Source organism: Gymnogyps californianus, chromosome Z, assembly GCF_018139145.2.
Source record: "Gymnogyps californianus isolate 813 chromosome Z, ASM1813914v2, whole genome shotgun sequence".
NCBI classification, from domain to species: Eukaryota; Metazoa; Chordata; class Aves; order Accipitriformes; family Cathartidae; genus Gymnogyps; species Gymnogyps californianus.
In genome coordinates, this window is record NC_059500.1 from 10,472,827 (window position 1) to 10,544,168 (window position 71,342).

A 71,342-nucleotide genomic window follows, 5' to 3' on the forward strand; every position below is an offset into this window, starting at 1 on the left:
AACCAGGTATGTCCTTCAAGCCTTCCTACTGACTTGCCAACCCATTCCCAAAACCCTGACAATGACATCTGTGGGGGCCAGGGCAAAACTGCGTTGGAGCAAAGACTCCAGCTCCCTCCTCCACAGAGGAGTCTCAAGAGCCACATGCAGATGCTCCTCCATCTCCTCACTGAGAGGCACAATGGAGTCCCTCCTGATTAATGACCTGGGTAGGAAAGGGAATATGCACTGGTCATCCCAATTTCTTCTGAAGAGCTACAGTCTGCCAGAAAAACAAGAGAGGAAAAAAAAAAGACCGGCAACTCTCTTGGAACATGTCAATGAAGATCACTGCCCAGTGGCCATTAGTAGTGGAAAAAGGGCATTTGATGAAAAGGATGGATAGAACATAATATTACAAATTTACCCCAGCTATGCCAGTGGGAACAAGAAAATCTGTCTTCTAACACGGCACAGTGTAGGCAAGTAGTGAAATTCACCTGGTGGAGGCAGCCAAGGAAAGACACTGAACTGCTGAGTCTAGATGTGTTCACTCAGACTTTCCGCTTTTTAATTGTGCTAGGACAGTGGTAGTGCATCAATACTAATGAAGTAAAACACAGAGCAATTTGCTCTGCTCTTACCTTGTTAAAAAGCGTATTTCTCATGCCCAGTGTGACTCTCACAGCCATGGGCAGGGCACTGACATCAGGGTACGGCCACGAGGGGAACCGCTACAATGAGGGAAATCATTGCCTTCCACTGAAGGAGCAAGAGCGACTTCTCCTCCAGAAGAAAAATAAATCATTGAGCCCAAAGGGCAAGCCCTGAGGTTTTAAAATACACACACACACGCTGGATTCATACCTCTTTGTTTCATAAAACCTGCTGAAGTGGTTCCAGGTTTTTACTTCCCCCATCTTAATCTTCACAGTATTATCCCATGTAAATACTTCTGCACCAGTTAAATGGTCTGTAAACTAAGCTAATCAAACACAGCTGAACAGTTTAATCAGTATCTAGGAGGTCAGCAGAGGTGAAGACAGTTTTAGAGATGCCTGACCGGAAAGAGGTCACTCAGCTTTACAGAGTTAACTATCCAACAGGAAAGTAGTGAATGTTAACGCACACACGCAAAAAATTAAATTGCAATGGTTAATAGTGCATATCTTTGCTATATGGCTCTGAGCCGCTATTTCTCCTTGACTCCTGGATAGACCAAAGCAAATTTTACCATCTTTATGAGACCGTTCAAATGCATACAGCAAACACAGTGCATTAAAGCAGATACAGCATATTGAAGAGAGCTCAATTAAAGTGTGGAATGTTTCTTGCAAATAAAGGGCCGGGTGAATAACCACCCTCCATATAAATTCCCTGATGTTTTATTTCAGTAATGCTCCACTGTCTTGCGGAGCTGTTCCAAAACAAGACTTATTTGCAATGCTTGGTATAACGTATTCTCTTGCAGTCCAAAAGAAATTTTAAATCCAAATTTACAAATTTTTAGGTTTTTTTCTCTGCCAGATGGCCTGGTTTTTTTCATACAGGTGAATGCATTACTAAGAAGGGCTGCTGTACATTTCCATACTGAAATCAGTCGCATTGTTTCGGAATAGATTATCTAACCAGACAAAAAAGCTAGCTGAAAGAAAAACATATTCACAGACAATTTGGGAAAAAATACAGGGAAAAAAATGCATGGAACTTAATTACCTACTAAAATTTGCAAGCATTAATTGACTAGTGCTTCTGTTTCTGGGAGGATCACTCACCTGTGTTTTGCTGGATTGCACCATAACGTCTAATACGTTATAGGACAGAGCCCTTAGAGTATTTATGGTAAGCAAGGAACCGTGACCAGCATAAGACAAGGGAAAAAAAAATCTTCTACTTACTGTGGATTTATATATATTGTGTATATAATTTTCTGGCTTTCTTCACTCACCCCCACAATAACTATCTTCTCTCCCTCAAATCAAGACAGATTTGTAAAATCTAAATATCTGACCCAGCTCTCCCCAGCGAAAAAATCTTCATCAGTCACGAGTATTTCAATCAAATCACACTGCCTGTTCAGCAAACACTCAGCACTGTGCCTGATTTTTAGGCTGATGCCAGGCACCAGGTCAGACAAAGTGTGTGGAGTCCTATGTTGCTTGTTTAATTCATAATATTCACTTCAGCAAAAAAAAGCCACTTATGGGGTTCCTAGCTATACTCTGCTATGAAGCGAAGCTGTGTGCAGAAAACAGGATTTAACTGAAAGAGGTTTTGGACACAAGTTATTTGCATGAGGTGTTTTTGCATGTCTTGACCTGGGAGCACAAGTTTTAAACTTGTGAGGATAATCTACATTGAAATGGAACTTGAAATCTAGAAGATTTGGAAATTATCAGCCTGCTGATGGATATTTAATGTTCATTCATTTGTTATAAAGACAGCACTTCTTTTCAACTGGTTTAGTTCCACAACAGTTATCTGTGTTTTTGGAAATCAGAGATGGAAATGTTAAACCTGAATGGTTTAAAATTAAGTCATCAACACTCATCAAGTCTGCTAAAATTGCTAGGATTTACACATCTGGCACGGACTATGCCAAGCACTTTACAGAACAGTTTCAATTGTAGTTTACTGGTTGCACAATAAATGTTTGCCTCTTGGGTCTAAAAAATTTAACACTGAGTCTGTGAGTAAGAGCTCAGTTTTTAAAAAGACACCCTTGATTTTATAGTTACAGATAAGAAGGTTAAAATATGCTTTAACTACAAAAGAAAAAAAAAAAAAAAAAAAAAAGCAGCCAGACATGATTTTTCCCCCTAACAGAGCTTAAAAAAGACAGTATGAAATCTAAATTTCAGATATATAAATCAGATATATAAATACTCACTTTCCCAGTTAAACACACACAAAAAGACTCTATAAAAAGCTTTTAGTGACAATAAAATCTGAGCAGATATTTAACCTCACAGTGTAAAGTGGCATGACCTGGTATGACCATGGACTGCTGTAGGGGGACAATCCGCATGACGGAGAACAGAAAGCGTTCCACTGAATGAATACATCGACATCTTCCGTGCAAAACTGGCTCAACAGCAAGGATCAAAATCTCACAGATTGAAAAAAAGTGTCAGCCTCTACATTTTGAGAATAGTTCATTAATTTTGTTCCATCCTGCAATATTTGCAAATTCTAAGCTATGACATTTGGAGTGTTACCAGCTAAAATATGCTGGCTCCTTCTGGTGTGTTGCAGTGGATTTTGCAAACTATCACAGGGCGACGAGGGTTTTCTCTACAGCTTCAGGAGAACACTTAGCAGAGAACATAAATACATCCTCTCCCCTCTGTACTTAGACTGTATAGACACCAGAAGTATAGAAATTACAGTCTGCAGCTTCAGGTTTAAGGAGAGGAGACAAACAGAAAAGTTAAGAAAACACTGCAACACCAAGCACACACCAAAAGCTCACCTTTCCCTAATTTCAGCTGTCATTCTGGAAACTCGCTGTGCACAACCGCATGGAAGCACCTGACTGTAGCCCAGCTAAGGTGTAAATACCATACTAGCGTGCTGTTCAAAAAAGGGAGGAGGTTTCTCACTGTTCCAGCACTTTCCTGCACCAGGACTTCTTCTAGGGAGATACCAGTATCGTGACAAGGACAAAACTGAAGATATGCCAATTGAAAAGTGTTTTCATTTCGCCGTGACATTTTCCTCTTCATGCCATCTACATTACGAGATTGGGCTTTACAGTCACTTAAAACTTCAGATAGGTGCCCTTTCTCCCCACCCCGCCCTCTATCTCCTATTAAAAAAAAAGGAGTTTCTGGTTGTCTTTCTTCAGCCCTGTTGGGAAACGTCCATTATACTCTTGTTCTAGAGAAAAACTTCCTACAGACAAGGGGTTTAATCATGAAAGAAAAATCATTAAAAATTAGGGCTCCTCCTAAGCAGACTCACAGTTCCTCTCTCACAGCCTCTCATTTAACCTTGGTGTGAGGACTTCCCATGGCAGCATCCTCAAAGGTTATCCCAGAGCTTTGCAAGCCTTTTTCTTAGAGAGCACATTTTGATGCCTAGCCCTGACCTTCCCTCGTACTGAAAATTACTGTTTCCTGTCACATCCACCTCGGCCATGGAGCAAAGTTACTGCCTTCCCCTTTGCGGAACAGGAGGTTTTTTGCTAAGAAAAATTTTGGCCAAAAAATTGCTACCCATCTTGTAATTTCAGCATTTCCCTAATCCTACCACAGAGCAGAACCCTGCGTTTTACACCTCACAGCCTGTCGTCTCCAGGCCAGATCTCCAACCTGTTGAGATAATTTTGAAATCTGACTCTCCGCTCCGTCTTTGTGGCTCCTGCCGGCCTCGTGCTCCGCGCAGGTGCAATGCGGAGGGAGGTGCGTTATTCCTTCCACTGCATCATTCGGGAAAGCACTGGATAGGTCTAGGAGCAGGACAGATCCCAGGAGAACCACAGCTCCCTCACCCTGTAAGTCAGGCACCTTCTCTGTGAGACCTATCTTTTCTCTCTCATCTGACTACAGAATAGAATATTATTAATAATAATGTATAAGAATAATAATACATATATACCATGCTAATATAACAGATTACATTATAATATATTAAATAGTATAGAATACATAATAATATAATATCAAAATTAATTCTATTATTTATATGTAGTACAAATATTGTATATGTATATATGACATATATATTTATAAATAAGCATAATTTTATATGTGTATATTATTCATATTTATATATGATACAACTTTACATATTTATAAAATATAACAGCAGTTATTTTGGGTCACTACTGGGCAAAGTGTTAAGTGATTCCCCAAAACAGCTTGTAAACCACAGCCCTTGACCATGTGGAAATTTACACCTGCAAAATAAATGGCTGGTTTCAGCAGAGGCATACTAGAAACTCTGCTCTTTTGTTGGAGGTGTGTGTGCAGGGGCAAGGGACGGCATTTGACACTGGCAGCCGACACAGCAGAACCCAACAGCAGCTTTTAACAACCGCAGCTCCCTTGTTTGCAGGCCAGCACACCTCCACAGAGGGGAAAACACTGCTTTAAAATGCTGCTACCTCTAGAAGTGAGGAAGACGATCAGCGATTAGGAGCCTAAATATGGCGTGGTGTCTGGCTGTTAGCCATTTCACAGCTTTCCACCAGAGCTTTCCCTTTAAGACGGATTTCTAACCCGCCACTTGTTCCAGTTTTATTCTGTCTGTCACACCAATCAGCAATCTTTAAGGCAGGATGGGTTAATACCCAGTTAAGTACCACAGGTCACTTAGAGGCTGCTTCTGGCAGGGCAAATAAAGAATTTCAATATAAACTACTAGGCTATCAGTGGTTTTTCTTTTCTCCAGCCTTAACCCATAACAGGATAGCCACTGAAATTTGAAATTACTAAACTGAGTCACTGCCAGCTTTACACATATTTTGAATAAAACTGCTATAGAGGATAATTATATCATGGATACCTTTCTTGTCTATTTCTTTCATTAAGATGCAGCTGTTCACAGGTGAAGGGACTAAACAATAAAGCTTTCAAACTATAGCGTTGGTGATTCAAGAAAAGAAAACTACTTCTCATCTAGTCCAGCTGCCAAAGCTAAGCAACATGTGTGTTTGGATGCTTGCCCACTGCTATATGTTTATGTTCCTGTTTTTAAAAAACATTTTGGAGGGTTTTTTTGCCTGATTGTGCACACTGACGAAAGACACTCACTTCACTGAAGATGACAAGAGGAAAATAATAGGGCAGACCATACAAAAAAGGGGGAGAAAATTAATGAAATAAGCAAAGCTGGAGAGAAAAAGGGAGAGGCATCTCTTCCCTCCCCTTATCTCTTCCAGTTATCTTAAGTACTATTTATAAACCATATATGTAAAGTATTTCAGGTACAGTGACTGTTTTTAGAAAATAATTACTTTGAACTCTTGCAGTGCAAATAACTTGCAGAACGTCACAGTGCTCACTCTGTGAATACCATGACTCTAATCCTGTGATTTCGCACTTACAGGAAAACTTTTGTTCCTGTAACTTTTCATGGGACTAAAACCCTAAGATGCCTGGGTCCAACAGGACTCGTGATGTGTCTGAGGTAACATCAGTCAAGTGAACAAAAGTTTGCAGATCCTGCCTGTTGCTAAACAATAAATAAGAAAAGGGAATGAAGCAATATGAAGGAACTCTCCAGCAATACAAGGACTGTGATAAAAAACTGGCAGACCAGAAAATATGGAAAACATCTGTAATTGAGAATAGCCCCCCAGATGATGCAAAATAACTTCCTTCTTTGCGCACGTATCAGTCAGCCACAGAAGAGGTACACAAAGCTCAAACTAAACCCAAGATCTGGGATGGGTCCTTCTCACCATACCCTTCTCAGAAAAAAACACAGTACTGAAAGTTATCTGCTTATATCCCATCTGTGTATGTATGACTGAGGCTAAATTACAATACATTCTCACCGTGCTGAAGGCACCTATTCTTTTATTTCAGTTTCCATTTTGACTGCTTGAGTTCAGACAGTCAAATGAACAAGACCTTTTATTTACTTCAGGACCCAGGATTACCAAACCAGAAAAACACAGACAATCAGCGGCCAGCCAAGGGTCTCATTAGGGAATCTGTGCGATGTACTCGTTACCACGGAAACGAGAGAGGGCTGGCACGCTGTAATTTCTGTCTTGCAAGAGAATTCACCAGCCCTGCCAGTAAATAAAGTTCCTAAATCAACAAATCAGAGCCAAGGTCAAGTAACTGAAGATGAAGCAGTTGTGCTTCACGGGTCTTCTACATTATTAATAGTACTAAGGTATAAGCCTTGCAAGTTCCTTTGAGCTATTATGCAGATCCATCACAGAAACATTTGACTCAAACTAACATTCCTTTTTGAGTATTTTTCACAGAAAAGGAACCAGAAAAGCCAATAAAAATTTGCACTACTTTAAGTCACTAACCTTCATCTCACCCCATTTTACTTTGCAGAAAGGTGTGCAGCAATAACCTTTGAAAGCAGAGCCTTATGTTCAGCTAGTTACACTTGAATTACCAGATGCATAACAATCCTCGAGAGGACTCACTGCCATATACGTTTGTGTGAAGTGCCTTACAAACAGTAGTTAATTTTCACATCACCTCTGTGAGCTGTGCATGGATGGGTTATCACTCCCAGAGTGCAGATGTGGAAAAACAGTGGCACCGTGGAAACGCGTGTCAAGGCTGGGATTAGAGGTCTGCCCACGCTTAAGACCTTCAGACCTCTTCTGTCTGCATTTTATAACTAACAGGGAAGGGAGGCAGAGAGGTGTAAGGTCAGGAGACTGAAAATACTGAAAGATGGCACTGCTGAAACTCCGAGAGTCTCTGTTGAGCCGGAGTGCGTGGACACACAACAGCCCAGTCAAACTGGCACCAAGGCAAGGTTCGGTGGCCACTTAACGAAGGTGCACCTGGTGACTGCCAGGTGTGACCTGCCAACGAAGCAAACTGCTACCGCTTTGGGAACTCGCGACTATAAACCCGTTATCATTGCATGAATGAAACACACTTATACTGTGCTTTTGAAACTTTCAATAAATTAAACTATAGGAAACTTCCTGGTGTAGTACAGAGACTACCAGTGCACAGATGCATCAGTACAGGAGCAACATCAATATATATTTGCTTAAAAACCAAAACAAAACACCAGCTTGGTAACAATGGCTAGAGAAGTACTTGAGCTGTTACAGTTTCTCCACAAGTTTGAGGTTACCTTCTGGAAACCTAGCTATTTTAGTGGAATACAAAGAAGATGTGCCTTACGCTCTTGAGATGAGTTACTGGCAACACCAGAAAGAGTAACTCCACTGCGTATCTCTCTGACAACAAGCTTTACACTGCATGCAAGACTATCTATTATCCCCTGAACACTTTCTGTTAATACCTAGTTCACACAGTATCTTTTTGCCAATTCTTATCTCTTTACTACACATTTGGGTGCAAGGTTTTTAAACTGTCAGGTTGGTTTGTCAGTTTACCTATAAAGGACTTCAAAGAGCTGATAAACTTGAGCACAAAGTTGAAAAATAGCTTTTTGCTGAAAGCCACAGGCAGAGGGGGAAGAGAGGCTGTGGGTATCACTTAGCCAGGTCGTGTGCCAGGATCAGCACAGGACAGCAGGTGAGTGCATGAACCGTGTGACTTCCGACTTTGACTTTTGCGTGGCTTTAGAAGTGGGCAGAAATAGGTTTAGCCAAGCCTGAAATGACGTTTGAAAAATCAGCCTGAGACAACTGGCAGATCTGACCCCCAAGGCGATTTTACTCGGCTCCTGGTAATGCCAGTCAGTTGGAAGCAGTCTGAACCGATGCACATGTGCTGTGGGGCAGGCTTGCAGCCCCAGTGTGGTGCTGACTGGGGTTATTAGGTTAATTGCAGTACCACATGAGTACAGCTCTGTCTGTCTGAACTCTGAATTATACGGAGGGGAACAGAAGCAGATGTGGGGGGAAACAGGAACTGGTCACTCCTGACCTGAAAAGACCTTTTGGGGTTACTCTGTTTAAAGAAGAAAAGAAGTTAAGAAAAACAAGCCTAGTCCCTGATCTGAAAAGCTGTCATCCAAAACATAGCAAAGGGATGTAATCACTTGATTTACGCAAATTCTCACTGCTGCTAACAAGCACACTAAGGGCTTGGTCCCATTTCTCTTGAAATCAACGGAAAAAGGAAAACCCCTACTGTCCCCGGCAGTTCACAGTCGAGCTTTAGCATCTACCATAGTTTTAGCATTGCAGCCCTACTTGCAGCGGTTGTATTTCTGAGGAGGATAGTGGCAGAATGGCAGAGAAGGCAGGCAAAAGCAAACTTCATGGATTACCAAGTCAAATGTTGAAAGCCAGGCATGTACGAGGACTTCATTTTTACCCGGTGTATTGTTTTGTTTCTATGACAGATCTTCATTCACTCGAATGGAAACAGCCTTACTCTACATCTAGCATTACTGAATAACCAGCTGTGTTCAGGGGATATTTATAACCATTAACACTGTAGATGGAAGGTGAGTTTTAACATATGTGTCATAGTTATTCCTTTGGCTGGAAAGTGGTTCTGTTTCTGACAGCCGGAATTAAATTGCGGAAGGCTCAATATATCTCTCCACCGTTTTCACTCTTTTCCTTTGCACTTAACCATCTTTTCCAAGCTTGTTTCACAGTTTTCTGGCTTCCCTTATCACTCCTGCCTCGTCTCGGTAACAAGCCAAGTTTGCAAGGGGCTGCCTTTCCCAGCGCACACCCCCAACTGCCTGCTCGGGCTGGGGGCGAGAGGGACCCCCCGGAGCTCCCCTGCCCTCCTGCGGGAGGTGCCGGGGGGGGCGGCGGGGTGGAGCTGAACCCCCCGGGGAGGCCCAAACCACACCGCCAGGCACTGCCCCTCGGCCCCCCGCTGGGTGCAGCTGCCAGACCTCAGGGTCCCCAAACCGCAGCCCCCCCCGGCTGCCCCCCTCCCACCTCTATTTCAGCCCGGGGCGCGGGGGGGAGCAGGAAGGGTCGCTTTTGTTTTTGCAAGAGGATGCAACGGGGGGGGTGTCACCCCGCTCCCTATGTTGTGCCAAACCCCGGCTCCCCTAGGCACTCCTTCCCCCCCCACCTCCCCCTGCACTGGCACCTCCCGTGCAGCACGGGGGGGGGGGGGGGGGGCACACCTACCCCTGCCACTGCACATTGCCCCGCGGAAAGGCGGGGGGGGGGGGGGGGATGCGGGGGGGTTGTGCTCTGTATCTGCCCGGGGAAGCTTCCCGGAGAGCCCTCCGCTGCGCACAAAGAGAGATACGGGGAATATCGCCCGCCCCCACGGCGGGCAGCGCTGGATGCACACACACGCGCACACACACGCACGCACACGCATGCACACACACGGCGCAGCCGGGCGGGTCACGTACCTGCAGGTGCCTGTCCGTGGGAGCGTGGGGCGGGGAGGCTGTGCAATATCGCCTGTATTGCATGGGGGGATTACTGTGATATTGCTCGGGGCTGGGGGGGGGGGGGGGGGGGGCTGCTCTGGTCCCTCCGCCCTCTTCCTCCTCCTCCGCCTCCTCTCCTCCCCCGCCTCCTCCTCCTCCGTCCCCCCCCCCGTGCGTGTGGGTGCGTGTGTATGCGCTGCCCTGCGCGGTGGTACTCCGCGCCGTAGGAGGCAGAGGCGGCCTCCGGCTCCTGTCAGCTACCGGAAACCGGCGCCCGGTCACACACACCGCAGGAAGTGTGCAATGGCACACCCGCGCACGCCGCCCCGCACACCGGCACCCCCCCGCCACCGGGCCCGGGCAGAGCTCCCCCGCACCCGGCCCGCAGCCCGCGGCGAGGAGCGCGGCTGAGGTGCCGCTGCGGAAAGAGGAGTACGGCGAAAGGCCGGCCGGAGGAGACACCAGCGCCTGCTTGGCTGGCACACGGCAGCGAAGAGCCCTGGGGTGATGGTGGTCGCCGCGCACCTCTGCGTGACAGCGGGCAAATAGCGTTGCTTCATCCGCGTCTGCCGTGGGTAGGAGCGTTTGCCTCGAAAAAACAAGGAGAGAAGCGGGCGCGCACGGAACCAGGGTTGTCTCACTAGTGCTGAGGGACGCATTCTCAACTGACATAAAATAATGTAATTCTAATCATTCTGATGAAGATCTGTTCACGTACGCCACCCGAGTTACTCAAAGTAGCTGTGTCCAAACGACTGCTACTCAGTTGTTTTGTGCAGTTATAGAGACGCAATTTACTGTTACTTCACTTTTTTGCATGAGATCATAGGTGCAGCACCACGTGTTTATTAATTTTATGTGGGGTATATACATATGCACGCATACATGTGCACTCCTCCTACGTCTGTATATAGGGCAATAAAAATTGCAATTTGTCTGTTGCAAAAACTGCAACGTTCTTGATTTGTCTGCAACTACAGATCTCAACAGCAACATTACTCATATTAGGAATTTTTTTTTTTGCAATTAGTCATGGGAGGGCTCCCCATGTGCTTGCAGCGTTTTCTCTGGGTGTTGGCTCTCCCACAATAAGCAAGGCGCATGCCAAAGCAAACTCTGCTCATCTCCTCAGTTGGGCTTTTTCCCCTGCCTTGTTGCATGTCTCCAGAAGGAGACAGGCCTGGCTGCTGCTGGGAGAATATCAGCCTTCCAAGCCGGCTGCTTCATGCCCCAGAGGTTTCCTTTCCTCGTCTTCCTTATGCCAACATTTGCAAAACTTGAATGGGCTAACACATGCTACTAGCTACGATGGCAACAATGCTTACGCAAGAGTATAATGGAGGCAATCTGGAAGTGTATTCGTGCCAAAAGTAATGCTCTTTCCGGGTTTGCCTGTGATGCAGCAGGGGAATTTGGTAGCAGCATTAACCTCGCCTGGGGAAGATTGCCATCCCTTCTGCTCTTGTTATTTTCAGTAAGATGTCATTGTCATGTCGCTGCAACTCAGCAGAGGTCTTTAATACTTTAAAATTAAGCGTTGAGTGTTAGACTCCTGAAGATGGAAAACCCTAAATGGAAGACGTAATTATGCCAGGGAGTAAAGGGGGAGTCTGCCTCCATCTATAATGATCAAACACGACACCCTGCTCCCATATCTCACTTTTAGTTCAGGGACGTGGAGTCAAAGCACTGGCAACATTGAGGACGAGACTACCACCTTCCTGGACGCTGCCGTGTCCACAGCCTCCTGCCAGGGGCTGGGATGGGCTGCTCTTGAGGCATATGTCCCCACAGCACCCCTCGGGCCACCAAACACACCTCCTGGGCAGAGGTTGCATGGGTCGTACAGTTCAAACCAGTGCTCTGTTTGCCTCCGAAGTGGGACTGCTGAGCTCTCTTTTCAAGATCAAATAGTTACATTTTCACAAATGATGTCAATAAGGAATTTCTGAAGAGGAGAACTTCCTTCTAAACAAATACTCTGCGTCTCTGGGGGCCTTAAGACCAGGTACATCATGTGCAGTCAGGCAACATAAGGGGCTTGCTCTTCACTGATGGTCTTCCATCTTGTTGCTCGTGTCCTTTCTGCAGTGGAGCAGCTGACGCTGCTGGCTATAACTTCTATGTAGACTGCTGAATTGCACATGAACTTGCTTTTTGCAGTCGACTTTGCAGAGCCCTTCGAAGCAGTCCGCAAGCCACAGTTTGAAAGCCATTACCTGTCTTACTTATATGGCTTCTTCATTCTCATTTGTGTTCCCTCCTTCCTTTCTCCCAACTCCTTTGCATTTTTTTTTCGCTTTTCTCTTTTTCTCTCGTGCTTTTCTGTAGCACCAGGACAAAGTAGCCTCCAAACCTGCCCTCCTCACACCTTCTCCCCCTGTTTCTTTCTACTCCTTCTTTTCTTCCTTGTTAGGAGCAGCGCCAGGTCAATGCTGTGTCTGCACTCATTAATTAAAAAGAGGGTTTGAAAATGCTTCTCAAACCTCTGACGTGGTTGCTTGGCTATTGTGCCCTATTATCATCACAGCGTTGTACACAGGGCTGTAATTGCATCAGAGGTTTCTGGTTCGTATCATATGCACTGCCGAAGAGCTTGGCTAGCCTAGTAATGTCACCAGCACTTCAGCAAAGAATTACAATTTTAGATTAACTCATTTTAGCTCACTGCCTGTATTAGTAACTGCACTGGAAGGGCAGTGAGCAGCGTGTGCTGATGTTCCTGCGAAAGCAAGGTTTTCTCCAGGAAGGAGAGCTGCTGGTGTTGACTCAGCAGGACTGTGCTGGCCGCTGCGGGGTGGGCGCACTGACAGACCGCCCTGCCTCTGCACAGCCAAGGGACTGCCACGGCGAGGTGGTGTTATTGCTGGTCATTTCTCCTCCTGTTCCTCACTTGGCATAAAACACATCGAGACAGAGCTCTGACTGTTGGCATGGACACCTGCCGGAGGTGCTAAGCACCTCTTCATAGATGGTCTGCATGCTCAGATGAGACGGCAGGGTCCTGTCATTAATGCAGTGGGCTGAGGAAGAAGCTATATCACATCCTCAACCCAGACCTAACATACACTTTCTTCTGTGACCTTGGGCAACTCACTAACCTCTGTTTACCCATCTGTGCTATGACCATTTATCAGCCCTATGAGGCTGTGTGACAAGGAGGAATTTGCTCATTCCAAGCCCCAGTGCCATGAAAACTACTGCTCATGGTGCACAGCGGGAGCTCATGCTCTCCCCTCCTGAACCACTGGGCAGCCTGCCAGATTACCTGCCATACCATTAACACCAATGCCACCAGTAGGCCCAAAACAGTGGGCAGAGGCAAAAGCATCCCAGATCCCACAAGAACTGAGTCTTCCGCAGGGAAAGACTGGCTGGGCCAGTAGGCTGTGAAATAGGACGTACAAGTTGCCAAACAGGAGGGAAACGAATTGCTGCCCTCCTGTTTGGAAACACCTGCCTGTCTGCTTGAAGAGGGGTCCAACAGTCACGGCGAGTTACAGCTACATCAGAGCACAGGTGCCACCACCTCACAGAAAACACGCGGACACCCAGTGACCGCATGGCTGCATTACAAACCCGCTCAGCTTCCCCAGCATCCCTCCAGCACCGCGTCGTTCAAGCAGTAACAGAGCAGAGCTTGGCTTTTCCCAGGGACGTCCTCTGTGAGAAGAGACGGGTACTGACTCGTGTCAGTGGCACGGGCAAGGGCCTGTTCCCCACTTGTGCAGGACTGGCAGGTGAGCTGGGATTCATGCTGAGGTTTGTTTCTGCTGCCCAGCTCTGCCCTGCATTTGACCCAGGCAGCAAGAAAGCAATGAATGAGTCACGTCCCTACAGTTTGTGCCCCGGCCGTGCTTGCTCGCTCCTGCCCAGTTGAGCAGGGTATGCCAGCACGCACATACGCTCTCCCTCAGCCCCCACCAGCAGTCGTGAGCCTGATCCTGTGCCAGAAGCTTCGCCAGCTGAAACACAAAGGTGAAACAGCACCCCTGGGAAATCCCCCAGCTCTCCCAGCAGGAGGGAAGCTGCTCTGGGAGGTGCTGAACAGGCTGGGAGGGAGACAGAGGCAATCAGAAAATACTTCTGGTTTTAGCAGAAGGGTGGCCATGTGCTAAGGTCGTACCACAAGAGCAGCTGGGATGAGAGTGAAAGACGAGAAAGGCCAAGAATGATGCTTTTGACCACAGGTAGGTTTTAATCAGGACTGCTGCATCACAGGAAGAGGGGCAGGATCAGGCCACTGCCACACCAGGGTTTTGCATCACTTCACCACAGGTTCCCATTGGCATGTCTCCTCTGAGGCCTGCTGATCACGGCTAGCACCAGCCAAATGCAGATCACAAACCACTGTCTCATCACAGTCGGAATACTTTGCTGTGTTTTTCAAAGGTAAGTTCCCCAGAGGAACGTGTGCCCAACCAAACTAGCTCCTGCAGTGCAAGAAGTTAAGCTAGAACCACTTTTGAGTCAGGAAAAATTCCTTGCACAGCCAGTAGCTTGCTGAAAAAGGCAGCCCCTTGAGACAGCAGTGTGAGTTAAAAGAAACATCTTCCTTTTTAGACTTCATTTGCTGTGACCCAAGCAAGATTTGGCTCCATCAGTCAGCTGGAGCATGGAGAGAGTGGTATCTGGGAGGTCCCAGAAGAGCCGCAATGCCTGGCAGAACCTTGTGGTGTCCCACACTGCCTCCTCTGTACCACTGTGAGGGGAGCCTGTTTCAGGCAGCCTTCCAGCATGCAGACAGCTGGATCTTCACTGAGACTGCCTCCAGCTAAGTCAAAGATACCAGCCCAGAAAATCCAGGGAGCCAGCTTTCCACCCCGAACATCCATGTGTCAGTCTGGACCATTCCTGCAGTCCCATCTCAGGAGACTAAACACAAGGTAGACTCACTTAGCCTTTGCTCACACGCTTCTCTGGATGAAAGGGCTCGGTGAGAGACAGTCACCTGCAAGTCAGTATTAATGGCTTGGGCAAGGAGTGGGTTCCCTGGTGGGACGTCAACACTCTGGACGGGCAGAGCGAGAGGTGTGTCTGCAGGGGCAGGTACAGCTTCCCGACGCCCAGCCATGAGGACTGGAAGTCAAGGACAGCAAGGTGGGTGGCAGTTTCCTTCCTAACCGCAGGAAGACAAGTGGTATGACTTGCGGACAACTGGTGTGACAAGTGGAGGTGGGGTATTACAACACTCTCCTGCAATGCTGGCAGTTAGTGAACAAGGAGGCAGAGTCCTTCCCTCATGGCCTGTGCAGAGGGCTTTGTATCCCTGCATTTTCAGTAATAGTGTAGCAGAGCTACACTGGCGTAGGCAGGACCAGGGCTGAGAGCACCTCTGTGGACACGAGCTGTCTGGCACTGTCAGGGAGTAAAGCGTGGGGCTGGACAGGGATGCTGCTATTGGAAAGTTCCTTGAAAAATTGCTAATAAAGAGAACAGAATATAGCAGTGAATAAGATGTTTGTCTGTTGGGGGTTCTTTAGGTTTCCTATAGAAAATGTTGGAAATTTAATGTTTGAAAGGTCAATTCATTTACCAAGGCATGGCAAAGCAGCATCACAACATGATCCATTTGCTTAAGAGTGATCCTTAAAAAGGAAGAGCAACCAGGCATCTTCTCCCTCACCCCCCCCCCCCCCCCTTTCTCTTTATGTAAGGAAAGTTTTTAAAAGCAGAGTCTCTGAAGCATCATATCTATATTCCTGGAACATCTGTAACTAAATACACACAATATTTCAAAGCAAAGCACTGCCAGTTAATTTACCCTTCACTTACCTGCCAGTCCAAAAATTACTTGTGCAGGCACTGCATGTTGCTGTAAGATTTCTGTCACTTCTGGAGATGATTTCAGAACAAATTCATCTTTGGTAGACCGTGGTCCTTCTGCTCTGCCAGTCCTTCACCACACCACCTGGTTGCACCCTGCTTGACAGTACTTCAGCACTTGTAATGCTGCTTTTAACACTGACCCTACATCCCTGCTCCACAGGTCAGAAACCAGGCCACAGAGAGCTAAAGGGCTCCACAAGAGAGGAAGGCATGCTGCCTTGTCAGTCAATAACAGGACACAAGCCCACAAGGAGCCTGATTTGAACAGGGAAGCTTGAGGAGAGTGGTCTTCTGCTCCAGCTGCCTGCAGTAGATTGCTATGGTTAGGTGTTGCAAACACTGCTCTGCCTGACCGGGGCAGGGCAGACTTATGCAAGTGCTCAAGCAGACGTCTTTCTGGTCCTGGAGGAAACACCAGGCTGAATTAAAAGGGGTGATCAGGCAAGGAGTGTCCTGAGCTTGTTTTCTAAGTAGAAGGCAGCGTGGGACAATATCTGAGGAGCAGGGATTCAGCCATCACAATGCACTGCAAAGGTTTTGTTTTTTTCCAGTAATCACTGAGTAACAGAAGACTCCTGCCCTTCCCAGACTCCGTTTGGAGATTCACAACCCAGCCTATGGCACACATGTGGGCACTTGCATTTTCCTTTGGACGTCCTGAAGGAACATGGGGGAATAAGTACCAGCACTAAAGACCACCCAACTCACAGTGACTGGGTTTGTTAGCATTGCAGTTAGGCATCAACATCAGGAAAAAAAAAAAGCAAAATTCCTAGCTTCAAGTCAAGAGTTAAGATCAAAGTGAATAAGAGCGTGTATTGATGAAATGCAAAACAGATAACAGCTTACAAAAGCCTACAGAGAGACGGTAGTGCCCAGGAAAAACACCTAGCCTTTGGGTCAGCTCTAAATTTTCTTCTTGCCCCATCTGGGGCAGCTAACAACCTGACAGAGCTACCTGTTAGTTTTCTCCTGGCCGAGACCTCAGACCGACGTGTTCAGCAGCCGCGTTTCATTCATGTGTGCATGATGCTGTAGGAAACACTGCAGACAAATCCTGTCATCGCGGGCGTCACAAGGCTACTTCGCGTTCACACCCGAGCATATCAGAGCAGAACTAACTTCCTGCTGGTCCTTCATTTGTTAGATTTCTTACTAAACTGCAACTAACAATTAGTAGTAACACAGAAAAAGGTACCTGAAGATCAGCCACCAAGGTGCTTTTGAAAATCCTATGCTACTTCACCAGAGGCTTGAAATACCCTTGAGAATCCAGTCTGTGCATTTTCAGAGTTGTCACCACACGATTCTGCTTTGTATGAAGTTCCTGTGGATTTTAATTTAGTTTACTTTCCAGGCTCCTCTTGTCTGATATAGTTTCAGAAAGTCCAAGAACTCTCATTGTCAGTGCTCATTACACTTTTACTACACAAATGAAGCAGTTTCAGTTGCTTTTTCTGGTGGAAGAACAAATGAAGTTGCCAGTGCTCTCTGTGTGTAAATCGGACAGAATGTGAACTGCTGCAATACAGAAGAGCTTCTGATTTCTTCAATGTTTGCTTGGAAAACAGAGCTCTTTCAAAAATGTTTTAAAAATGTAAAGAATGAGCTGCTTTCAGTATTGAAAATTACTTCTGCTTTAGGTGAATAACATAAACGTCTTACAGGCAAAAAAAGACTAACCTGGAAAATAAAAAACAGAGTCAGAGAAAGCCTTGATGAACTGCATGCATTGTACAGCTTCCCCAGAGCAGCTGTTTCCAAGAAAAGGTTGAGACAGAAAAGGATGGGACTGGAGTTCTCCGTTTCCTCTTTAACTTGATAGCAGCACCCCATTTGTTTTGGGAAGACCCATAATGATAGTAGAGACACCTGGGGTTTTGGTGGAACAGGACGTATCTGTCGTAACAGCAAGCGAGTGTCAGCTGTTGCACGACAGAAATACACAGGTAAAGCAGAGCAATTTAAACAAAAGCCTGAATAATGAGTATGGTAAAAATGTATAATAACAGCTCAACAAGAAACCCACTTGAAAGAAAGCAGGGGACTTGGCAGTATAAGTATATGCTAATTATAGGATGGAGATTTGGCTGACATTAGTAAGAACGTACAGTGTGTAATTTCTGTATATAGGATAAAGACAATGGGCTGTTTCTGTGTCTAAGAAACCATGACACTTCGATCTCCAGCCTGTGGCCTCAAGTATTCCCTAATGTGCTTTACAACACAGAGAGTGGTTTTAAAATGTAACTGGGTCACCCCCTTGCATTGCTAGCTGTGAGTTCCTGGGTTCAGAAAAGGGGTAGCTTTCTACAAGCGACGTATGAAGGCTGTAGCAGACCCACAGCGCGTCCATTTCTGTTCCCATCCTAACGCTGGTCTGTGAGGGCAGACCTGCTTTTTTACAGGATGCCTTACAGAGCTCACAGTGCAACCACAAAAAGGTGGAGGGTGGGGAAGAGCTTTGCAATGACAGAGCTGGACTGGTGCGGGGGCTGATTTTTGGTTCTGCCACAGAAATCCTGGGGCCATTTCCAGCCTTTGGTGCTGTTGCCTGCCTGTAACAGGCTGACAACAGGGTCTTGTACGTCATGTCTTTGGGGGCTCTCCTTTTCTTCAAAGAAAAGAAAATAACAGCAGCCAAGGTGGTCAACACGAAGGTGGGGCATTATCTACTTAGGATATGTTTAACTGTCACCATCACAGTACCATTTATTCCTCTGGCAAAGAACATAACCAAGTGAGCCAGCTAGGTTTGTTTCCTCCCAGCTTTGGGTGAGGCAACCACATTATTCTTTTATTCCTTCCATTTTTGGCCTGGTCAGCTTAGAAGTTTGAGAGACCTAAGTTTCACTGAATAGATGTGACCTTGGGCTCTCTGCTTTTACAGTAAAGTCTGGATCACAAAATTCCCCTCTATCACGTTTAATTGTTTAGCAGAAATAGTAAGCTCTTAGCTTATAAAGAAATAGCTGACAACATCCTTCTGGACAAAATATTTTTTATGGAGTATGAATTATATTTCTAGGAATAAAATCCAGAACTCTGTATACTGGCTTTATGCTATTTATGCTCCCAATACCATATCTTGCACATACTCACACACCATTAGGACAAAGATTACAACTGAAGATAATGATACGGTCGTTATCCCCCACTCTGCTAAAACTTTAACCATTGATGAAAAGGTATGTTTTGAGAGTTGATGCTTATGCCATGTGGTTTCTATCAATAGGAGAAAGTAAGAATTGGGAAACAAGCTTAAAATTACAGTTCACACTTAAGAAAATTAACAGAACCCACTTTTTCTTTCTTGCATAGAGACTGAGCTTAACCATAGAGCTTGAGCTTAATTATGCCATGCAGAAACAGTGTGCGCGCTTTCCTGCCTTCTTGGTTGTGAAGTTCTAATGTGCAAGCCTCCAAGTCCAATCTTGTGATCACAATTTAATTGTATAAACCCTCTTTTAGCACTGAACAGCAAATGCCAGACACGTCAACTGCTGCACATACACGAGCACAAGTGCCTTCACCTTTGCAATGCCAAGGGCCTTCTGTGCGCACTTCTGTGGCCAGCCTTTCCCTTGCAGCGCTGCAGCCTTCCACCTGAGCTGCTGTGTCAGTCTTTTTCCCTTCTCCTTCCTATGCTGTTGCCTTTGTGCTGTTATTCTCATGGCCTTCCACCTGCAAATCTCAGTATTATAATAGGTTCTCATGGAAAACAATTGCTAACAGTCTGAGAGTCCCCCCTTTCTACATTAGGGGAAAAACAAGACTTAGCAAATAGAAAAATATAGATAATAGTTATGTAAATATCCCATAAGCATTACCAGCCATAAACATCCACAAAGCAGAGTGACTGGCATGTACCACCTGCGACTGATTAAATGTGATCCTGTCAGCATTGACAGCATCATATACAGGAACAAGCAAGAAGGAGCTTGGCTGGGTCCTAATGCCAAGCACAGAGTTAACTAACAGAGGAAAAAGCCTGACAAGAAGAGTTATAGTTATCTTCCTCATCCTCACCGCTTGCTAACACTGGAAAGGATGCTCTTCTGGGGGCCCCATTGCTTCGCTTCTTGGCTGGCCACTGGGCAGTTTCCCCCTTCCTTCTCTTTCCATTCTTTTTCCCCTATGGTAACTTCAAGTTGATGTGTGGACCCCACTGATAAAACTCTGTGCAGGTAAACCTGTCTCAAGAGGCACGATGATACTGTCCCCATGCAGGTGGCAAGGTCCCCTCCTCTTCCTTCAGCATCAGCCCCGGTGGGAATGGTGGGAAGCAGAGCTACAGAGGAACAGCTACACCCCAGTAAAAAATACTGACTCTGTGTATTACTGCTTGAGTTAGTTATATTTAGTTAGTTATTGCTTAACTTTGCTATATAAAGCAACATCTTATTCAAGGATAGAATGCTACACAGAACTAAGATTAAGCAACACTCCATTATAAGGACTGAGATTCAGTGGTTTTAATTTTTGTCAAAGTTTTAAGCATTCAGGCTAATGTTCTTCCAAACCAAGTCTCTCCCTGACAACAAAGCGTTATGCTCTCACTGATTATTTTGGTGGTACACTAAGTATGACAAGTCCTGGTGCTCTGTCACCGAGAAGTACACCCTGACTCCTGCTCTGGAGCGGGGACTTTGTACAAGAGGCGAGGGAAGGGAGGCGCAGATACAGATTTTCCTGTTGCCGCAAACCTGCTTATCCCATCCTTTCCCACCTCTGAACCCTACTAAGAGTAGAAAAAGGTGTTGATGCACGTTAGCAAGTCCTGCCCTTTAGCAAGCCTGCTGCAAGCCTGGCAGCACAACAGCGTTTTGCAGTGGCCGGGGGCTCCGTGGTGTAGCTGTCCCCGGGTTTCTGCAGGGGCACCGCCAGACCAGCGGCACTCTGGTGTGCTGACTGCTCCCTCTGCTGGCACCGGGCAGCGGGATCGTTCCCAGCTCGATTCAAAATGGGGAAAAACACACAAGCGGAGGAGCTGAAACTGTACTGAAGAGGTGGGAGAGAAGACATCGAAACAGAGCCCTTGGGCACATGAGGCATGAGCTTACATTTCCTTCGCAGCATGATGAGCCATCAGTCCTGTTCATTATCACCAGCAGCATGCGGATAGTGTCTGTGTTTTACACAGGTCTCAGAGCTGTTTTCTTCATTTATCAATTGGAGCTGTCACCCACAGAACCTGTAGCTTTCTCTCCAGTTACTTGCAGTAGCAGAACAGTCACAGTTTGTTTAGTCATTTCATTTTTATGGGCCTCAAAAGCTGTGAACTGAGCAGCAGATTAAAAAGCAACACATTTCTGCCCTCATGTAAAAATCCTCTGCAGAATGCAAATACCTGCAGCAATTCCTCCATTGCAGCACCTGTTGCAGGTCTCGTCCTAACAGTGCACAGCAGACCGACATGTTTTTCAGCCACGTCTGTTTACAGCAGAAACTCCAGGAATGGCATAATATGAACGTTTGTAATGCAAGGATCAAATATTCCTAATACTCAGCATCACCAGGTCCCACAGTACCCATCCCGTGGTACAGCCACTGCCCCACTGATCCTAAGGACTCTGAGGGGAGGGCAGTGGGATACCTACTCACATGCTCATGATGCTTCCTGCAGGATGCACACTCATCCTGGGTCAAGTACCATAGTGTAAACACATTTAATGGAAAAACAGAGGTCCAAGTTTTCTGTTTTCCTTTTTCTTGCTAATGAATTGTTTGTCCTGTTGGGTGTGAATCCATAACCGCTTACACCAATCAAAGTGTGGGATGTGGTAGTTCCTGCCCTTCTCTCCCTGGCATGAGCAATTATTCATACAACCGCATCAGTGGTCAGGCGCAGCCCTGATCTGGCTGCCAGCAGCAACCAGTATCCCCCAGGGCAGCATGGTGAGCTCTCGCTCTTCCATCATGCAAACAACACTACTGATGTACTAGAGAGAGAAGAAACACAGTGGCCAGTTGGAGACAGGTTGCGCTGCTCTGGATCCACCTCCAACAAAAGCACTTTTCTTCTAAAGATGACACCTTTCTCTAGGATTACACAGGCATCACAGTCCATCACCAACTGACATTCACGACTACCAACCATTTTGTGCAAGAGCCGTATTACTGACTACACAAGAAACACACACACCATTAACTATAGACACAGGGAAGGAAGCAAATAAGTACATTCTGCTTTCCGGTGCCAGGACATAGTTAATACTGAGTTGGATGCTGCACACCTTTCCCCTCCACCCCTGCAATCCTGAAAAACAAAATGCTTTGGCAGCGTAGTTGCACAGAAGGGAAAACTGCAAAGGCAGGGGGTTGATGATGAAATAGGTATGAAATCAAACAACCTTGCTCCACATACCCAAGTTCTTTGATCTGCTTCAGTTCTTGTAGTGTTACAGGACAGTGGCTGGAAATGTACTTTGAATATGTATGTTCACTTGAAAAACATTTTCTAGTACCTGTAGGTTTCAAAAGATGTTTCTTATTTTAAGGTGGCTCCCTAAAGAAAGTTTATGTGACCATATTTTGCACACAAGCACATGCATTGTGTTTTCCAATAGCTTGGGATCATCAGCCTTTTTAATAACATCTGATAGACATGGTCAGTTCCTACAAGGTTTGTGAAACCAGTACAGGAGAGAAAAATGCTGTTTATCTCCCAGTCAGAGGAAAAGTTAATGCTGAGTTCAACTCTGACAGTACACTGGAAACATGTTGTGCATCCCCTAATCCTGGGATCAGAACTCGCATCTCATGAGATATCAGGTAATTAAAAGACAAGATAACATTATAAGAAATAAAGTTCTATTAGATCTACATCTCGCAGTAACAGAGGGCAGTTTACAATCAGAGGAAAAAGTGAAAATGAAAAAATTATCCTTGAAACACAAGAATTTTGGGACATCATTTTTCTTTTAATCATTATAGCAAGTTATTGAGAAAAATGTGTTTGTTGTTGGGCATTACAATCAGACTGAGTTGTGTCTTCTCTAACAATTACAAATTTTATTGATACTAGTCCCGCATAAAAGAAAAATGAGGACTGGTATTTTAAAACAGCATTGCAGTTATATATGAAAGGCCACTGTTCTGCTAGTAAAGGATTTCCCCTCACAGTTTAGAATTAAGCTGTGTCAGCATCTTCTCGAGCTTTATTGCTAGCGCCATGTTACCTTTAATCCTTAATTTTCCTGACATGAAGGCCAGGGTTGGCTTTAGTTTACCTAAAAAGAAGACACAGAACCATCAGAAAACAAAAAGGAACTGGAGACAGCCTGCGCACAGGAAAATGTCATGCCACTAGAGCGAGACCTAGCAGCTATACTGCTACCAATTTCTGCTGTAGAAGCAGTGCACGTTTAAGAAACACAGATGAGAGATGTGCAGAACAGAAGTCCAACAGATTGACCGGATTCTTTCTAAAGCTACACTCGCTGCTAAACTTTCAGTACTGGGTTCATAAAAGCAGTACAAGCTTTTGTGCTCTTCCGTTCACAGAACAGAAGAGTTCAGAAAAATCCGAGGCGTTCTGCACTTTCACTTGAGCCACAAAAAGCTGAAAGCTCCTCCAGCGCAGGATCACAAAGCGAGGAGGCCGTCTATTCGCCCATCAACAGAAGGTTTTCTAGGCACCGGTACCTGCGTCCACCCTGGCAAATGCCTTCGTCACTCACCTGTGAACATCTTCACAAAGTCGGCACTCGACATGCTCATAACCACATCAGCCGTCACAGGAGGCTTCCCGAAACCAGCGCTCCACCCTCGGTTTTCAGGTCAATGTACCAAGTGCCTCCTTCGTCACCTGAACAGACAGTGAAAAGAGGTGACAAGGCAGCAGAGAGTGCTGTGCCCTCCCTATTCCTCCCTGTCGCACGGCCGCAGCCGTGTCCGTTCGGAGCAGTTACATGATACGACATACGCTGGCGGTGCTCTGCAAGAAGTCAACCGCTTGCCCCACGTTCCGCGTGCAGGCAAAGCCAGCCTCTGGCAGACGCCCCGCAGCACCACGTATGGGGCACACGGGCAGAAGAGCCCGAAGGCAGCACTTTGCTGGCAGAGCTGGTGGCAGCTGGCGCTTTTAACCCCACCCTGCGAGCACCCCCGTCTGTCGTCGTGCTAACCCTGTGCCGTGCCGTCTGTCGTCGTGCTAACCCTGTGCCGTGGGGCCGGCACGGTGACAAAGCCTGCCCGCACATGCCAGCAGTGGCAGCGGCTTCCTGCGCGTGCTGAAGTTGGTCCTGAGAAGGAGCATCACGCAGAACAGAACAAAAGGTGGTCTGCTTCCGATCAGCTTGAAAAGGTGAGTGTTTCTGTTTGGAAACACCGGGCGCTCCTTTTGCTACCAGCGTGAGCACGTGAAGGTTTTACAAGTGATGGTCTTACCAGATAATTCAAACTGAAAGACACCCTGAGTAGTTCTCACATACTCTTCGCTCATTGACCCCTGAATAATTCTGAATGTTTCTGCAACGGGACTCAGTGGCTTGGCTGGAGCCGAGTCTGTGTTGACCTTAGCTCCATCTGGTCCTTCATGCTGGGATCCGCTTAATTTCTTCTCCTCTTTGAAAGCCTGGGAAGCACCTACAAGGAAGAGATGAGTTTTCTCTTTCAAACGCAAAACACTTTAAAACTGCACGTAGAAACACGCCTGGAGAACTCCCTTTGAAAAGGTTTAAGCTTCACAGTAGGCAAAATGAGTATTTCCCCATTTCAGCATTAATACTGATAAAGGGTGGTTTTTGCACCTGGGAATCTAAACAGGTGTAGAGCACTAAAGGTAATTCAGCAATCTGTTTCACTTCCTAATAGGTCAAAGGGAAAGTGAAAATAAAACCACAGCAGAATTCTAGTTCTGACTGTTCACAGTTCATTACCAAGGCTTACGCAGCACATTGTTTTCTAATGCAACGTACACGCTCCTGACAGCACTCACAAAAAACAAATCAGTGTCTTTAGTAAACAACACCTTTCCCTCAAAACACTTCTGTCTTGCCTACCTTGCTAAGCACGTGGATATCTTCATTGCTTCTTCTGCAAAGGCTTCTAAGCTGTAAATCAATTCACTGCTTTAATCAGCATTTTACTGTACTGCAGCGAACGTGTACATTTAACAATCAAGGACAGAATTTGCAATTTACAAGGCTGACCAAGTTGAACAGCCCCGAAAAAATGTTGTAGAGAGTCTCTTGGGTGTCTTCAGTATCAAAAAACAGTTCGGACTATTCTGTGAGTCCCTGCCACATAACCGGCATTTTGAGGCCCAGGGAAGTAACACCATCCGTCCCTGCAGAACAGTCCTAGCGCGATTGCTCCAATGGTATTGTCATGGGAAAGGGGCTCTGTTCAAACTTGGCCTCCTCTGCCCTCCTCTTATCCCGATTTTGGCACTCCTCTGAAACCTGTGCAGCATTCTCAGTTGCCCTCCTACTCGACGATGCTTGTCTAAAACAAGATTTCTCCATTTCATCTAAGAGATATTTAAATTGTGTAAACTGTGCAAGTTTCATCTAAGAAGCAATGTAGGCTCTATGTCATGTTCTTTGGTATAAATTTAGCAAGGCAAACGAGACACTCCTGCAAAATGTGCTGTTTGCCATTTAATTTCTTTTTCCAGCAATATTTACCTGAGACCTTCATACTACCACAATTCAGATGGTTAAAAAAGGATTCTTCAAAATAAGGTGCTGATTTTATACCATGAAAGTCATTTCCCTAGCTTTAAATACAGAGTCACTTTCATAAATCGTACCCTCCAAATGAGAAAAGGAGTTTTGCCAAATAAATTGAGTGGAGTCCAAGCTCTTGGGAGAAAAAAAAAACCCAACTTGAAATAGCATTCATTATTGTCAGAAGTGATCAACTTGTACACACAGTGCTTTCCCTACCGTATCTTTCTTGTTTCATGGCTGTCATGTCAGTTTCAAGATCCAAGAAGAAGTCAGGCATCAGGGGGTGACCTAAAAGGCAGGAAAAATGTAATAGTAAGTCCAGGTAAAGTTGGACAGCATGAACAGCAATCCATTTTGGATGAAACTACAGCCAAATTTGTAAGTAAATAAACTACAATTTGAAGGAAAGACATAGCATGAAATAACGTTTAGAGTTTGGTTCATTTAAAATCTGACCTAGAAGCCTCTTAAAGTTGCAGTGAAAAACATCTGAAGTAAGGGGGAGCGGGGAGGGGGAAATCTATCTCACTAGCTGGTTAATAGTAATATATACATCTACAGTGCAGATACATTTTCTTTTCATTTAATTATTTTTTTAATTTAATAGGCACTTGATGATTAGAATCTCAGTGGACTCGTATGTGCTTTCCAGGAAAGCATGTTCCAAAAGCTGAGGTAAAGCAACTTTTTACAGACTAATTTAAGAGCCCCTAGAAACAAAACTATATTAATATTCTGCATATGGCTTTCCCTCCTTCCAGAACTTACTTCTCATCTTAAAGATCTGTTTTACCTGGTGCAATTGCATAGACATCAAAATCCTTAACTCCTTCTTCTCTCAGCAGAACTTCATCAATAATGAAGTTTCCAGTGAAACTTTTTGGTTTCGTTAAAATGCAATACGCAGCATCTGCAAGGATGTCCGTTTTCCTGCACTGTTTTTCTATTCCAGATCCTCCCAGCATATCCATAGCAGCTGTATGTATGGCTATAAAGTTTGGAGGGTAAGAAAAGAAAGCTTTAACACCGATGACACGAAATTCCCATTTCTCTGGCAAGTACACAAACTTTGTTTTCCTTTCACGCAAAAGGAAATTGTAGGAAGACAAAGCTATGAACTACTACCAACCAACAAATAATTCTCTACAAGCACCAGTAAAAAAAGAAAACTATTAAAGGAACCAAAAAGTGGAATAATGGGCAAGACTTTTTATGACATTCACATCCCTCTATCCCTTTATCAGCGCTCCCCATGGATTTCCTCCAGGTTATTCAGGACATGAAAAACTAACAGGACAACTATTTTTCTCAAAGTGAATGATATATCAGTCATTAAGAGGTATTTCCTGTAGTGATTATCACATTGAAATTCTTGGTGCTTATTTTTAGCCTTGTAATAACTCCCATGAGATACCAAAGTGTCTCTCCTAAGTTAATGAGAAACCAAATAGCAAAAACTCAAGTAACTTGTTCAGTATTCCACAGAAAGGCTGTGTTAGACCCAAGAATAAAATCCAGATCTCCTAAGCTTCTGGTTGTTTTATTAACCAATTCTACTAACTTCTGCACCATTCCGTTAGTCTTCTTTATGCTTCCCCCAAAGGAGCTACTAACACTGGGGCATGTTCCAATCTAAGTCTGTAATTTGCTCTTCCAAGCGGAGGTATCCATTTCATTTTTCTTTCATCCTGTTCCACAGAGAGGCTGTTTGGTTGTAGCTTTTGGCATTTGCTGTGTTACTGTTTTCCCCTCATACAGTTCTGCTTCATGACATTTTCCCATCTGCTGTTTAAGACTCAACGCTCTGCCCTCAAGTTTTGAGACAGATTCGCAAATCCTCTCCTACACCTGGGGCTGGCAGATCCTGGAGGTGGAAGGATAAACCTGATTTTAAATCACTTTTGTCCTCTTTTCAGTGTTTCCATTCCACACAAAGTAACGGCAGCTTTGATGCAGAAATGATTCCAACATCCCTTAAAAAGCAAAGAATAAGTACTGTGCAGGACACATCTATCTGAGCTGGATCATCCACATTCCAAAGTAGGAACTGGGAGAAAGGACTGCAGTCTTCAATGCTGGCCAGGGAGAACCTGTCAAAGTGTTTTCTAGAAAATTGCAGGAGTGGGTAGATGGCCTCATTGACTCCCTTATTTTACTATTCTGTGGTAAGGATTGGCCCCTAGGTTTCATTTACCTTTGACTAATCTCAGCTTCTTTTTTTCAAATCAACTGAACTGCTATAAATACGTACCTAAATAAAAAGGTGGTGAATAAATAGAGATGCTGTTGTCATTTGTAAACTGAATCTTCCTGCACTTCCAAGCCTCATGTTCTGTAGGTTCCTGAGGGGAACAGATATTAGCTGCACTCTATAACAGGTGCCAGCTTCTGCAGTGTTATCCTCTTACTTATTTTAGCAGGTACAAATATCTTACCAAGAACACAGTGGCACTCTAATGCACGAGAGAAAGATACTACTTTCTTTGCTTTGGGTTTCTGCCCCAATAAGAATGTCACATTCTGTAGAAGTTTAATTAATACCATCACAGACATCCTTTAATACCAGACCGTATCTGGGACACTGGTACTATTACTGACACTTGGAGTGCTACAGCATATGCAAACACTGGAAAGAAATAATGTATTCAACTATGCAACGTAAGACTTAATGTAAGTTAGACATCCCTCTGCAGAATTTCTCATCATGAGCAGGTGGACAAATTCTCCTAGGTTCTGTTTTCTCTTGCCATGAAAAACAGGAGGCTGAATTATTCAGATGGGTGGGGGAAAACACCTACATTGCAAAATAAACACCTAGTATAACCAGCTGGTCTCTGCAGGAAGAATTCTTCAGCTTTCAACAGTATGTTGGGATACATAAAACCACCAACTCATTTCCACAATAGCAGTGGATGTTTTCTCCAGTGTATCCAGAATCATAGAGAGAAGATGCTGAAGAACCAGAAAGCTGTGGAGGGTGCACATAACGTGCCTATGCAGTGTGTAAATATGTGCATTTACAAGACACAGGTAATCTTGTAACACCTTTTGCGTGAGAAAATAAGTCAAATTAGTAACGTTGTCTGCAGCTTGATACCACATCTCTCTGTCTGAATGAGATACTCTGGATTAATTCCTTCACTGTCCCTAACTCTCCTATACAATTTACATTCAAAAAGTCAATCCCTTACCAAAATATTTCTATGGATAAAACTCACAGTGTGAGCAGAATTATGAAGCATCCATTTACTGGGAGAATTTAGGATGCAAGCATCCAGACCAATGAAGAAGGACCAGGTCTGTCAGACATACTAACCCAAGTGTTCAACTGAGTATCACCTAGAGTATTTAAGCAAAGAAACTCAGCTGATTTTGTCTGAAGTAATTAAGTTTTGGTCATATTCCCCACTTTAGAAGAAGCAAATGAGAGAGTTCTAGTTCACACTAGAAGTTAAAAGGGGCGTGCAACTCCTAACAGGAAAACGTTGAAAATTGTCTGGGTACAAACACTTCTTACGCTGCAGCACTAGCCCCAGAAGAGGATCTTGCTTCTTATTTTTATTTCGTCTTCCTTCTTCCCTCCCTCCACTAGTTAAGGGAATAAACGCTGCTGTTGTAATGCTTCATAACACAATGACTGGGCTCGCACCATTAAAGGGCAGGATTACCCTCTGTCTTTACTGATTTTAACATAAGTATCATATCTGCACATAGATGTGTTTGGGGTATTTGGCCAACAGCTGACCAGACCTCGAACAGCAGCCCTGATCCTCACTGACCCACAGACAACAAACTGAAGTTAATACGATGTGGGAGCATCAAGTTGTTTTTCTTCCAGAGAGCTTTTTAATTTCCTGTGACTTGCAAGCAGATGGTTCTGTGAACAACCATTTGCTGGCCCACTGCACCAAAACTTCTAGGAACAGGGGGTTTTTTAATTATTTCTGCATTTACAGAGGTATATATCTTGTCAGTTCCATCTACGCTCTGGCAATTTAGCTAGCAAGGAATTCTAAATAGTACTACATACACAGATGTTTAATACCTACTAATGAAAGCATGCTAATACTTTTGTGATTCTGTCCAAACCAAAACTTTGGGTGCATGAGAAAGAGCACAGACAAGCCAAATACTACACAGCTGCTTCAGCCAACTGAAAGGGTTGAATGGCTTGCAAACTAGCTGAAGATGAGTGTGGATCAAAGTGGCAATGGTCTAGTGAGAAGCAGGAATGAAAACCAGCACCCATGCAGGATGAACAAAGAATATGGAAAAGAACTGCTCGGTCTTCTGAGTCAATTCCAGAAGAAGTTTTAAAAATATTCGAAGTCAAATAAAACAAGTTGTAGAAGACAAAATACAGGAAGTCATTATTTTAGTACCATTAAAAAAAATTTTAAAAATCACCTGTTTTAGGCCATAAAGCATTGACAGCAACTTCTCCTCTAAATTCTTCTGCCATTCCCAAGACACACATGGACATCCCATATTTAGAAATGGTATAAGCTAAGACAAGAAGTATAAAAAAAGATAAAAATTTACACTCTTATCAACAGAACTTTAATTACAAAGGAAAGAGAAAACAAATAATTTGTTCATAAGGAAAACTAAGATTTTGGGGACAAAACAGTATCCTCCTAGAGTCAAAATCTCTCCCTTCTCCCCACCACCCCCAGCAGATACAAACTGTAGTCTGCCATCTTTTCACTACAAATAAAATGAGAGCTACACATGTTTTGATAAAAACAATGACTGAAGCCTAGCTATATGGTGGTTTTGTTGTGCTTTTTATACACAGCATACTGACAAGAGTGCTCAATTTTTTCAAGAGGCCTAAGGCATAGTAGCTAACGATCAAACTAGTATTCTACAAAAAACAAAAAAAAAGGAGGGGGGGAAGGAAATTCTAAATCCTTTTCATCTATCTATTTTGAGAAGGGAAACTTTTGGGGGGTGTCCTGGTTTCATCTGGGATAGAGTTAATTTTCTTTTTAGTAGCTGGTACAGTGCTGGGTTTTTGGATTTAGTGTGAGAATACCATTGATGACACACTGATTTTTTAGTTGTTGCTAAGTAGCGCTTATCTTAAGCCAAGGCCTTTTCAGTTTCCCATGCTCTGCCAGCAAGCAGGTGTGCAAGAAGCTGGGAGGGAGCACAGCCGGGGCAGCTGACCCCAACTAGCCAAAGGGGTATTCCATACCATGGAACGTCATGCCCAGTATATAAACAGGGGGGAGTTGGCCGGGAGGGGCGGATCATTGCTCTGGCATCGGTCAGTGGGTGGTGAGCAATTGCATTGTGCATCACTTGTCTTTTCTTGGGTGTTACTTCTTTTTTTGTTGTTATATTCCTTTTCATTACAATTATTATTATTATATTATTATTAGTTAGTCGTGTATTTTATTTTACTTCAGTTATTAAACTGCTCTTATCTCAACCCATGAGTTTTACTTTTTTCTTCCTCCTCCCCACTCCACTGGGAGGGGGAAGCTGCTGCATGGTGCTTAGTTGCTGGCTGGGGTTAAACCACGACAGGGGGAAAGAACTGGGACTTGCTGGAGGAGTTTAACACGACAAGTGTCCAAAATTGAAAGGCTGGGGTTTTTTTTACAGTTTTAAAATGAGCAACGTTAACCTCAAGACAAAATGGGGTCCCTTTCCCACCTCAAAATTAATTTCCATTTTAAAAGACAACACTGAGCTTTATCTCTACTAAATCAAATGTGAAGCTGAATCAGTAAGAAAATAGACTTTGGGTTTCAATCTCTATTTGGAATAGAAAATATTTTGTGAAGAATTCCCATGAAAAAGCACACACTCTTATCCTGAAAACATTCTTGATAACATAAAGGATGTATTAGGCCGTGAAACCTCCACTACGTTTTCCCACAAAACAATTTATTTTAGGTTAGTACAAAACACTCTGGGAAACCTTTAGTGTCAGTCTGTATATAGCGCTAAAGATACAAGATCTGGCATTCTGGGCTGGCACTCCTGCCCATTTCACCAGGTATTTATGTGGTTCTCAATAACAACAAAAGGCTCCAAATGCTACTCACCACAATGATTTTTGAACCACATGGGATTCAGATTCATAGGTGGGCTGAGGTTCAGGATGTGAGGGTTCCTACTCTTCCGTAAGTGGGGAAGGCATGTTTTAGACCTGAAAGACAGATCCAGACAAATCAGTCACCTCTTATTTTATGGAACACCTATAATTACAGTAAAAACCATACTAGTAGACCAGTATTTTCACTTTCATGGAAGTCCAACACTAAGCTGAGACCCTGCCCTTGTATCAATTATTTAACTGATATAAAGAACAACAAAAAAAATCTGTCCTAGCTCACTTATCTCAGGCCTAGTATTCATTCCTGCTAACTGGACCACATTCTCCAAACAGTGGAGCAGCATCTACTAAAGCTGATATTCCAGATGCTCAGAAGCCATAATCTCCTTGTAGTAGTTCTGGTAGGGGCAACAAAAACACTATGATGCAACAAGCGAAATTAACAGTGCAGAGCATCATTTAGTCATAAATATATTCTCTTCTGATCCCATACCCATTTCTTCTTTAAAACCATGTTAAAGAAATAATACTGTATAGCGAAAGGCTACTGCAAATATTCCGAGCAAAACTGAAAACCTCTGCTGACTGGAAGAGTCACTATTTCATTCAACTTAGAATTTGCACGTATCTGTAAATCGTAACTTCTACTTTACAGAAACCGTCATTTGACTTCACTTCTAGCACTAGGGTACCTGTTTGCATTTGATCTCTGCTGGAGAATTTTTAATCAAGGTTCACAGGGAGAACAGCACCGCAATGGACTACACTACTGACCTACTATTCACACATTTCAACAGGACCCACGCATACTGTCAGCCCCAGAAGGAACATCTTCAACTGCAAAATCATTAAAGTAGTAACGTATATCATTTACCACCTGCTGAAATGTCCTGGGGTCTCAACTCTTTTCAGTGGCAGTGTGCAAAGTTCACTAACAGATGTCTCAATTTCTTAATGCACAGGAACGAAGAATATATCAACAGGTATACTCTGTAAGATGGGACATCCTCCCTACCTCCTCCACACAGACAAAAAATCCACACCATTTTTGTTTTTAGCTATTGTAACTTGCTGAACGTTAAATTGAAAACAGATCTCTACAAATTACGAACAGAAGGAACACAGAAAGCAATTGGAAGAAAAGGCTGAAATGCTTGACTAGGTCTTCCCAATTGACAGTTATAAAAGCAATGACAAAGACCATTTGTAACTTCCCTTGAGAGGCATTAATCTTTCATATACTCTTCCATTCGCAGGAACACAGAACCTGCTTTTTAATCTTTTTAAGGCAGAGCAGCACCCAAAGGAAAGATGATTTTAAGAATTCTCCATTAATTTGGAATAGCTAGATGTACCATCAAGAAAGTGACTGTCACTGTTGGGTGGTGAGGGGGAAACGGAGCTTGCCACTGGCAATACAGTGGAACCCATTCAGAGGTTTAGCAAGCGATATCCACAGAGCGTTTTCTGGAATGCCAAGCTCCAAAAACAATTTTCCTTTCGGAGCGCAGAACCGCTTACTCTTACAGTCTTTCAGAGTAGACATCACAGGGTGGAAGCACAGAAATACCACTCTGCAAGCAGAGTCTGTCTTTCTTCCACCCTCCTCCTTTCTCCATGCTATCTACATGCTGTGCACGTGCCTCTCTAATTCAGAAAGCTGCTATTCATGTGTGTTTTTACACTGTTCTAATGCCAAATCCCTTCACTGATTCTTAGCAAGAGAACATTAAGGAATATAATCACAATATCTGATAACCAGATTCATCTGCACAAAGGAGAATGACAGACACTATTCTAGATAAAACTTTGACACAAAAGCTCCTGATCACATCAAGCAACAACTGAATTTAGAGAATCTGCATCACCCTAAGGGCTTTTTTTTTTTTAAACACAACCCTGTCAAAATCAAAGTTTTCATTTTAAAACAGAGCAACTTTAAATGACATCCTGTAAATCTGAAGATGATCCCACCTACTGAATCCATTTCCAAAAAGTGAGCAAAATAAGGACCACAGGAATTGTGAAATCAAATTTTGGTATGTTAATTTAAATAAATGATAGAATTGATAAGCTGAAAGTAGGCGGAGAACACTTTAGATCATTAAGTTACATCTTTAACATTTCTGTTTTAACTATGGTAAGTTATATAATGTCTAAAGATGAGAAAGCAGCTTATGAGAAGGAAGCTGACAAACAAGATGTTGCACTTGATGTATGCAGAGAGTTAGTCATTTTGCTTGAAATGAAAGAGCAGGCAACATTTAGCAAAGCCAAGCTGGACCTCTGTTTGAAATAAACTAGCATCTGCTTCCTTCCTGCATGGAGGGGCTTAACTTGGAACACTTAATGACTACAATAATAAGGTTTCTGTTTACTCCAACTTGCAATTAATTCTTGCAAATACTAATTTCAAATCAGCTGGCCAATAACTGAGCAATTTCCTGTGAGCACATGTAGAGCAGCTGCACTCCAACTCCAGGGCGGCAAGACAGCGACACAATTTCTCAGAAAAACTGAGGTAACATCATATATTTTGTTACAATTACTTTGCTTCCTTCTCTCAGCACTTACGTAAGGTAGGTTCCTCGTACATTGACATCCATCATAAGATTGACCTTCTTTGTTTCTGTTTCCAACGTGCCAGTCAAAGAGATGGCGCTTGCATTGTTCACCAAAATATCAATCCCTGGTTTTAAAATAAGCCATTTCACATTAGCATTTAAAGACAAAAAGCATGAGTAAGGCAGGCTGTTCTTTTCTCTTTTTGTTTGAACAATCTGCCTGTTAATGTCTCCCCCACACCTTAGCATACCTCCAAAAGTCTTCACAGCTTTCTCCACAGCATTAACAATTTGCTGTTCTTCCCTCACATTAACGACGCATGGCAAAGCCTTTCCTCCAGCCGCTTCAACTGCACAATTAAAAAAATCAAACATTTAAAAATCTGCTCTCAGATGGAACAAATAGCATGAACCTACTGAGAATCTCTCACTCAATGACATGCTTCAAGAAGGCATTGAAAATGGCGCTCTCAAACTGCAACCTTTTTACATGTTGTGTAAAGAACAGGGAAGCCAAAACCAAATCTTAACACTGAGAATGTGTATGCTACACACATACATCTCAATTAACATAGCATTTTCACATCCATACACATACATCTTCATTACAGTAATATTTTGATACCTCCCAGCATTCCTGGGAGGCAAGAAAAGCACTAAGCTTATTTTATTAAAGGTGAATCGGAGCTAAGAGAGTTTACACAGTTTTCCACTCAGATATGACAATTAAACTAGGGCATTCACCCAGCCCAGCACCTGAAGCCCACCCTCATTTATTACAACTTACTCTCTGCTGCAGCAGTGTAGATAGTCCCTGGAAGAGTAGGATGGGGCTCAGCTGTCTTGGCAGCTATTACAATGTTTGCACCATCCTTGGCAGCTTTCAGAGCAATGGCTTTGCCAATGCCCCGGCTTGCGCCCGTGATGAAAAGAGTGCATCCTGCTAGTTTCCTAAAGGTGAAGAGGGAAGTGGAGGGTAAAGAAGAGGGAGAACAAAGCAAAACCGGTAAATCACTGACTTTTGGCACTCCTTAAGGGCAAAAGTAATTAACACAGTCTTCCAACCAGACAAATGCCTTCATCATTTTACTAAGAAAGCAGCCCCTAAATACAGAAGAAATGGCTACAGCTACAACAAATTACAGTACCACCGAAGGTAAGACCACTCTCCAAGTCTGCAAATGCTATAAAGCAAGAAGGTTAGACAGGTCACCCAATCACATTTCTCTCTTTTTGTAAAATGATCCAACACAGTGTTTACAACAGAGCTGCTATGTTCTCCAACAATGGAAAAGGAGTAAGTTGTAAAGACGAAATGCCACTTTCTAATGAGACAACACACCCACACAGCTCTCTCTAATTTACTAGTCACAGTCCTCTAAACACAAACAACTGCTGCCTCAATAAAGTTCAAGTCCAGAACCACAATGCCAATGCAGGGTGCCACATGCAAGTGCCAAAAACCTGATTTTCAGAAATGGCAATTCTTTCTTTTAAAGGTTTTACACTAAACTCAACCATTTCCCAGTACCTACATTTAATCCAATGGGTCCCCCCCCAAATGAGTCCAATCAAAACCTCTGGAGAAACCAGCAAGTCTTAGAGTGTCATAAAGATGTCTGGCTTACACAAACAATGTCACTGAATTTTTGAAAAGCAAAAGATCAACTCCAGTTTAAAGCATATTTGACAATAAAGCTTCTTAGACCACAGGTTTTTCAGGTTTTCCATATGAACGAATGTGCGTTTCAGTGTTCTGCATAAAGCTTGTGTTGCTTTCCGTAACTCTGTGGAAAAAACCCAAGAAGTCCAAGTTTTCAATCCCAGTTAGAGAATGCATATAAACTATGTGCTACAGCAACTTTGCTTTTCACTCACATCAGAAATGTTATACACCAGCCACCAAGCTTGCATTAGTTTTCCTTTGCATTAGTTTTCCTTTTAGTCTGCGCCAGACTTGACTTCGTACTGTTTGTCCAGGTGTGTTTTTTCCCTCCAATTTGAGAGCATCCCTCTCTTAAACACTCTCTAGGAGGGTGTTTGCTTTCAGGAGGCAGAAAACTGGGATGGGGCAGGGACGGGGAGGGATCTTCCCCTGCAGTGGCAGGGTTAGACATCTGCGGGGTCCCAGGAAGGCAATGAAGCCCTGCAGGTGCCATTTCAAACAGCTTTCCTCTGCAAAATTGGGTCCTAGAGAGGCACAGGAAGAAAAATCTCAAAACAGCACAGCAAATCACAAAAAACTGCTGCTGAGAGTCAAGTCACACGCACAGTGAGGAAAGTTCATCTCTGGAATACACTAGTCAGTCTGTAAAATTCAGTCAAATAAGGCCAGAATCTGGCTTCTACCTTCAACCAACCGATATGAGGTCGGCAGACTCCGCCTCAGTCAGGGAAGAGGTAAACGGGGTCCAGCGAGAGGCAGCTCTGAAGAAGGAAGCTGAGGAAAGCTGGTGGGGCTTTAAGCCCCTCCGGGGGCAAGAGTGGTCCATTCAGGAAGACAGTCAGGTGTACCAGGAGACCGGCATGGCTATGCAGGGAACTCATGACTCAGCTCCCATGTACAAAGGCATCATACAGGGAGCAGAAGCAAGGGCAGGCCACAAAGGAGGAATTAGAAATATCACCCAGGCATATCAGGGTGCTGTCAGGAAAACCAAAGTTCACCTGCAGCTGAGGCTTGTGAAGGACGTCAAGGGCACAGGGGCTTCTGCTCCTACGCTGGTAGTAAAAGCAGGCCCTTTGCTCAATGGGGTGGGTGAAAGCAAGGCTTTCAACGTCATCTCTCACAGTATTTTTGCATCCAGTTTAAGATATTATGGTCTGGATGGGTGCACAACCTGATGGATAAAAAACTAGTTGGTTGGTCAGGCTCAGAGGGTAGTGGTTAATAAGTCATACTCTGCCCAGAGACGGGTAACAAGTCAGGTACACCTCTACTCCTGGACCAGTCCTGTTTAACATCTTTATCAACAACCTGAAAGAGGTGACAAAATGCGCCGGGGGTGGACAACAACCAGTTCACAAGCTTGACGGCAGGGCTGCTATCCAGAGGGTCCCTGACAGGCTAGATGAACAGGAGCCTCCTGAAGTTCAACAAGGACAGATGCAGTCCTGCACCTGGGAAGAAGAGAGTCCCTGCAATGACACGGGCTGGGGACTGAATGGCCAGGGAGCGCTCTCCTGAAAAGGCCTTGGGGGACTTGGCAGAGAGCAAGCTGAGCATGAGCCAGCAGTGAGCCTGCCAACAGGCCAGCAGCATCCTGGGCTACACCACCACGATAACCAGAAGATCGAGGGAAGGGATTATTCCCCTCTATTTGGCACTCATAAGACCACACATCCTGTGATGAGTTTTGGGTCCCTCAATACAAGGTATGTGTTGACAAACGGAAGCAAGTTCCACGAAGGGAGACAGAGATGGCTGGAGACTCAGCACTTGTGTGAGAGGGACAGTTAAGGGTGGAGAACGGCTTTGGGGGGACCTAGCAGCAGCCCCCCCAATACCTATGCAGTGATTGATGAGATGGAGCCAAGCATACATGTTGTGGTGCAGCGCAGGAGAATGGGAGACAACAGGCCGTTTCAAACTGAAAGAAGAAAGGTTCGAACTGGAGAGGTTCAGACTGTCCTCCCCATGATGACAGTCAGGCAACAGAGCAGGAGACTGAGCTGTTCCCAGCCTTGGAGGTTTTCAAGACCCAAATGGACAAAGCCCTGAGCAACTCTGTCTGATCTCCCAACTGACCTGGCTTTCAGCAAGAGGTTGGACTGGAGACCTCTCAAGGTCCCTTCCAACCTGAATTATCCGATGATCCAATCTGGAAGAGCCCAGCCGTAGACTCAATTCCTTTCCCCAAATTATTATTCTATGCAAAATGTCAGGGAACATATTCTATTCATTCCAGTTACACTCTCTCAGTTTTCCCCTCCAACCTTTCCTACACTGGCCATCACCCTCTTGTCTTCTTTTTTCTCAGGACAACTGCATCTCCAGCCTACATAAACCTCCTTTTTTCTCCCTAGGCTTACAATCACCACTGACTACATTCACTCTCTGGAGGTCCCTTCCTTCAATTCTAGCTCCACAATCTCCAAGTCTGTCCCTACAGCCCACAGAAATAGTGTTTACCAAAATAAGCAAAGACCTACTAACAGGAAAAATTCATTTTCACTTCATCCCCTCTGAAACATTGAGCTGACTTGATACCATCTCTCACACTTTTTTTTTAAACATTCTTGCTTCTTCCTTTACTTATCGTGTCTCACTCAAGAAGTTTCATTTATCCTCTACAAGTTGGTGTGACAGCACCCACAAAGCCAGAGGGACCAACCTCTTAAAATACTTATTCAGTGTCCCCAAAAGAACTGCCCAGAATTTAGAGCATTTCACTCTGCAAAGCAAGCTGAGAAGCTTGCAAGACTTAGGATGTATTTCTTAATTCACTTAGCAGTCCAATAGTTTACAAATTTTTAAAGCATGTGCTCATCTAAAATGGCTTATGACCTGTATTGCTTCCATCGCAGCTGAATTCTGGTAATAAGACAGAGAATGTCAAATTCACCTCTGTGCCATGCAGTCTCAGGGATCTTGAAAAAAATAAGACAGGTTCCTTTCTTACCAGGCACGACTGCTAATACAAAAACCTGCAGGTCACATCAGGGACACTTTTTACAGCCTGCTTACACATATATTAGGAATTTAATGAATAATCCTGTTTATAACATACAGGGACAAATAATACCAACTTATCTTCTCGGATGTTAGCAGTGCTGGCTCTGAAGAAAGGCAGAAAATGCCTCTAAGTTAAGATCCTATAAGGGAAGAAAATGTGATTGCCAGGTCAGAAGGTACTGGCTTGGAATGAGAGAGAGAGAGAGAAAAACAGTTTAATATATATAAAATTACAGATGCACTACCCAATTTAGATGACAGTCCTCCCGTAACTATTTCCATTGCAAAACGCTCTGCTCAAGGACACTGACTAACGATCCTCACGGAGATTTCCAGGACCTCTGCGAGTGCCCACCTGCCCCCTTATCTCCTGGGCTTGCTTCCAGCCTCTCCGCCGTGGGGAACCTGCCCGACCCGCACCGCCGACGTTACCGCACGTCGCGCAAGCACAGCCAGGCGGCCCCGCGGCCGGCGTCACCCGAGGGCCGAGCGAAGCCCGCTCGCAACCCGGCTGCGGCGAGCAGGGCGGCGGGGACGGCGGGCTGAGCCCTGTGCGGCAGGACAGCGCTACGCCTAACTGGGAAAGCCCGCCATTACGGGAGCGTTCGTCTCCTCCCGTAAAATAATTCACTTTCAGATGCTTATAAGCGCTGTCCTGCGTAACCCGTTCGGAGGGGAAAGCGAACCAGCGCCGAGGTGAGTGTCCAGCAAACCACCCCGGCACCACGACGGCCGCCGGCCGAAGCCCACCTCGCCCCCCGCCCCGAGAGGCCGTCGGTGGCTGAACACCCACGGCTTTTACCTCAGCCTCGCCCCCAGCCCCCTCGGCTCCGCCCGCCGCTGCCGCCGCCTGAGGAGCGGGAAGCGGCGGCCTGCGGCGAGCGGAGGGGGGGGGAATGTCTGCGCCGGCTTGGGGCGCGGAAGGAGAGGGGAGGGCTGGGGCGCCTTACCCCGTGTTGGGCAGCATGGCGGCGCGGATACGGGCCGCCCCGGGGCGGGGAGCAGGCCCGGGAGGGCCGCTGGGGCCGCCCCGCTTCGCGCAGCCGCCGCGGCGGCGAGGGGCGGAGCTGTCGGGCGAAGGTGAAGGGCGGCGGCGGCGGCGCTGCCGCCAGTGGCGTCCTGGCCCGGCCGGCGTGTGTGAGGAGCGGCGGTGGTCGGGGCCGGCGTGCGGCTGCCGGCGAGGCGGGGGTTGAGCCGCGGCCCCCGGGGCACTGCACGCCGCGGGAGGCGGCCCCGTGTGTGCAGGCGGGGATGGCCGGGGAGGAGGCCGCCCGGCTGTGTGAGTGAGGCTGTGAGGAGAGCAGGGGTGGCCTGGTCGGGGGACATAAGCCAGCCTGAGATCAGATAGGGGCCTACACGGAATGAAAAGAGTGGAGTCGAGTGGTTTCCAGCATCCTTGGGTTCTCTGCTAGATGTGCAAAATTCTGCTTTGAACTGAACTCTCTTCCCAGTCCTGCTCGAAACACTGGAGCCTTTGCCTCCATCTCACCTTCTGCCTCCCCAGTTCATCAGAATGCCTGCGGCAGGATCGTCTGTCTTCTGCTCGCCCAACCATACCTGTCCCCTCCTTCACCTCCTCCCCTCGTCCCTCTCTTACTCCACAGTAACTCCGAGGTCGGCCCTTGCCTCCAAATCCTGCACCGCCGCATCCGCACGGAACTCTTCCCACATCACCTCCTCCTCCCTCTGTGCCTGATGGAGGCTCTGACCTCCTCCTGCCCTTGCTGTGCTGCCTGCCTGTTGCTACGGTTGGCAGATCTTCTGCCAGCTGCCACCTTTGGCTTGTCTTTCCCCCTTCAGCTTTCACGCAGAGATCCTGCGCAGCATCCTGAGAGGGACTCGGGTTTCACACTGAGCTGATGCCAGAAGGGGAAATCACCCGGTGGGTCTGAACCCACTGTAAGAATGGGGACGGACGGTTTTACCGACTCAAACAGAAATCCAACTAAGGCATAAGCAGATGCGCTAGTCCTTGTGTGTTGATGTAATGATAGTTGTTGTTTCCCTGTCGCTGCAGCTCGCATTGTCACAGAGCTGCAGGCTCCTGTAGCAACGATGGGTGACCGAGCCAAAGGGGCCGAGGGCTGCCTGAACACTTTGCAACTGGAACGTCTTTCATGCCGTTTGCTCTCCTGAGGTTGGCATCCCGCACAGATGGAAGCAAAACCGCTTTGCTGAGATCTTTTTCAGGCACGACTCTCCTTCAGCCTCTCTCCAGCTGCTTGGCCCCAGTAAGGAGGAAGGCAGGGCTTGACTGCGACAGCTCCGTGCCAGGATCGTAAGCCTCATGCCTGCAATGAGCTCCATGTAAGTGAGCCGTCACGCCTGTGGGGAGAGCTGCTGGTTTCAGCCATGCAGAGAAGTACCTGCAGGAGAAGCCCCTAGGCATCACGTTCAGCCTTCTTCCCCTCAAGTGTTGTTTTCTCTCCAGTATTTCATCGGGGAAGTGGAGCGATGGGGCTTTTTCCTACACCAGGAGGGTCAGTTGACCTCCTGGGAGGTTTTTTAGGGTGAGAAGCAGAGAACATTTGAAAATGCACTACAGAACCTGGAAGGCTTGCGCGCTGGGCATCGGCAGTTTTGCTGGTGCCTGTGCATTAGCCCCACAGCTCACCCCCCTCGCGCTAGGTGACGAGCAGCAGGGGAGCACAGGTTTACCACGGGCTGAGCACCCCTGTGTCTGCACCCACGGTCCTGCGGTGGGGGAGGCACCCCCCCAAACTGCCCTTCCCTCCGACGGTGCAGCATTCACCCTGGAGCAGAGCTAGCCCCTGAGCCCCACAGCTGCTCACAGGAGAACATGGTACGACCTTCCCTTTCGAAAACTACTTCTTTAACTTTGCGGGGTCAGGTATTTTGCCCATCAGCCTTTTAATTTATGCAACCGCTGCTGTGGCATTGCAGCAACACCTTCCTGGCTGCCACTGCTCCCTCTGCCATTGCGGACCGCTGTCTCTGCTAGTGCCCTGCTTTGCCAACTGTTTCTCATTGCCCAGCCTTCACCCGTGGCTGACCTCAGTTCAGCTGAGGAAGGTGATGAGGAAAACGCAGTCATTCAGAAGGAGGTAGCAAGAATGGTCCTAGTGAGTGATGTCAGCTGGGCCCTGAGTGTCCTCAAGACAGTGAGAAGATCTTTCAGGCCAGCGATCAGCTCTGAAAACACCATGTCTCCTCCAGCTGACAATCCCAACAAACTTGCTTCTGCCCTTCCAGCCTCCTGTGTATTTGAGTGGCATTTGGCATTTTACCATCGCTCATGTCTTAAGCACTGTTTTTAACGAATATATCTCAAAATGAATATAGAAATAGGTAGAAACATCCAATTTTTCAGGTGGAAAGTGAGGCAAGCAGAGGAAAACCACTTGTCCAAGATTACCCAGCACACAAGGGCGTAGATCACTGATATTCCTGTCCCATGGCCTGTATGGTATAATTTCCTCCATCTGTTCACTGCTAACAGATGTGCACTCTAATGAACAGTGCTGTTATTTCAACATATTAAGACAGAATTTTTAGCAGAAGAATCATTATATTTAAAATATTCCCCTCAAACACACTACTATTTGATTGGAATATTAAATAACATTTGGAAACCTAACAACAAAGCTTAAGAACATTCCTTGGTACACTGCTACTAGAAGAGATTCCTGAATTTGGCTGAAACTTTAAGAATTTATTAGAAATAAATAAAGAGGGTGGAGGAGAGGTGTGCAGAGGGGAGTTGAGGTGGGTTTCTCTAAGTGTTTATTTGTTTTTATTTCTTCATAACAAAATCATTGCATATTTCTATTAAATTATAATAAATCAAATTGATTGAAATTCCCCAACTCAAAACTAGTTTTTTTGTTGCCCAGAACAATGTGTGTATTACTACATACCGGCTAATGACACGGTTTCTCATCTTCAAATGTTTTTCATTGCAACTTTAAAAGGCTTCTAGTTTTGATGGTAGCAGTGAAGACAGAAAGATGTGTTAGGGAAAGCACTGTGTGTACAAGTTGATCACTTCTGACAATAATGAATGCCCTCTCTATTTCAAGTTGGTTGTTTTTTTTTCCTCCCAAGAACTTGGACTCCACTCAAGCTATTTGGCAAAACCCCATTTCTCATTTGGAGGGTACGATTTATGGAAGTGGCTGTGGACCCTCTGTACTTAAAGCTAGGGAAAGAATGTTACCTTCTGCAGGACTTTGAAACTTCATGGTTTAAAGTCAGTGCCTTATTTTGAAGAATCCTTTTTTATACTGAACATCACAGGTAAATATTGCTGGAAAAAGAAATTAAATGGCAAACAGCACATTTTGCAGGACTGTCATATGATCTGTCTTGATAAATTTATACAAAAATCAGTCTCTGTTGCTTCTTCGATGAAACTTGCATGATTTACAATCTCTTAGATGAAATGGAGAAATCTTTTTTTAGACAAGCATCGTGTTTACTTTTTCAGAATTGTAGTGTGTCAAGTAGGAGGGCAACTGAGAATGCTGCACAGGTTTCAGAGGAGTGCCAAAATCGGGATAAGAGGAGGGCAGAGGAGGCCAAGTTTGAACAGAGCCCCTTTCCCATGACAATACCATTGGAGCAATCGCGCTAGGACTGTTCTGCAGGGACGGATGGTGTTACTTCCCTGGGCCTCAAAATGCCGGTTATGTGGCAGGGACTCACAGAATAGTCCGAACTGTTTTTTGATACTGAAGACACCCAAGAGACTCTCTACAACATTTTTCGGGGCTGTTCAACTTGGTCAGCCTTGTAAATTGCAAATTCTGTCCTTGATTGTTAAATGTACACGTTCGCTGCAGTACAGTAAAATGCTGATTAAAGCAGTGAATTGATTTACAGCTTAGAAGCCTTTGCAGAAGAAGCAATGAAGATATCCACGTGCTTAGCAAGGTAGGCAAGACAGAAGTGTTTTGAGGGAAAGGTGTTGTTTACTAAAGACACTGATTTGTTTTTTGTGAGTGCTGTCAGGAGCGTGTACGTTGCATTAGAAAACAATGTGCTGCGTAAGCCTTGGTAATGAACTGTGAACAGTCAGAACTAGAATTCTGCTGTGGTTTTATTTTCACTTTCCCTTTGACCTATTAGGAAGTGAAACAGATTGCTGAATTACCTTTAGTGCTCTACACCTGTTTAGATTCCCAGGTGCAAAAACCACCCTTTATCAGTATTAATGCTGAAATGGGGAAATACTCATTTTGCCTACTGTGAAGCTTAAACCTTTTCAAAGGGAGTTCTCCAGGCGTGTTTCTACGTGCAGTTTTAAAGTGTTTTGCGTTTGAAAGAGAAAACTCATCTCTTCCTTGTAGGTGCTTCCCAGGCTTTCAAAGAGGAGAAGAAATTAAGCGGATCCCAGCATGAAGGACCAGATGGAGCTAAGGTCAACACAGACTCGGCTCCAGCCAAGCCACTGAGTCCCGTTGCAGAAACATTCAGAATTATTCAGGGGTCAATGAGCGAAGAGTATGTGAGAACTACTCAGGGTGTCTTTCAGTTTGAATTATCTGGTAAGACCATCACTTGTAAAACCTTCACGTGCTCACGCTGGTAGCAAAAGGAGCGCCCGGTGTTTCCAAACAGAAACACTCACCTTTTCAAGCTGATCGGAAGCAGACCACCTTTTGTTCTGTTCTGCGTGATGCTCCTTCTCAGGACCAACTTCAGCACGCGCAGGAAGCCGCTGCCACTGCTGGCATGTGCGGGCAGGCTTTGTCACCGTGCCGGCCCCACGGCACAGGGTTAGCACGACGACAGACGGCACGGCACAGGGTTAGCACGACGACAGACGGGGGTGCTCGCAGGGTGGGGTTAAAAGCGCCAGCTGCCACCAGCTCTGCCAGCAAAGTGCTGCCTTCGGGCTCTTCTGCCCGTGTGCCCCATACGTGGTGCTGCGGGGCGTCTGCCAGAGGCTGGCTTTGCCTGCACGCGGAACGTGGGGCAAGCGGTTGACTTCTTGCAGAGCACCGCCAGCGTATGTCGTATCATGTAACTGCTCCGAACGGACACGGCTGCGGCCGTGCGACAGGGAGGAATAGGGAGGGCACAGCACTCTCTGCTGCCTTGTCACCTCTTTTCACTGTCTGTTCAGGTGACGAAGGAGGCACTTGGTACATTGACCTGAAAACCGAGGGTGGGAGCGCTGGTTTCGGGAAGCCTCCTGTGACGGCTGATGTGGTTATGAGCATGTCGAGTGCCGACTTTGTGAAGATGTTCACAGGTGAGTGACGAAGGCATTTGCCAGGGTGGACGCAGGTACCGGTGCCTAGAAACCTTCTGTTGATGGGCGAATAGACGGCCTCCTCGCTTTGTGATCCTGCGCTGGAGGAGCTTTCAGCTTTTTGTGGCTCAAGTGAAAGTGCAGAACGCCTCGGATTTTTCTGAACTCTTCTGTTCTGTGAACGGGAAGAGCACAAAAGCTTGTACTGCTTTTATGAACCCAGTACTGAAAGTTTAGCAGCGAGTGTAGCTTTAGAAAGAATCCGGTCAATCTGTTGGACTTCTGTTCTGCACATCTCTCATCTGTGTTTCTTAAACGTGCACTGCTTCTACAGCAGAAATTGGTAGCAGTATAGCTGCTAGGTCTCGCTCTAGTGGCATGACATTTTCCTGTGCGCAGGCTGTCTCCAGTTCCTTTTTGTTTTCTGATGGTTCTGTGTCTTCTTTTTAGGTAAACTAAAGCCAACCCTGGCCTTCATGTCAGGAAAATTAAGGATTAAAGGTTACATGGCGCTAGCAATAAAGCTCGAGAAGATGCTGACACAGCTTAATTCTAAACTGTGAGGGGAAATCCTTTACTAGCAGAACAGTGGCCTTTCATATATAACTGCAGTGCTGTTTTAAAATACCAGTCCTCATTTTTCTGTGATAGAATATAATAAGTATGGATAAAATGTGAGATTTTTAGAGGAGTAATAACTCCACCTGATTAATACAAGAAGGTGTTTGTGATTAAATGAATTCCTTCTTGAGAATACACATATTACGTTGCACGTGTTTTCTTTACTTCTGCTCCTCTGGATCAATGCAGGACAGCTGAAGTGAGTTTTTTCCCACATAGTTGCTTGCACACATGTCCCAGAAGAAAGGTGTGGGGAGCAAATGTCACCCTGCAGATCTGTTTCTGTGATAGAAGTGCCATGCAGAGATTCCTGACCTGGCTTAGAAGTGGAAGCAACATGGCCAGTTCAGCAGGGCCGTAATTACCCCTGGTAAATGAACATCTCGTTAATTTTATTTTTGCTTTCCCGAGTTTATGACCTACGCTAGTTCTCATACCTCTGTATCGCACTGAGTTAGGCTGCACAGACATACCGAGTGCAAAGGTACATATGCACACACACACACTCTCCCCTGCCCCGGACTGCCACAGACAGGGTGCTGCCTTCCACAGCACCTTCATGTAGCATTACAAGGATTAACCTACATCACTGCAGCTAGCCACTTCCCATTCCTTCCCTTTGGCTGGTAAAGATGGAAGCTCGCTACTAAAAGCACGCATGCCCCCACTTTGTAAGTGGACAAGTGCACACATGGTTTGCAACCTTGTGTGACAGCATCTGCAAAGCCAGAGGGACCAACCTCTTAAAATGTTTGTTCAGTGTCCCCAAAAGAACTGCCCAGAATTTAGAGCATTTCACTCTGCAAAGCAAGCTGAGAAGCTTGGAAGACTTAGGATTTATTTCTTAATTCACTTAGCAGTCCAATAGTTTACAAGTTTCTAAAGCATGTGCTCATCTAAAATGGCTTATGACCTGTATTGTGAAGGTTGCATCTTTATTGCTTCCATCACAGCTGAATTTTGGTAACAAGACAGAAAATGTCAAATTCACCTCTGTGCCCTGCAGTCTCAGGGATCTCGAGAAAAATGAAGCTAAATTCCTTTCTCACCAGGCACGAGGGGCCGGGTGCAGAGGGAGCAGGGGAGGAGGTGGCTTACCTCATGTTGGGCAGCATGGCAGCGCAGGTAAGGGCTGCCCCAGCGGGATGGGGCAGCAGCGTTGGGCTGTTTGACTGTTCCCAGTCCAGCACGCACACTGCGCTGCGCTCAGCAGCACACTTGTCCCTGCCAGGCAGCAAGCTGTGCTCAGCTGAGCCACCAGCACGGCTGTCAGCCTGGGGCTCCCCACGACATCCGCGTGCCCACTGTGCCGCCCTAACTGCCTTCCCCTGCCTGTGCTGCCAGTCCCAGGGGGCCCTGCCCAAAGGTTTCAGTCTCCACTGGGCAGTGTCTGCTTCCCACCCCCATCCTGGTGTCTGGGTTGGTAACCGCTCTGTCCCTGGCTGCTGACCTGCTGACTCCAGAGCAGTGTCAGTCTGCACAGTCCTGCAGGCTGAAGGACAGCAGGAGCACTGGCATGTACCGGGACATGGAACCAAAGGCTGCGTGTGGAATAGGAGGGCAAGAAGATCCAGCACTGGAAACCAGAGTCCTCTGCAGGAGACCAAATGTCTGAACTGATGGTGCAATAATACACGCATACTGCTGCCTGCTGCAATACAATAAAGTGCATATGCTCTGCCTCTCTACGAAGCAGAAACCCCTGCAGCAAAAAAAAAAAAGGCAAATAATGCTTCAGGACTGGTTTGGGTGTTAGATCTGGAGAAAGCAACTATCAGCTGTAGCTTGTTCTAGCCTGGATTTGAGGTAGACTCTACCGAATGGAGAGCACTAGAGTCAGAACCTTTGGGAAGCTTTGCTGTGCAATCTGAAGGGATGATGGTATCAGATCCCACAGCTAAGAAGATGGGGAAAGTGTTTCATATTAGTATCTATGGACTGATGCATATGCTGCTGCTTTCCCAGCGGGATGGACAGCAGACTGATGCAGGCCCGTGTACAGGCAGGTATGACTGGGGAGGAGGCCACCCAGCTGTGAGGAGAGCAGGGGTGGCCAGGTCAGGGGACAAAGCCAGCTTGAGATTAGATAGGGGCCTACATGAAATGAAAAGAGGATTTTGCTGCTGGTCTTCCTCAGAACTGCATGCTGGGAAACAAATAATAGGAGCGAATTTCAATGTCTCCCCCTTGAGAATCTCTCAGGGGCGTTGAGGTGTTGGACTATACCTTTCTCCCAAATATGAAGCCTTTTTATCTTGGAAAACGAGGTACTAAGGTAACTATCAGGAACAATAGTTGCCTGCAACACAGCATGGATTTTGTTTTACATGGTGCAGTTCAAGCCTGTTGGCCTTCGAATGTGTCTAGACGCCCATTTGTCATCTGTGGAGTCGAGTGGTTTCCAACATCCTTGGGTTCTCTGCTAGATGTGCAAAATTCTGCTTTGAACTGAACTCTGTTCCCCGTCCTGCTCGAAACACTGGAGCCTTTGCCTCCATCTCACCTTCTGCCTCCCCAGTTCATCAGAATGCCTGCGGCAGGATCGTCTGTCTTCTGCTCACCCAACCATACCTGTCCCCTCCTTCACCTCCTCCCCTCGTCCCTCTCTTACTCCACAGTAACTGCGAGGTCGGCCCTCGCCTCCAAATCCTGCACCGCCACATCCGCACGGAACTCTTCCCACATCACCTCCTCCTCCCTCTGTTGCCTGATGGAGGCTCTGACCTCCTCCTGCCCTTGCTGTGCTGCCTGCCTGTTGCTACGGTTGGCAGATCTTCTGCCAGCTGCCACCTTTGGCTTGTCTTTCCCCCTTCAGCTTTCACGCAGAGATCCTGCGCAGCATCCTGAGAGGGACTCGGGTTTCACACTGAGCTGATGCCAGAAGGGGAAATCACCCAGTGGGTCTGAACCCGCTGTAAGAATGGGGACGGACAGTTTTACTGACTCAAACAGAAATCCAGCTAAGGCATAAGCAGATGCACTAGTCCTTGTGTGTTGACGTAATGATAGTTGTTGTTTCCCTGCCGCTGCAGCTCCCATTGTCACAGAGCTGCAGGCTCCTGTAGCAACGACGGGTGACCGAGCCAAAGGGGCCGAGGGCTGCCTGAACACTTTGCAACTGGAACGTCTTTCATGCCGCTTGCTCTCCTGAGGTTGGCATCCCACACAGATGGAAACAAAACCGCTTTGCTGAGAAGATCTTTTTCAGGCACGACTCTCCTTCAGCCTCTCTCCAGCCGCTCAGCCCCAATAAGGAGGAAGGCAGGGCTTGACTGCGACAGCTCCGTGCCAGGATCGTAAGCCTCATGCCTGCAATGAGCTCCATGTAAGTGAGCCGTCACGCCTGTGGGGAGAGCTGCTGGTTTCAGCCATGCACAGAAGTACCTGCAGGAGAAGCCTGTAGGCATCACATTCAGCCTTCTTCCCCTCAAGTGTTGTTTTCTCTCCAGTATTTCATCGGGGAAGTGGAGTGATGGGGCTTTTTCCTACACCAGGAGGGTCTGTTTTCATGGCTCTGAACACCGTGTCTCCTCCAGCTGACAATCCCAACAAACTTGCTTCTGCCCTTCCACCCTCTGTGTCACTGGCCCTGTCCTGTGTATTGAGTGGCGTGTTTCATAAGTACCCGCATGCTTCCCCTGCCTCAGTTCCATTAACTCTTCTGGGAAAAATTTCTTCACTATCTGTCTTGCACTATTTAGGAATGCGTCTTTGTGGAATAGTAGGTTTTGCCTGTATTTTGGACGCAGTTGCTCCCACAGAAATCTTCCTCTCATCTTGCCATTGAACCAACTGTGTCTGGAGTGTACTTGTTTTCAGGAAGGAAGAAGGATTTCAATTACTTAATTTCTTTTCCATGTAAGAGATATTTTTTTCTCATGGTGTAAAATTATAAACTCATTTAATTGGAAATAGTTCTACTCTGCTTAAGAGACATTACACCAAACACAGTGAGTGTATAGTACAGGCTTCCAGCTACTCTGGAGGACATGGAAGTGTATTCAATCCCTTCAGCACTACAACAGCCACTCCAGAGGTGGTACATGTGCTTTTCAGTGAGCCCCACCAGCCCCTCCACAGCAGTTCTGGCAGAGTCTATTCAGTGGCAGGCAATGAAGAGATCAAGTGAGTGGCACAACTCTTGTTAGTTCAGTCTCAGGACTTTGAATTATAGAAGATTGCAGGTTTTTCTAGAACTAGAATTTGCAAAAGGCAATACATTTCTTCCATTGGTATTTTAAACAGCCAACCAGCTACCTCTGGAGTATCTTCTGTGGAACAGCTATTTCTATAGCCAGCATTATTTGCTACCATCACCTAACAAACACAGTCTGTTTAACACAGCAAGATTGCATTTTCAGTTCTTAATGACTAAAATGTTAAAGACTTGTACTGTGTATTGTAAAGTTTTATGTCTGTTACCAAAAGGGGAAAAAACAAGGTGGTTTCATGAGTAAGTTACAGTAAGTTATCTACTAGCACATTTAATTTATTACTAAAGAGTTTATCAGGATTCATTTTAGGATTTCTTTTTAGGATTTCTTTTGGGCAGTGATGTAAGTACAGGCAGGAGACTAGTTACCATATCAAGCATTTGCATCTTTTCTGACTGTTTTACCTTAGAGAAACTCCTAAAATGAAGGTCCTATTTAATCACAATTGCATGTATTTAAAAAAGAATGTTTGAAATCTCGCTCTACTGATGACTCAAATAACTGATCTCTATTCCCTTGCTTGTGGCCCTATATTTTTTTCACATCTTGCACCAGCATTAGTGAACTGTGTGTGCTCTTAGATTCTCCTTTCTCTCTCTTTTGCCTATACACCATACTTCAACATTTCCTGGAAAGGCCCAGGGTATTTGAATATCCTTGACTGATCCGAGTGTTCTTTCAGAATAGAGGCGGAAGGAAAAATCTGTCAGCTTAAGTCTGTTTTAAGCTCCCTTATATGAGGAGCCTCCTTTACGCTCACCAATTAGATTTAATCCAATGCATATTAATATCAGCTCTCCTCTTACAGTTTAGCTGTTCTTTTGGAAACATTAATTGTGAGTATTGTCTTAGGAATTCTTCAGGCAATTAGATGTGCTGGAAAACGTAATGACTCTCTGTTTCTTTGGAGCAGAGGGAAGAGCACTGTATTACGCATTTTTATGTCTAATACAAAAAAGCACTCTTACAATGCAGATAATAAATAACATAGACTAGATCCACGGGAAGACAGCTGTAACATATATCTCCATGAACACTTCAGGTTAAACTGGTTTACTGAAGTTGAAGTTATCAAGTGTCTCAAATAAGATCACCCACCCTTCCTCAATGAAAAATCTGGATCAGTTGTTTCTTCATTTAATGCAGCTTCAGTTTTGGCTTTTCAAAATAAACGTTTCTGTGTGGAAGGGAACCTTTGAATATTTTGCAGAGAGATACAATGTCTCTCCAGCCCCTCAATTAACTTAGGTCTGGTTAAGCATGTCAAAGCATAGCCAAACTCGTCCCAGTTTATATCATTATCAGCTACTCCTCACTATCTGTGACGACCATTGCTCTGTGTGTGCATCCACAACACAACAGTTTAATGCTCTCACAAAGGGGAGTGACCTACTTTACACGCAGGCAAACACAGCCTTTGGCAGCCCTTAGTGGTGCATCACGTTGAGTAGAGGTGAAAATCTGAGGAAGCTTAGAGACGAAGGCACAAAGCACCACTGTCAGGTGCTGTTGTGGTGTCACTCAGGGCATTAGGAGGACCTTTCCATCATGGACAGTGTATTTATGGGCTCAGAGAGACCTGTGGAGTTCTGAAGATCCTCCAGGAGAACGTGATCTGGGATGCTCCGATCTACACAGAGCAAATGAAATAAAAGACCGGGGCGCTTAGAGATAGGGTCAATGTTCTCATGTGCCAGGGCTGCACTCTGTGATTTTGTTAGCTAAGCTCCCCCTCCTCCATGTTTAAGGTGAACAGGCAAATTACAAACAGAAAAAACCCTCCGTTAGCAGCTGAAGCAGTTCCAGCCCCCTCCCACATCTTCTTCTCTGTCCTGCAGGGTGCCTGTGGCTCAGCTGTGCTGATATAAAACTCTGTGGTCCTGCTATGAACCAGAACGGGAAATCCAACCAGCGAAATGATCTCCTTTCCCTTCAAAGTTAAGCCATATGAATTCTGCAACTTTGTTCACAGTAAAAAAAACACACAACAAAACCTAAAAAAATAAACACAAGCAAAACAGTAGAGAAACACAGCTAAACTTTGTTCCATAACAGTAGGAAATAAACAGTGGACGATGGATATGTAAAGCTGGTCATAATGGATCCTTGTGCAGAACAGAGAGCATACTGTGAATTCACACCCCTTTAACACTAACACTGCTACATTATTTTAAGTTATTACTTCAATTTGTGGTTCTGATCTATCTGAAGTCAGCAAAGAAGTCCTTACTTTTTCCTAGTCATATAAGATTTTACTCCAATGGATAAATAAAACTATTTGGGTAAAATGTTTCACTCTGTAGGATCTGCTGTGTCCTCCTAGAAGAACATTCTTGCCACCTACTGCCCTTGAGTGTCTCCCTCTGATTCACAGTTCAGCTGAGTGTTTGTCCTGAAGACATCTAACCAACAGCACTGCCCATGATTCCTCACTTAACTATGCAGCCGACTCAGATATTCTGTTACACGGGGATGATTAGTATCAAGGTCAGTTATTTTTTCCTCAGAAACAGTTGGCTTAATTGCAGGTGTCCTCTATTTATTACTGTGCAAACAAATATGTGGAATAGCAAATATCCTGAGTTAGGATAAGTATAGCTGAAATACACAATTCCATCAGAATTCATTATCTAGTTAGGGACCACATTTTCCACCACAAGATACTTCACTCCCAATTATAAACAATTTTTAAATCCTTAAAAGGGGACTGCAATAATTTGGTTACAATGGAAACATCTTTCTACACATTCCATACTCTAAAGTCTGAGTCTATCAAAAGAAATAGATGATTGAGAGAAATGAAGTTTCACAGCGATGTATGAAAGCTTCAGAAACTGATAGAAGACTGAAGAGCTGTAAAATGGGAACTGCAGCAAACCTCATTACAGCTTTTGCTATCATTCCAGCAGTTTTCTCCTTAATGGCGTGAACAAACAATATATGGTATGGTGTGGTGTGGTGTGGTACAGTATGGTACAGTACGGTATGGTATGTAAAGACCATCATGCTTGCAAGTAAAATGCACAAGCCTGAGCTGACATGAAATAGTTTCCCTCACCAAATGAGACTGTGTGTTAGTGATACACCTTTGCAAAGAATTCTCTCTCTTCTCTAGGGAATTTTGAAATCAATGTCTCTTTAAGGCCTGCTCCTCCGATTTTGCTGTTTAAAGCATGACTGCAGTGTTTACAGGCAAGACCGTTTTTCTCATATTCCTCTATCTAATGCGGTCATGCTGTGCAAGTCAAGATAGTTACATGGATTCAGAAAACCTTTGCATCTCAGCACCAGCCTAGAGAAATGAAGCACGTGTACTGATAGATTCACACTATTTAAATATCTTTTTTCTTTGTCAAAGATCCTTTCCATGTTTTAGAGGATGCCACGATGGGACAACAAGACACTGCTGTTCTGGGTGATTTACTCTGGAAAACCAGGAGGAGGAGGGAACGATACAGAATTTGCCCACACGGGGGGGTGTGTGAGTAGTAAGGATGAGGTGGTCGCCGAAGTATTTCGGGAAGCAAGACACTCGCAGATAAACCCCACTGTAATCTGTGCAGGTTTTTCCACTGACTTCACCTAGCATTCGGTGGAAATAAACACCATATTGTATTTCTCTACATGTGTTCTAAACAGCACGGACATAATAACTTCATGCTCAAAAAGTAGTCACTTAAAGCACTATGTCAAACCAAAAGGATTTCTACCTATGGCAGGAAGATGAAAGATCACTTGGATAAAATAATAAAAATAATTTAAAAAAAAGAGGACAGCACAAAAGGAACAGAGTGCACAGCCTGATTTCATTAGGAGCCAGCTTAGGGATGCCAGTCCATGACACACAGAAAGATGCCCCGAAGACCTTACTTTCATGTGTGTACTGCTGCAAAAAGGAAATGTTCCCTTAACAGCTAATATAATGAGAACAACGCAGGGGCAGAGAGCTAATCTGCAGAAGATATCCTCCTTGATTTCTTAAGGAAAACAGAAAGTGGATCTTGCAAATAGCTCACTAGGCATGAAAATCTAAAAAAATCTGTAACAGGCAGAGAAAGCCACTCTGGAGCAAGAGCATCCTGCGAAAATATTAGTTGTTAAAACTCATCAAAGAAAGAAGTGAAAGATGTTTGAAATAGCTTGAAAATTAGGTAAGGTCTATCAGTTTTAAAGCTGCTGGAGGCTGTTTGTGCTGTTTTCTTCTGAGCCTGAGCACGTTGCTTAGATTAAGAAGAAATAAATATTTTTATGTGGGAAAACACTACAAGGTCGTCTTGAGCTATCTCACAGACAGAGCATATTTCTAATCCCTTGATGTTTTTACCTGACCTTGGAGATAAGAGAAGAATCTCAAAAGGAGCTAGCAGTAGAGAACTGTTTTTCAGTTATGAGAAAATTTTAATCCTTCTTGACTTGAACCCTACAAATCAGGTCAGGAAGCTTAAGCTAAAATATTACAACAATTCCAAGGGGAGGACATCAAAGTCTCTTCCTTGTTTCTTACTAATCAGTAGATAAAGGAAAGCCTTCCATTATTTCAAAATTAGTGGGAGAGTTAATTATCATTAACTTGAAGCCAGGAGATGAGTATTACATTCAAGAGCTACAGGGTATGACTTTGATACTGAAGCAGTGAATATGAAAGTTGTGTATTCTTTTTGGTTACATCTTGTTATATTCATTCAGCATGTATTAGAGATTGGTTTGAAGCCAAGAGAAAGTTTTAAGCAAGATATACTGATAAGTGTTTTGGTTTTGCCTCTTGTTTTAATAGACTAAAACCAGGCAACCTGCAGGGAAAGAATCATACAAGACTATTTCAGATTAAAAGATTTAAATAAGTGTTTTCTGTTTTGACAAAGTAAGGGAAGTCCAAGTTGTACTACTTGCTGAAGACTACATCCATAGTGTCTAATCCTGCAAGCACTTAAGTACATCTTTGCTTCCAATGTTTTCAAACATCTCACAGACACTGGAAGGATTCATAAAGTTAGGCGTTTAGCTTTTGAATAATATGAGTAAAGAAACACTTTACAAATATGACAAAACTGGTTCTTAGGAATTGTACTGGGACAAACTGCCATCAGACTTAAAACTCAGAAACTTGACAACTATATCTCCTACAGGTTTTAAGAATTCATATATATGATATTCTTCAGTTACATTTTGAAAAAGCATTAACAGTTGCCATTTCCTATGTAACTCCATCAGGCTATTTCATAGCAGTATTGCAGTTCCATCAGGCAAATGGATTGTAAAAATGTGCTGCATAGCAGAATGGTTTTGATTTAAATGTATAGCAAGAAACTTCTGTGAAATAAGAACTGCATTAACAAAGCTGACACTTGGCCACAACTGACTTTGTTCTGCTTGCTGCAACCTGTATCACCTGCAAGGCCATTTACTCATGAAAACGGGCGGAGTACAACTTGTCCCACTGCTGTCCCCAGGAGCCTCTGGCACAGGTACAGAATATACAGCCCAATCTCAGGTTCATGCTGCAGATCTTTTCTGTCATTCATACTTGCAATAAAAAGGTGAATCTTACAAGTGTAGTGCTGCAGCAAATTGCTCAGAGTTCCAGGTCCCTACTTTACCTCGTCTGTTCCTTGGCTTTCATACAAAAGTATAGCTGTCAGCTAAGTCAGAGAGAAAATCCAAATGAGGGAGTGAAAAGGGAAGGGAAGGCTACTTTCTCTCGTCAAAGTGTTCCACTAACATTTTAAAATTAGAGTCTATTTTAAAAAAACTCCTTTGTTGACATCTTTGAATAAACTGTCAGTGTAATGCTATCAAGGTTGCTGCGTCCTTGGCCTTCAGGCAGGTATGCAGGGAGGAGGGTACAATGCTTTCCTCCCTCATTCCTTGGCAAAAGGATTAAGACTATCTGACCGCTGTGTGAAAATTTAGAGAGGCAAGTTATAATGGACTCTTACTATGCACCCTAATCACAAGCAGCAAATAAGTATTTGATTCATTAAAGATTCTGTGTGTGGTTTTCTCTTTGATAACTCCAAAATCAAAGCTTCTCATTTCTTAGGAATTGACAGCAACAGAAATTCAACAGTGTACATTTCACAGCAGTAGAGAAGATAGGTATCATAGTACAGCATTAATTAGCCATTATATGGGGCTAATATAGCCAAAGTATGGGTAAGAACCACAATTAGAACATGTATTATGAAGCACAAAGGTTTCAAAAGGAAGGCAAAGTCAAGTTAAAAGCTAGAACCAAACAGAAACTTTATACGTTCCCCACTGTTTCTTTTGCTAGCAGGTGGTTTATTTCTGCAGTGCTGCTGTGGCAAGTTACAAGCTATTAAGCAGGGATACTGAAAGAAAAATCCTGTCTATGCAGGATTTCCAGCATCAAAACCAGATATACCTACCTAATTGCTGCCTTAAAGCTTTAGCTTATCTCCTTAAGAAAACTAATTCAGACTTTACAGTTAGCAGACAGTTTTAGTCATGGGCTAGAAAAGAAGGACCAATGCAAATAATCCGTAAAATGTCATGTACAAGAAATATTGCTGGATTTACCAATTGCTTTTAAAACTATCTAACTTTCAATAATGCTACTATTTATGGCATTTTCTGACTGTATTCAATATTTGTCTCACTAATATCGTATGGTACACCGTCTTTGAAAGCTGAGTGAGAATTACATTCTGGTTGCACTCACTATAGCCCTGAAATGAAACTGTAGGTAACATTATAAGAACAGTCAGAAATTAAGCTAATGCTTCAACTAAGAAAGAGCTGAGCTACGGCACAGAAACTTGTAGCTCAGCCCCAGCTAGCCTTTCTGTCAGCAGACATCTTTGGCCCCAATGGAGAAGATAAAAATGTAGTATCTTTGCCATCCATGATAGAATGCACCACTTCTTTTTGATTTTGGACTTCTATAGGGTTTATTCAACCTTGATAAGCATGGTAATGGAAAAGTGTGTGGATGAATTAGCCTACTTGCACTTGGCTAAAGGGTGAGGGTGAGAAAAGGTCATTCAGAGGTTAATGGGTTTTCAATGCAGTAAAGAGTTAATAAATGCCGAGTTGTTTGCAGTGGGGTTTGCAGGGAGGGACTTCAAAAGAGAAAGCAGCAAAGACACTTTGCAGGCTGTTACTCTTTTGGCAATTACTACTATGAAGTATGTTCCTAAAAGCCAAAGGAAAGATTTTTTAAAAAGAGGCAACTAACAAACAGGAAAATGTGCCATGCTGTTGTCTGCCAGGACACTGCCCTTCTGGGGAAAAAAATATTGATGGTACTAGGAGACATTTATTGCCACACAGACCATGCATTGAATCAAAGCATTACTCTGTCACACTTTTTTTAACAACCCACAGATAATCTCATTGCTGTGTTTCAGAAAAGGAGGGAGCCCCTAAAGAGGCCCTTTAAGAGGCCTCTAGAAAGGAGAGCTGCTTTTCCAGTCTCTCCAAGTATGCCTGCCGTTGGGGTCACCATCCATGACTGACTGGGTGTCTCCTCTGTAGCAGATTTGTTACTGCAGGTGTTCGCAAACGACAACAATAAGGTTGAGGGGTCTCTCATAATCGGTCCATTTCATCTGATTTGAAACCACAGGCCTCCCAAACTCAGACAGGCGCCCTCTCATCAACCTTGCTCTTAGCGTAGGAAGAACTCTCTCCCTTTCTTGCCACATTGGCATGGGTCTGTGGCTGGCGACATGGGCACCTCCACGTGTTCAGATGGCAGCAGAGTCTAGGATCCCTGCCATGAACACCCTAACTGAGCAAGCAAGAAAGGCAACGAATTGCCTTACGAGGCAAGAGAAACCAAAGGATCGGCACTACTACCAGAGGTGTACAAAGGGGTTGTTTCCCCTGAAATACCAAAAAAGGTCATCAGAGTTTATGTAAAGACAAACAACAGATGTTCTGCTGAGGATAAAGGCAGCCATCACCTCAAGGAGGATGCTTCCAAGAGCTGTGCTCAGTTACCTGCATTCAAACACTGAAGATTTATTTCAAAAATCTTCCTTGTGATCACTTCTCTCTGACAGGAAATAACTTAAATGATGTCAACTTACAAATGCATTCAAATATTTGCTAACAACCTGTAAGTTCTGCTTCCTAAGCCTGGATGGTTGAGACAGTTCCCACTCCAAGTTACCTGCCCCACCCTTTCTGCAAAGGGCTCAAGGACTTTTGTTTTGCTGCTTGCATAGCAGCTGCTGAACCCACCCAGTTTACCTTCAATATGCTGGGCTCCGTACTACAGCGGTTGCACATTAGCTGACATGACTTCATTCCAACACAGATACAAATGGATGCATGCAATGTTCCAGCTGAACCACAGCTCTCTTATTTGGGAGCTGCCCACAGCCCATGTTCCATTTCACTTTCTGAATGTCACTGGGACTTTTGGCCCTTACACCGCTGGGAATGTAAATTAAAGTTGTAGTGAGTCTTTTGTTCAGGCAGGTGACCTGCAGGCTGAACTGCTCTATCACTTACTTCTCCGTGTCTCCTAAATGACAGACACAGCCCTTCAAAAACAGCCTCTACAGTTAACTGGGAAAATACCATACACGAATCATCTGAGTGTAGGGCATCTCTGTGAACCATGAAATATGGTCCCACACATTGAAGCAATACACAGAGATAAATATAGCACTGTTCAGCAGCTTCGCAATCTGGCTACTCCTGCCTGTCTCTGTCTGTGTGCCAGTCACTTGAATTAATACCCAGTGAAAACAGACATGTAAGGATTATGCTTCAGTCTGTGACTGAACAAGTTGCCACAGGCATCAAGTGGGCTGGAAGTTTCCCATGTAGCTCTTAAATCCTTGAGCAGCAGAGGGAAGACCAATCCTTTACAATTTACTGCTAGTTACTGAGCCACCCTCTAAACACAAATGTTCATAGTAATTCAGAGCAACCCTAAGTCAGTTGTCCATGAATGAGAACACTTGTTGCTAGAGGCTTAGCTTCTACAGTAACCCAGTCTTTATCATTTTGGCCCTTCTCATGTCTCCTTGTTCTTCTGCAGATTTATACTGATAATACCAGACTCACTGTACAAATAGCAAAATGCAGGTTCTTTCTTCCATTTCCCTCAGGATGCTGTTGCAAAGGCTTTCATTCTGCATGTCTTGGTTCAGCTGATATATTTTTCAAAGCCTTATCTTTCCAGCATACAACAGCAGGGATCGGGTAACCATTACATTAATGGAGTTTCGGTGTTGCTTATACTGCTTCAAATGGAACATTGCAAAAGGAAAGCTCCTCTTTGCTAGCTACCAAACCATTCAGCCCTGTTCGGATGCAGTCCTGGAAGCTGTTGAGAATCCTTCATTGAAAGTGAAACTCAGAATTTTGCAGGACAAAGTCCACCACAAACTTCAACAACCCATCAAACTCAGTGAGGAAAAAAATAAACTTTGGCTTGGTGCTGTGCACGCTATATGTGTATGTATATATATGCGTTAATCTTAGTCTTTCAAATCACGAGAATGAGAATAAAGGCAGAAGTAATGGCTGCAGGATCAGTAAACTAGTCAATTTTTAACATAATTCTCTTTTTTTTTCAAACGGTAGCACTCCTTTGTAGCCCTCCTGCAGATTCTGAATATCAGATCTTTCTTATTTTGATGCATCAAGAAATGTTTTGTTCCTACTCACTCAGTAAAAATTTGGGGCAATACTCCATGCTGAAAAGGCATCCTAAGTAGTCCTATTGTTGTGTAAATCAACCAGTGACTCCATTAGTAACTGCATTCAACAAAGTACAGGTCAGTATAGGATTTATCCTGACATTTGTCACTGAAATAACTTGCCTAATTTCATTATGAGCATGCAAAGCTGAAGCAAATAAAGCTAATTATCTTAGCATAGTAAGGGATCTGGCAGGGAAGTGGAAGCAGTGGCTGTACCAGTTCCATTTTTTCCTAGAAGAGAGTAAGAAAAAGCAACTGCAAAGGAAAACACCCCTGTCCACACACACAGAGACACACACTGCTGTGTGTGAAGTGCCCACAGCCATTTAAGGACCATGCAGCACTCCTGCAGAAGCTGAACAATGGCTCACCAGGAGTGGGGGTTTCCAAACTAAGGGATGCTTCTTACTAATAGTAGACAAACTTCTCCAAAGTAACAGGCAAAACACTGCTTGATCAGCCAAATGTTTCCTGCTCCTACACATCCACATAGCTGTCACCCCTTCTAACCACAGTTCCAGAGAAAACTCAGGTTGGGAACACTTCCACTAGGTGAGGCCAACAGCTTCAGCCTTCTGATCCGTGCAGGAACCTTTCTGGGGTCTCTGGCACATTTTATTTACAAGGAATTGCCTGAGAGGTCAGCTTACAGAGCAGTTATTTTACAGATCAAAGGGAAAAGAAGGGAAATGTGCCAGCAGTCAGAATGACTGTCGTCTGAGTTATGTGGTATTCTAATAAACAGGTCAAAGAAAAATTGTGAGAATAGGTCCTAAGCTGACTGCAACGGTTATCTGAACATTATTTAAAAAAAACCCAAATAAACAAAAAACCAAACCAACAAAAAAAACCAAAATAAAGCTTTCCAAAACAAGAGTATAAGCCAAGCAAGTTGAAAGAAGATCTGATTAGAAATTCAAGAGAAGAGAAATTCAGGGGAAAGTAAGAAACCTTGTTTGTTAGAATAAACATAAGGGCAGCCCTAGCACAATGAAATAATATCAAGTACCAGCAGGACTGTGTCAAATATAAAACAAAATTTACTTTTGGAAAAGGAAGTCAGTTAATAGTAAGTCGCAAGGAAACACAGCAAAAGAGGAAACCTGTGATGCTAATGCTTGAAGCAAGGACTTAAGTCTATGAATATTCTTTATGGAGAAATATTTATCAGAGCACGAGAAATAAATTTAAAAGACAAGCATTGTCAGATACACAGGATCAGAACTGAGCAGGACAACTTTACACAAATATTAGTAATTACCCTCCTTAAAATAAACTCAAAACCTTGTACATAAGGATGTTACAAAACTGATGCTTTGAAATACTAGCACGGGGTTTCTGCGCATGCTTGGGTTGAAAAAAATCAGTTTTCTGCAAACAGAGGTAATAAAATGGGTGTTAAAACTAATTTGAAACAAGGGAAAAAAATACAACAAACCCAAAAACCCAGGAGAAGCTGGTAAAAGAGTTTTCTTTGTTACCTAGCCGACACTACAGGATTATAAAATATTACTCCTCATTAAGCCAAAGGGAGCCTGTATCCACTGGCTCCAGTGGCTATTATTATAACAAAAAGCTGCCCCAGGCTATGCAATAATTTCAATCAGACACTGTGCAGGCAGAAAGGTCTGCCAACAGGGATCTAGCTGTGAGCTGGGGCTTGACAAGTACAGGCTGTGATAGCGCCTGGCAGCACCCCCAATTAGCCATTCACCACTTTGCTGGTAAGGCACTGCACTCCTGAACTCTCAGCCAGTATCACCTTCCAGGCTCTGATCTGGGACCTCTCAGACTTCAGGTTTCTGTACATGCTCCCCGGGCTACTGTTTAGTTTTTTACAAAATCTTTTCTTGAGAGTTGGATTCTGAAGTTCAGCTGTCTGTCCACTGAGTTTGGCTCTGTCCACTGAGTTTGGCTCTGTCCAAGCTCCTCCAGTTCCCACTGCTGGTGGAAACAAGCTGTTTCCAAGAATCCCAGAAAACTGAAACCCTCAGGTTCACACCTAAACCCTTCAGAACACCTCGGGCCCACAGGAGCAAACAAGCTGATGGTCAGTTTGCTTAGCGTTTCTAGTCACATCGCTACTTTCACTTCAAGAAGGAAAACCAAAACCATTAGAATAACCTCAAACTTCTTTTTAGTGCAGCATCCTTTCTTCCAGCTCACTGGAAGCTGAATTCCTTTCTTCTAAGCAGCACCATTCCCTTCTCTCCACCCAGCCAGAGATGCTAAAAATTGTCAAAGAAAGCAAATAGTTTGGCTCCTTTCTTTTTATAACCCTGCATTTCCCTTCTCCTGAGGTGATTGATACAGGATGTTTACAGACCTCTTCTACAGTTTTCTGCAAGCAAACAAGTTCTCTTCAGAAGCAGTTAACTTGTTTTTTTCCAGCTCATATTTTGCGATAGAGAACAGGAGTCAGCAGGTCTTTACCACTAGTCTCATGCCAACAACTCTGTGGAGTTTTACTGTAAAATCACAGTGAGAAGGCAAAGCAGCTGAAATGGGACCAGCAATCTCACAGCTACCTCTGGAGTCCCCCACCAGAGTCAGAATCCATACAGTCTGCAGACAGACTCCCAGATCTGCCTTAGGCCTCCTCTGGAAATACTGACCTGTGGCTGGACAGGAAGCTGCCCTTCAACAAATACACAAAGTGTGAACCTGTACCCCATCCTCTGCTTTATTATTTTTACAACTGCAGCTAAAAAGTAACTGGTACTTTATAAAGTATTCTGCGGTTCTCTCTGTAAAAGCAATGCAGGCCTCTAGTGACACAGCTAAACGCAAGCCTCCTCTCCTGCTTGCAAGCAAGACATGTCAATGATAATCCTTTTGTTAGTCTCAGTTAGCTAGTTTCATATTGGCAAAAGGATTTATTTTTTTGCCAGTACAGCTACGTTTAACTGAGCTATGTTCAGCTGTGGGGGTAAGCAATCTTTCCAGGCTCCTTCTCAGTCTACATCATTCATGTCAGCAAAACTTTTTCAGTGTTGATCACACCCAAATAATAGGCAGTCTCATTATGGGGCTATTTCTATTTCAACTACATTTCCATGTTGAAGCAATGGTGAGGACTCTGTGTTGTATTTAGTTTGTGGATTCTGCATACTGTAGCATATGTATGTATCATACAGAAAACCAAGGAAAAAAGGTAACAGCAATAGCTAGCTTATAGTCTTCATAGTACCATATCTCAAAATAAGCTGATAAATGGAGAACACTGATTGTAACAGCACACCTAAAGGCAGATGGCTAGAAAACTGTGTGACTAAGCCAAGTGTCCAAGTGTAATTTCTTATTTCTGTTTGATATCTCACTGATGCAGATCTTAGAGTTTTTGTTTTTAAGAAAGCCAACAAGCCCATAGCAAGCCAAAACAAAAAGCTGTAATGAAGCCATTATCTTCTTCAAAGTGAAGCTTTTTAATAAGTCTGTAATAAATTACCAGTGAGTACAACTACCACAAAAGCTAAGCAGACAAGAAAAGCAAAATCTCACTACATAACATATTAACTAAGGTGCAACCTCCCCTTTTTACATTCACATACACAGGCATACAAAGAACTGAAGGGCCAATGTAAACATGAAGATTAATTAAAAAGACTCCTTCTGCTACATTCTTCCTTCATTTAATATGCTGAGGCTAACTCCAGACAGGGGCAGATGACCTGTGCCAAGCACAAAACTTGCTGTTTCCATTTCCCAATGCCTTTAAAAATGAGGCACTCTTACTCCTACCGAAAATTGTTCTTTACAACTTTGGATTATACAGGCTCTTAATTACTGTAACTTATTTTATTGCAGTCTGAAGCATGAGATGACAGGTGGCTATTTATGCAGAACAAATTATACATTCTTTAAATACCTTGTGATGAATCCTAGTGTGGCTCTCCTTGTCATTTTCTTCAGAAAGCTCTATTTAGCTGGTGTTGTCGTAAGTATGGATATTGACAACAGGATGGGCAAGGAATGAGACAGAAGAAGCATTCAGATAGGGTGAAAAACAGCACAGAAAAAGGGGCCAGATTTCAGCATTTGTCATGCTGTCAGCAGTGGGGAGAAGTAGGGTTGTGATATAACCATGCATTTCTTGATTAAGGATATATGAGAAAAGCCATTTCACAGCAGGTACAAATGGGTAACTGTTTCAGTGAGACTAAACAAAGTTGGCATGCAAGACAGCTTATGAGGTGGAGAGGACACTGTCAGGTTTCAGTTCCAGCTCAGCTGTGTGACCTTGGGCAATTATTTCTATGCACATTCCTCTACTCTATTTTATGAATCTATACTGTGAACTCTTCAGGACAGACCTCTTTCCCATTGGTTTTAGGAAAGGGATCTGTGAAAATGGGCCATATTTCTAGCAAAGGGTAGGAAGATTCTAAAGCAGTAATGATCATCTATCACACCGGCTTTAATATGTCCAGGAGAAGGACCTAAATCTTGGAATACAGTGAATGTTCAATGTTAAAGGTTGAGAAATAGTGTCTCTTTGGAAAAAGGAAGTTTAAACAAAAAATCAAAGTACCATATATTACAAACGCAAGTTTTCCAAAGCTTTAAAAGAAGGCTTGCAGCTTCAAGTAACATGTACAGCCAAGGAAACATGCTTAATAATTAATAACAGCCAGCAGGGCTGCCACTGCTGTCTTGTGCCAGCTGCTCCATGCAACTGATAACAGAAATAAACCACAGCAGGGTATGCATTAGGCAGTTATTGGTGCCCACATCCAGTGCACTGTTAGGGATCACGCTAGAGGTTGAATGTGTCTCCCACCACCTGAGAAATACTTCAGAAACCTAAAAGTGTGCACCCTCCTGTGCTTTGCTGTAACCAGGATAAGGCTCTTCCATTTCACAACTTACTTTCTGTAACTTTCATCTTGTAATTCTGACACCTAAGCAGGAGGGAGTGTCATGCAGCATATCTGTCCATGGTTTACTGTTTTGCAGGGCTTTAAAGATGGAATACCTTTTACTTGAGTAGGTGAAATACACTACAGATCCTTATAAAATCAGTATTTCACATGCTTAGGTTGTATTTTAACATGTCAAGGTTTAGTAAGGCTCCTCCCTCAGTTGCAGTGATACCCTCAACAACTTCTGCCCCCAAATGTTACTATGTTTAAAACCTGTGCAGTGGAGCCCAGCTTAGGCTTTGAACTTAGAGAGCTCTGCAATCCAAATAAAACCTCAGTTTTTCTCTACTCTCATTATCTCTTTGTTCATGAGATACAGACATTCAGCTTTATACTGAAAGGAAAGGAAGAGAGATGGCTGAAGGGCAGATGAGAAGCAGAAGTTCCCTCCCTTCCGTCCTTCAACCAATGTGACTGCTACAGGTATAAGAATGTCTGACCATGCCTTCAGTGTCATGCTGGAGGACCAATGCAGAGCACCACTGCCAAAAGTAGCAACACATTTGTATGTCCTATCACTTTTCATACAGATAACTGAGCTCCAAGAGTTTTATTCATAGCGTTCTTACAACCTCTGTAAAAGAACTCCAAAACTGTATCAGCGTTGGAAACACCCTGAACAATTTCTTTGTACACACCTCTTGCAAAGGCAGACACGCCTGTCTAGGGTGCTCTGCCTCAAGACACTGTTGAGATGGGTCCAGTTCCCTTCCGGGAACTTGGCAAGAGTTAGATAAAACAGTACAAGTAACAATTTGTGATGGCGCACTCCTGGTTTTGTTCCCACTCGAGGTTATATTAGCAGGAATTAACATAATTAATTAATAAAATTAACAATTACTATACATAAGGTCTGACTTCGCTCAGAAGTCTTCTGGGGGGAGGTGAAGCACAGACTATTGTGACACTCCCATCTTCTTGAAATGAGTCAACTTCATTGATAAAGAAACAGGCCAGCTACGTGTTTAGTCCTGTTCATGTAACACGTGCTGGAGGTCCCACTGTGTTCAGTAATACTGCTTGAATATATGGAAAACTAGATTTGACCCTAAGAGTGTGTGGCTTGAAAATACTAACTTTTTAAAACAGATTTTTTTTGTGAGCATGTGTGCACATCATTCTTCTGGGGTTTTAAATGAGTGGGTGGCTAGCAAGACATAACTGACTTTGGATGAACAGTGAATCTGCTCTAGGCTTGTAGGGTTTGCCCTGACTGTATCTATGACTATTCTTTTATGCACAAAGCTCCTGCTTCTGAATATGTGGACTTACTGGATTTAAATTTTAGAATACTCACAAATATGAGCTTAGTGAATGACAGCAGTAAGGATTCTCTCAAAAAAATGTGCATTAGTATTTAATATTCTTCAAAATAATATTTCTTTTAGAAAAGCTTTTAACAGTTTCTTTCATCTTATGACCTCTGACTGGAGTTTTTTAAGAGGCATTTTCTTTTACATTATTCCCTTGAAAAGTGGTATTTCTGTGTAGATTTAGAATGATTAGAACAGTCATTAATTGGCTTTTTTCCCCCCCAATGTGGTTAGATTTAGACAAATATTATTATCCTGTGCAACAACTGGAATGGTGAAATCTGAAGATATGTTTCCATGAAATTTGTGACGGCGCTTTTGCAGGGTGTGCTTGAGGGAACTTGCAGAGTGAGTAAAATGGATCAAATGCTTTAAAAAATTATCAGTAGTAGCATCCGTAGCTTAATTCCTTTCCATTTATGTTTTCAACACATACTTTTCATTTCCATTTAACAGCAATGAGCATGTCTAATAAATCACAGAGGCACTGTTCTTCTTGACAGCAAAGAACAAAAGACATAAAGAACCAGCTGAAATAATACTGTATGGCTGCCAGGTGTTCCCTCCTGAACATGAGAAATTAAGGTAGACCATAAACTAAGAGAGTCTCTGTCTCTCTTAGTTTACAACTGTAGGCTACCTATGCTTTAGCCTTCTTCCCCCCCCCCCCCCCCCCCCCCCCCCCCCCCCCCCCCCCCCCCCCCCCCCCAACATGCCAAGTATTTCTTGGCCACTTTTACAACAATAATACAAGGACTTCCAGTACTTAAAGGGGGCCTATAGGAAAGATGGGGAAGGACTCTTTATCAGGGAATGTAGTGACAGGACGAGGGGTAATGGTTTTCAACCGAAAGAGGGTAGATTTAGATTCGATATTAGGAAGAAATTCTTTACTGTGAGGGTGGTGAGGCACTGGCACAGGTTGCCCAGAGAAGTTGTGGATGCCCCCTCCCTGGAAGTGTTCAAGGCCAGGCTGGATGGGGCTTTGAGCAACCTGATCTAGTGGAAAGTGTCCCTGCCCATGGCAGGGGGGTTGAACTAGATGATCTTTAAGGTCCCTTCCAACCCAAACCATTCTATGATTCTATTCTATAAGTTAAGGTTTATTAACTTGGTTCTGACACAATACCCCTTAAAGCCTTCTCAAAACCAGGGAAATTCATCACTGCTACAACTGACCATATCTTATATTAGACAAGTCCTGAAAACAAAGTTTGAAACCAGAAGTAGGTACATAAACACACTTGAGGATCTAGTCCAGTGTCCCCAGCTCAGAAATGAACTCTTTGTAACTTTGACCCAGTATCTCATAGAGCCTGAATTAAATCCTTGGGTCTCTGTGCAAAAGTCTTGCAGAATTGGGCTCTGGTGCTTAAAGCACTACCCTTACAAGAAGTCAGACTAAAATGACTGCCATCCAGTGCATTATATAAATTAAAGCTCTATCTATAGCAGAATACAGTAAGCCACTGTTTTATACTACATATTTTCTTCCTTCAGACTGTAAAGCGCTCTTGGTATTCCACCTTGTATTATAACGGAAACAAGGTACAGATCATCCTCCTAATCTGAAGCCTTCATACCATGATCAAATGGTATCTGTACTTGAAAACAATGGGGAATACATACTCACCAGATACTCCTACTTTGAGCTGTCAGGAAGAAAGAACACCAAGAAATGCTACAAGAAACATATAAAGAAGAGACTGCTTACTGCAAATGCTTGATGAAGTTTCTCAGTCTTCATACAGTTCTCTGGAAGAAGCAGAAATATAAGTCTTCAAGGAGAATGGTAGATTGTTTCACTAGCCTATCTTATGAGCAGTTGGTATCCAGTGATAGGACGCATGGGAATGGTTCAAAGGTGCACCAGGGGAGGTTCAGACTGGGCATTAGGAAGCATTTGTTTACCGAGAGGGTGGTCAAACACTGGCACAGGCTTCCCAGAGAGGTGGTCGATGCCCCCTGCCTGTCAGTGTTCAAGAGGCATTTGGACAATGCCCTTAAGAACACGCTTTAACTTTTGGTCAGCCCTGAAGTGGTCAGGCAGTTGGACTAGATGATCGTTGTAGGTTCCTTCCAACTGAAATATGCTATTCTATTCTATTCTATTCTATTCCATTCCATTCCATTCCATTCCATTCTATTCCATTCCATTCTATTCGCTCTTGTTGCTTATCTTTAATATACTAAAGGCTGAGTCCCGCTGGGCCAGTTGCTGAGCAAACACAGAGTGCATGACTAGCCCTGCCCTGAAGAATGGGCATCCCAAAGAGAAGGCAAGCAAGAGGGTGGGTACATAAAAGAGCGGAGCAACAATGCAGTCATGAACAACAGGGCTGCTAAATGGTAACTGTTTTACAGATTATGATTTTGACAAATGGTGATCACCTTTTGATAGCATTCTCAGAGATACTTAACTTCCCTCAATGAGCACCTTCTCCCACCTTTGTTGAAGCACAGTCAAACACAGAGTTGATTTGTCATCCCTCACAACTATGGGGGAAAAAGGAGTGATTAAGGAAGAAAAAAGAGAGTGGAAAGGCATTCTCCTAAAAGCTGTGCCAAATCTGTATTGGACAGTTCCTATTGCCCACACTCACTTCATCCTCTGCCAAACTGTCACCTCTCTTTAGCTCTACTGGGTCAAGTGTTTGTAAGACTGGACTTCATCTGAGCTGGCAGAAGCAATCCTCTTAAATAAAACTGAGGGCACCTTTTTCATATTATTTTCTAGTTGGGCCTAGAAGGTAAAAGAACTCCACTTCTCATGTTTATTTTGTAATTTTCTTGTTCACCTGACAGTTACTAAAAAAAAGCAGAAGAGATCTATGAATGGAAATACCTCTTCATGTAGGCAGATGTAGCCTGGTAAATCTGCCAGGAATATGGACGGTTTGCTGAGCAGAGGGGACAGGGCTTACAAAACGGTCATTCAGGAGAGCCTATGAACAATCATCTGGTGTACAGGAGAAAGCCTAGGTTTAACTCTAGGGTACAAACTGTTACCAGCAGCAATTAAAAGCTCTTCCAATGGAAGAGGCATAAGACTGAGCACAAAATTACCAGTTGTGGTCTCAGTGCTTGAGCACTTTCCTAGGCATTTAGACCATGACCTGATAAAAGACACAAACACCCAGAAGTTGCACTATGCAGCAGTCTAACCAGTTTTGGGGTAGATGGCTTAGGCTAGAATCTAAAGACTATTTAGACCCACAGAAGTGCAAGTAGAAAGCTGAGTCTTCATGAGAGCAATCTCAGAAACACTATATGCCACCTAGGAGCTGTTTGCGGCCACACGTGATCAAGATATATGAGTAAATGTCAGTGCAAACTCTGCAATTCTGCAAACTCTTTGGTTCTAAGTAATTCCAGAAAGTTGTGGAATAGAGTGGTTAACTGTAGTCAAGCAATACATATAGATATTGCATTAACAAGCAATACTGTGCAGTTACAAATGATCCTTATTCCAGATGTCCAGAAATCAAACATATAGCAGATGTTTCCCTGGCTAAGACTCCTCACCCAGTAATGCATATGTTGGTACATTTAGTTACTTAAAAAGTTCACGTGAGATAGCATTCCTGCATTTGTTGTGAAACAAACCCTGTGGAGCTGGGAATAGTAATTTGCAAAGTATAATGTGGGACTGAACTCTAAAATCACACTGGAGCATCCTAAAGGACTAATGAAAAACATGTAGAAGAAACAAGTCATAAACATGACGCTATGCAAGATTAATCAAGGTCTGTAAGGGGACAACATGGATACAGAAGAATCTTGTACTAAGAAAAGTGAAATTGGTCGTTACCTACCAAAAATAGATTCTTTGAATATTTGGAAAGAAAAAAAGGAACATGAGTAAGTATGCTAGAGCTGTAAAATAAAGATGTGTTTCAATTTACTAGAGAGATGTACTGATGGGAAATTTGGTCCACTAATGAAACTTACTACCATAAACTCATCTGTAACACTGGAAGACTGTCAAGGAAATTTTTCATGGAGAAAACAGGTCTTGTGTGATAATGATATTCCACTATAACAGTTATCAGCTAATTGGCCATCTTGGAAGTTCTGCTGTTTCCCTGGCACTTCCAAATACGCTATAAATAAATAAATAAATAAATAAATAAATAAAGTTTACCACTAGAGGGTACTGTTATGTCAAGCTGTAACAGAAAGGCACCTGGAGGTGCTAACAAATCTAGTAGACATGTGTTATGTCAAGCTGTAACAGGAAGGCACCTGGAGGAGGTAACAAGTCTATTGTACTCGTGCAGTGCTGTTGTCACATTGAAGTACAAAGGCTTCTCTACGGAAAAGATGTGATCGTTATTAGGCACAGCAGTGGCCTCAGTTGAAGAAAAATTGAGAAAACTTTGATGTCATGACATTGAGAAAAAGAGTACTCAAAAGAGAAAGGGCAGCTCTCTGCACACTGAATGACAAATTTCCATACAATTTGTTTGTAACTTTATTGAACTGAATAGATGCTGTACCAGAAATCCAGGTCACAGAATGTCAAGATGTTAGTACAACAAATTAGTCTCTGTCCTGAAAAGTGGACGTTAAAATAGGCAAGATAGAAAAAACCCCACGTTTCTCTTCAGTCAACAACCAAATCAACTAAGAAAACCTAGGCCAAATGATCTCCAACATTCAGAGTTTCATTAGTATTACCAGAATAATTACAGCATCAAGATATTCTCATTAGTTACATCATGACAGTAAGTACTGTTCAAATACAAAGCAAATAACGAAGTCAAACCACTTTCATCTGGGGAAAAAATGGACTACATGAGTCAGAGTGTTTTGGTGTTATCCAGAAGGCTTGGGGGGATATTTTTGAATAAAAGATGCTCACACCACACTGTACCCCACTAAGAAAAAAAAAAGTAGGAACATCTCTTCATCCAAAAGCAATGTCTGCTTTTCCAACAGACGTTCTGCTCAAAGGAAGCTCTGACCATTAGCATCCTTCCAAACAGCCATTCATCACTTTTTCACCTTTCTGCTGGCTTTTCTTCCCCTTGATATCCCATCTTCTTTCTGCCTCTGACCTACACAGAGTCAACGGGAAAGCCCAGACCCAGTAAGTCCCTGTCAGGAACCTAGGTGACAAATAGGCTTTGGTTGCCCTGACAAGCCTCTCCCAGAGCCTCCACCTACACCCTCTGACTGAGGTCTCCATTTAACCTCATGCCTGGGCCTTCAGTCCCTGCCTGAGCTACATCTTAGGTATGCTTGCCCCTAGCTCTGTACCTGAATCGTTGTTTGGATTTCCTGGATTCACTTTGGACCTGGGATGTTACCTTCTCTTTGCCTGAAGCTCACCAGATTGTCGACAGGACCTGCTGCAGTGACCGCTCTGCACTGCTCACCTCCCTCTGGTGCCATGGGACTGTGCCCTGCTGCTGAGGCCACTGCCTGGCCTGTGTTGTGGCTGCTCTCCTCTCACCTTCCTTTGGGGAGCAGCCTCCTCTTGCTGCTACCTGACCATCCCATGGGAAAATGAAACTTGCCTTCCTAAGAGAGTCTCACTTGTCCTTACAACTCAAGCAGTAACTTCTGCCTCTGGAAGCCCTCCTTAATAAAAGTCC

At 44.2% G+C, this 71,342-nt stretch overlaps 2 protein-coding genes across 2 annotated transcripts; one reads left to right on the plus strand and one right to left on the minus strand.

The window, feature by feature from the left end:
- Positions 1–22,635: 22,635 nt before the first annotated feature.
- On the minus strand, positions 22,636–39,739 carry HSDL2 (hydroxysteroid dehydrogenase like 2). Its single transcript, XM_050912766.1, is given in 12 exon segments — positions 22,636–23,018; positions 23,469–23,549; positions 23,552–23,596; positions 24,178–24,375; positions 25,680–25,751; positions 26,257–26,451; positions 29,871–29,969; positions 31,523–31,626; positions 34,108–34,222; positions 34,349–34,447; positions 34,885–35,048; positions 39,723–39,739. Coding segments are annotated over 12 exon segments (1,302 nt in total). The 3' UTR covers positions 22,636–22,905.
- LOC127027222 (hydroxysteroid dehydrogenase-like protein 2) lies at positions 39,738–45,643 on the plus strand. Its single transcript, XM_050912811.1, has 4 exons — positions 39,738–39,925; positions 44,041–44,279; positions 44,861–44,989; positions 45,440–45,643. Exons 1-4 carry the CDS (start codon positions 39,738–39,740, stop codon positions 45,550–45,552), a joined length of 669 nt encoding a protein of 222 aa, XP_050768768.1. The 3' UTR covers positions 45,553–45,643.
- The last annotated feature ends 25,699 nt before the right edge of the window (positions 45,644–71,342 follow it).

Excerpts from the sequence above, each read along its gene's own strand:
- LOC127027222 (XM_050912811.1), top strand. The coding sequence starts at position 39,738 with ATGGCGGCGCGGATACGGGCCGCCCCGGGGCGGGGAGCAGGCCCGGGA. Across the intron at positions 44,280-44,860 it reads CTTTCAGTTTGAATTATCTG|GTGACGAAGGAGGCACTTGG; the intron begins GTAAGACCATCA and ends CTGTCTGTTCAG. Across the intron at positions 44,990-45,439 it reads CTTTGTGAAGATGTTCACAG|GTAAACTAAAGCCAACCCTG; the intron begins GTGAGTGACGAA and ends TCTTCTTTTTAG.